The sequence below is a fragment of the Olea europaea genome, unplaced genomic scaffold (assembly GCF_002742605.1).
Source record: "Olea europaea var. sylvestris unplaced genomic scaffold, O_europaea_v1 scaffold2662, whole genome shotgun sequence".
NCBI lineage: Eukaryota > Viridiplantae > Streptophyta > Magnoliopsida > Lamiales > Oleaceae > Olea > Olea europaea.
The window spans coordinates 7,659-79,747 of NW_019244988.1; the positions used below are offsets into that span (position 1 = coordinate 7,659).

At 33.6% G+C, this 72,089-nt stretch overlaps 4 protein-coding genes across 16 annotated transcripts in view; 3 read left to right on the top strand and 1 right to left on the bottom strand.

Annotated features, from left to right (window-relative positions):
- The first annotated feature begins 10,332 nt into the window (after positions 1–10,332).
- On the top strand, positions 10,333–14,946 carry LOC111383348 (probable WRKY transcription factor 51). The gene is made up of 3 exons (XM_023007455.1): positions 10,333–10,611; positions 10,733–10,870; positions 14,532–14,946. Exons 1-3 carry the CDS (start codon positions 10,355–10,357, stop codon positions 14,707–14,709), a joined length of 573 nt encoding a protein of 190 aa, XP_022863223.1. The 5' UTR covers positions 10,333–10,354; the 3' UTR covers positions 14,710–14,946.
- Positions 14,947–15,595: 649 nt separating this feature from the next.
- LOC111383346 (small GTPase LIP1-like) lies at positions 15,596–23,740 on the top strand. 11 transcript variants are annotated; one of them, XM_023007445.1, is made up of 6 exons: positions 15,596–16,317; positions 18,438–18,524; positions 18,842–19,146; positions 19,274–19,329; positions 20,506–20,522; positions 22,784–23,740. In XM_023007445.1, the coding sequence occupies exons 1-6, from the start codon at positions 16,230–16,232 to the stop codon at positions 22,819–22,821; spliced, it is 591 nt and encodes a 196-aa protein (XP_022863213.1). In that variant the 5' UTR covers positions 15,596–16,229; the 3' UTR covers positions 22,822–23,740. The 11 variants fall into 11 exon arrangements, 9 of the variants coding, with proteins under 9 accessions (XP_022863213.1, XP_022863214.1, XP_022863210.1 ...); XM_023007446.1 differs by having other exon boundaries at positions 22,779–22,827; XM_023007452.1 differs by lacking the exon at positions 19,274–19,329 and adding an exon at positions 17,368–17,761 and having other exon boundaries at positions 16,230–16,317.
- Positions 23,741–24,428: 688 nt separating this feature from the next.
- On the bottom strand, positions 24,429–26,194 carry LOC111383347 (alkane hydroxylase MAH1-like). Its single transcript, XM_023007453.1, has one exon. The coding sequence runs from the start codon at positions 26,124–26,126 to the stop codon at positions 24,606–24,608; it is 1,521 nt and encodes a 506-aa protein (XP_022863221.1). The 5' UTR covers positions 26,127–26,194; the 3' UTR covers positions 24,429–24,605.
- A 36,605-nt stretch (positions 26,195–62,799) lies between these two features.
- Positions 62,800–72,089, top strand: part of LOC111383344 (shikimate kinase, chloroplastic-like) — an 11,838-nt gene continuing 2,548 nt past the window's right edge. Inside the window, exons 1-6 of one of the 3 annotated variants that reach the window (XM_023007439.1) lie at positions 62,800–62,892; positions 63,179–63,533; positions 64,336–64,394; positions 64,574–64,628; positions 64,710–64,782; positions 64,962–65,049. In XM_023007439.1, coding sequence (XP_022863207.1) covers positions 63,317–63,533; positions 64,336–64,394; positions 64,574–64,628; positions 64,710–64,782; positions 64,962–65,049 — 492 coding nt within the window. In that variant the 5' untranslated portion in view covers positions 62,800–62,892; positions 63,179–63,316. Of the gene's footprint in view, positions 62,897–62,992; positions 63,081–63,178; positions 63,534–64,335; positions 64,395–64,573; positions 64,629–64,709; positions 64,783–64,961; positions 65,050–72,089 lie in introns of those variants that run through there. The other 2 variants (XM_023007440.1, XM_023007441.1) reach the window with 2 other exon arrangements.

Below are 72,089 nucleotides of genomic sequence, written 5' to 3' on the forward strand. Positions count from 1 at the left end.
ACAGCCTTTCAAAATTAGACATGTAAAAGCATTAAGGTCTTGGATATGGTTCAGAGTACTTTCCTGATTGTGTAGGTAAACATTAATAATTAATTGTTGGAGACTAAGGTTGCGTTTGATTTGGCGTTTTCGGGCTGTTTTTCGTTTTCCGTTTTTGAAAATACGGAAAACGATGTAAAATTTATAACTGAAAACGCAAAACGAGGTTTTATCGTTTTGAGCATTTTCAGTTATAAGTGTCCAAAACGCGTCGTTTTTGGAGAAAACTAAAAACCATTTTGAAACCGAAAATGGAAAACAGAAAACTAAACCAACCGTAACTTAACTTGCTACAATAGTTGGAAGTTGAAAATGTGTACCCCAACTTTTTGTATTTACACACATACATATGCGCCATTTCTTTCTACTTTCACTCCATATGTATAAAGTTATCATATCAAAGTCCACGTTTGATCATCATTTTTTCACAAATTCATTTTCAATTACAAATTTTAAGGAATCCACAATTTTTTAACTTTTCGATTATATATTTCGTGAGACTCACACTTACTATTTCAGTCCCCAAAAGCAATATATTAGTTTAATTTTTGAGATTTTCTTTCCCAAACCTTCAGTTTTTTTCTTATCTGCTCCCCTTATTGGATTTCACTTCACAGTGTATCCCGCGCTTGCACTGCCATTTCCCAAAAAAAATATTCACAATCAACAAACCCATGAATCTGTTTCTTCATAAACATATTATTTTAAGCCCTTTTTTAGGCTTCGACGCCACCGGTGTGAATCACGAAGTCAATAAATTAAACATTCGAAGGCAAAGATGTATTTTAACCAAAAATCTTGAAGTATCCCACTTATTCTCTATATTTTATCATCATAAATAGAAAAGGAAACAAAAATTCGATAAATTGATATGATTCCATGTGTATGCATACAAGAAATTACCTTCCACTGAAGCTGACCTGATGGACAAGAGGGGCCTTTTGCTATTGAAAATCGAAGGCGAAAAACGGAAAGAGGCTGAAGAAGAAGATACAGATGGAGTCGAATTTGATAAGCGGCAAATAGATGGTGGGCATCGCAAGGTACCAGAGAAAGCCATTGTTTTTGCCCAAATGAACGAACTCCTCAGACAAGACGACAATTCAAGAAACAATGAAGTAAAATTCTTGGATGCGTGTGTGAGTGGGTGGGTGGGTGGCACGTGGGAGTATCACTTTGGCTTGTGGTTTGGTGATGATCATTGGGTATGTTAGATTTTACATAAATGGTTTTCCAAAAATAAATAAAATAAAAAATTCCTTATATTTTTTGTGGTTTGTATGTAATGGGCATTATGAGCCACCAAAATTTGGAGATATTTATCTGTTATTTTGGCTGCATCAATTTTTGTTATATTTTCTCCTTTTTTAATATTTTAGACATTTAAATTCTTTTTGTTTTGGTTTAAGCAACTTTCATCAGTTGTGTTTTCAGCATTAACAATCAAATTTTAAATATGTGACAATGATTGACGATGATCACGGATATTACTGTTGTCAGTAATTCTGTTTGAATCTCAAACAAATGTTAAGCACTCTAGTATCGATTATGTACAATACAAAATTTTATAGTGTTGAATGTTCTAATTTAAAGTTTAAGCACCATTTGCACAATCTCTATAAGATTCTTCCATTGTTCATGGTAACGAAATAACCTCGATCATGTTATCCACTTTTACCAAATTGGACAAACTCGAAATATAATTTGGAAATTTGTAGAATCTAATTGAATAAATTAGAAGAATGAAATTTCAAATGTTGACTCAATTTAATATTAGGAGATTTCTGTCGAACAGCCTTAAGAATTAATGGTGCAAAAAAGAATTAGCTGACATGAAACAAAATGGAAAATCAGAACATAGAAACCTTCCCGTTTTATGCTAAAGAAAAAACAAGACGAAAATATATCGACCAGATTTTTTTATTTTTATATTTTATTTAATTTCCATTAATGCTAGAATTTGACCCAGTTTTTAACAATAACTCTTACTATAAAATAAATAACTTATTTTTATTTTAACAAATAAAAAGATTCATTTTAAAACTTATTACTTATTTAGCTAAGTATGATTATAGTTTTTGTGGCTGTTGACCACACGAGAAAGTGCTCAACTGCAAGATTTTGCTAAATAAAATTACTCCACTTCTACTAAGAAGTCTGATTGATTAGAGAATATCAAACCACACGACTTGGATTTTAAAGGTATAATTCTTGTTATCAAATCAATGAGTTGTACAATCAAAAGAAATAAAAGTTAGAAACGAAGATGAAGTGAGAAATGTAATAACAAATTTCCTTAAGGTAAATTTTGTATCTTGCACTGGTGTCAACAAGATTATTCGACGTTTATCTCACAAGATACAATACTTCTTTCAAAGTCGGTAATGTACTATCCCAATTTTGTCGGTCAAACCGACGTGTTGACAGTATTGTTTTCAAATGGAATGGATACGAACTAAAAATTGCACGAATGTAATTTTATTTCTAAAAATAATTCTAACATAATTTATATCATCAAAATAAAAAGAACATAATATTTTTAAGAGATGAGAGCCCTCATATCGTAGGCAAGTAACAGAAAGAAAAGCAACGATTAGAGGGGAAGAGTCAGAGTCGAAAAGAGGATTCCTCTTAGTGCTTTTCAAGGATCCAACCTCCTTCTTGAATAAGGCTTGTTAGCCTAGACTAAGTGGAGCTAAAGAGTAATGATTGAAGTCTCTTGGCTCTGCCTCAGCACTAAACATAGATTAGCTTTGTAAATGTTTGGAGTCAAGCATAGTCCACGTACCCCATCGATGCCTAACCTGCTGAATTGATTGGATGTAAGAAATATGGAACTAGGAGTTTCTATTTATAGATTTTCAAGTAACTTTTTTGGAATGATTGCATCTTTTGATATAAATAAATGGGAATCATTAGATTACACATTTTCACTTTTAATGGTCTAGATTGTACCATAACAAAAATGTCATTACTTTTTGTTATGTGCCTTTTGAATAGTTACTCCCAATTTGAAACATCATGAATTTTAGACATGCACCCTTTATATTTGAAAATCGTGACTAATTATCACACCAATTTGGAGATTTTTCAATTCATAACTATAAAAATTAACCATTAATTCCAACAATTCCCTACATTGAATCAGATGTATATGATAAGTGTAATTCTTGCATAAATCTTGACTTTTAAAATAAAAATATTTGTTAAAATTCGAGTGTTTTAGAGTTGATTTTTGTTCAATTTTATGGTTGTAGATGAAATCTCTAAACTATATTTATAGTGGTAGAATCGACAAGAGAATGGGAATAAATTGAGGTTATGAAGTGAGTACCAAGAGCCTAGCATTGGAAGGTGAGAAAGAAGAGAAACTTAAAAGCAGCATGGTGATTTTAAGATAATGAAGAGTGAAGTGAATAATCAAACATCTGAAAGTCGGACAAGTGAAAAGAGGAGCCAACACGCGCACCAAATGGGGAAATTAGAGCACAAAAATAGATACAATATTATCTAAGATGCAGATGATATACCATTGCAAAGATAATTGAATGGGGGCGTTAAACGCTATTTGCTTATTGCAATGATGAGTTTTTCTACTACAAGTCTTGGGCAAATTATTGAATATTGTTCATGTTGGAAATTTACTTAATTATGCACAAGAAAAAATAAAACAAATTTCAATTCACATCAAAGATCTGTTTTGTATTTAGATAAAAATTGTGATAGAAATTATACATTTGTTAAATTTTGCAAACTCCTCTACTTTTCTTTTGTTCCAACAATCTTGATCTACTTTTCCTCTACTTTTCTTTTGTTCCAACAGTCTAATTATCCAGTCTTCAATGAAAATCCATACAGGAAAACAAGATTGAGAAAGAACCAGGATTTTAGTGTTTTTGTGATAGCAAGAATAATGAAAATCTCTACAATTTTCAAACCCTAGTAGCTTATTTATATAAGTCCAAACTAGCTTAACCCGTCTCTTAATTCGGTTCAATATTTAATTAACTCATTTAATTAAATATGACATATGAATTAATTAATCCAATTAATTAATCCGGACCTATTAATAAATAATCTAATTAATTAATTAACCAACACTTGTTAATTAATTCATTGATAAATCTCATTCTTTTAGTTCTCCTTTTGTGTGTGACCCATTAAATTCCCAATTATGTTGCGTAACGATGTGAATTATTATTTTGATCAAATCAAAATCGATAAATTAAAACATTCCTTTTAATTTATCACCAATTCACATTCGTTGTCCCAAATTAACATCTAACAATGTGTCAGGGCAATACATGTGATGAGAAATGTCACGTGGTATAACAAAATCAAACTTGTTTGTTTACCATAAACTTACAATCCATTCGTCAATATAACCCAATCAATTACGAGATATGAGTATGTATCAATCTCAATTATCAATCATATCTTTCATTCCATTATTAACTCAATACAAGTCGAAAAGCCCTTTTAAACTTATTAGTATACCTTGGCCAATAATTTCGTTATGAACTTAACGAAATAAAATATAGATCATAATCTTTTATTATTTAAGAGTGACGAATCCTTTATTGATCATTCACAATGTTCATATGATTTTTGACATACTTGAATGATATCATATTGGCGGCCTTCGAAAGAGCAACATCCAATATCACCAAAATATGAATGTCTTTATATAAAGGCATTATAATGACATTAAGTCAAATGACCAATTTTACTACTGAACGTTAGAGATTAACTACTAACACTCAAATAGTTATCCATGTGGAATCTCCCAACGAGTCTCCAATGTTTTGTTTTATAACAAAACATCTATGTGTTCATTTAATGTCACCATATTTTAACTTGCGAGATCGACTACTTACTTCACAAGTAAAAAATAACACACGTGATGGTCTATCCGTAATAACGATATCCGTATTTCGTTATTACTTATGATCTCAGATGATTTAAAATTCAATCACATGTAATTTGTATTATACAATCACAACTCTTTGTGATTAATAAATTACCAAGATTTGAAACTACGGACTCTATTATTTAATTTAATTATACAATCACAACTCTTTTTTACGTGATGGGCTAATTTATATTAGGAAACTCTCCTTGCACAGCACCCTGTGCACAGGGTGTGCACAAGGTGCTGTGCAAATAGCACAGCCGTTTATAATATGTCGGATGGTGATGTAGCTTAATCTTAATTCAATAAATTTCAATGTTAGTATTTTAATTCAAGTTTACCCATTTTCATGATGCTGTTATTATTTAATTGACTTCATTTGCTTGATCAATAAACGAATGTTTACTGATTTGTATGGTCTCCAAGAGCATTGGCGGATCTAGGGACGGTTACAGCCCGTCCCTTTGGCCCAAATGTCCATTGAATTTTTTTTTTTTTTTGATAAAAATACTTTTTTTTTTATGTGCAATATATATATATATATTTATTTATTTATTTTTATACATATTAGCCCATGTTAAAATTTTTCTTGGATCCGCCACTGTCTAAGAGTTATTGATGCTTTCTAGGCCGATAAATATCATCTTAGTTTATTGTATGAGAGATACATTCATAGATCTAAGTGACCTATTTGGCAATTGTCAGCACCTTAACACGATTGACTGCGTAATAAATCGGCACGGAGATATAAATGCTTATTGCGAGACAAATTAAATGAAGGATAAAGCGAAATCGTGAATCTCAGCACCTCAATCATCTAAGTTTTCCCTCAGACTTACACATTTGCTTATATTGCTTATGTTACATTTTTTAAAATTCTTACTAAAAAACCAATCGATTTGCATTTGTTATTTGAGCCAAACTAGTTTTAATTCACCTTAATTACAAGTAGAACAATCTTCGAAAGACTCAATACTCCTCATTAGTATACAATCTTGTAGTGTTGTAGTAGCGAACAATGTGATATGAAAATAATTAAGACAAGACTCTTAATTAGTTTTATTAGTTTAACTTTAACATACCATCAAACACGTTATTATAAAATATACAGTTTTGCTAGATGGATATGGTCACATCCAGAATGCCACATCGCCCAACTTTTTCTTAAAATATATGCCATCTTTTTAATAATTGATAATTGGCCTAAGAGAAAAAATCGAAAAGCCGATTAAACCAATTAAATCGAACCGACTCAGGTATGTTTGGATGTTTGGGTCGGTTTGACACTAAGTAATTGATTTGGTTTGGTTTTCTTTTAAATAAAAAAATGGTAATTTGGTTTAGTCATGGTTTGAAGCCTCAAACCGTTGATTAACCGAATCAACCCAATTCATTCATATGTTTATTTTTTTTTTAAGGAAAAATAAAAATCAAAAGATAAGTCATAATCTTATAACTATATCACGATTCCCTCCAATCTATGATGTTGTCCGTAAATAATAGTACTGAAAACTTCCTTCACAAGCTCATTAAGTAATGTTTAGTCTTTTTTCCCTACTCAAATAGTTATGCTACATAATATATAAAAATGCAATAAAATTTTTAAGTTTTCTGTTGATCAATTTGTAGTAACCTATTTTTATTTGTTAGTTAATAATTATTGCAATATAAGAGTGTATTTGAGTGGTATGAAAAATATTATCTAGAGAAGAAAACGGTTTTTTTTTTTTTTTTTTTTTTTTTTTTTTTTTTTTTGAAAAAACAAAAACCCTTTTCTTCTTTAAAATAAAGAAAATTAAGTATATTTTCAAAGGTTGAAAAATATTTTTAATGAAAAAAAATAGTAATCAAATATTCCAAAGTAAGAATTTGGATGGAACACTAATATTTTTCATGGAAAATAAATACAATCATACACAACCGTAAAGTTATTTAGAGCCCGTTTGTTCCACATTTTTTCAACAAAAATGTATTTTAAACATCACATCATGGGTCCTACCTTAGAGTGTTGAAGTCAAAAATTGTAGACTGATTTGATGGAAAAAATGTATTATTTTCCCAAATAATGTGCACCAAACGGGGGCTTAGTTATTATAATCTAATTGAGCCAAAACTTGGACAATTTTTTTTTTTTAAATTCAATTTGGATTAAAAGTGCGAACTGACAATTCGGTTTAGGAGTTAGAGTGTGTTGATTTGGGTTGAAATTCACCTACACCAACTAATTTTGTTTTGGTTTTGGGTTGGAATCGAAACCAATCCAAACCAAGTCGTGCCCAATCCTAATTGATAAACTAATGACATTATTAACATTTGAGTATATCATTTGGGTTGTGGGGTCGACTGGAATAGGATGGTGGGAGAAAATAGAATGTAATTTCGAGTATTATACTTCTGAAAGATACGAGATTTAATGGTGATTTTTCAATTCTACTAAGTGGCTACGAGTATGGCAATTCGGTTAATGATTTCCTCTCTTATACTTTTACTCTTAAAATCCAAACCAATCTAAATTTGACAATATTGTCGTTACCCTCCGTAATATTTGTTTAGTGTAACTTCTAATTATACTAGAGAAAAAATCATGGACATTCTCATGTTTTTGTTGGAATGCAGAAGTGGAATTATTCAGAAATTAAAAAGTTTCTTTAATTCAATAAATAAGATCGTCTAACTGTTCACGTGTATGTTATATCAAGAATAAATAATTCAAATTTTTACCTAAGTTCAATGGTTGATTCTTGAATTAATTCTGAATTATGAATTTTCAGCTTTTAATTTCAAGAACTTGATGTTTCAAACCTCCAATTATAATTAAGTTTACAATTTTTATAGCAATTACAAGTAAATACAAAACTTTATTGTAATTACAATTAAGTCCAAAACTATTATAATTATCATAATTAAGTTTCAATACTTTATAGAGCTACCAAAGAACCAGCTGATCGAACATATATTATACAAACTCTAATAATGAATTTATGTCTAGTCGACTTTAGATCACCCAATCTAATTATTAGTCTTAGCTCTTTCTATTAAAGCAAAATGTTGAACTCTTGGAATATATAAGATCATAAAAGTCAATAAATCTGTAATACTTTCCTCTGACCCATCGTATATGTATTTTATCTCTGTCCGAGATTCGATAATTAGGCATGAGCATAAATGATTGTTTTGACGGTCTAATTATTCTCACTAACTTAAGTATCATTTTCTTTAACGGCCCTGTAAACTAATCACAGATGTTAAAGTTTAGCATTTTTTAAACGTTGAGATCATATTGTAACCGTTTAGCAAAAAATACTTAAAGTAGTCACTCTACCCATTTTAAAGGTGACGGTTCTCAACACGAATTCAAATTCTCTACTTTGCTCATTCTTAAGTTCCCAACTGATCGAGACATTTGACCAATCAAATTAATCTCAATTACTGATGAATCAAAGAACCATTAAAATCACGAAATGATATATATAATTTTGTCAAGGGATTTGGATGAAATATACAGCGATCAAGTGGAATTTAATTCTCTGAACTATCATACTATAAAATTAAACTCGACACATAGTCCATTCAATACATTTCAAGTTTACTAATGTAACTTTTAACTATTTTTGCAATAAGGACAAATCACAAACTTAAATAGTAAATTGGTCAACATTACAACCTACCAGTGCAATGTGCCAACATTTATACATTGATTATGAATAAATTATTTATGATCAAAATATAAATTATGTTATACTGTGCTATCAATACAAGTACATAACTTATATTATCACAAGTGATCATATGTAATTTAATTTATGATAAAAAAATGAAATCACAATTTTACTTATTATAAATTATTATGTTATCATGGCAAAATATGCTGTATGAACACACAACCCAACAATTTTCTAGTTTAGTTTGGAAAAATTATTTTTTTTGGTTGCTTATTTCCTGTTCGTCTATCTAATTATCTGCCAAATAAATATTGATTTCTTGTCACACCTATTTAATTATTCATAGACAAAAAAAATATATTTATTATACTTGATAATTTCTCCTTTTCAGTTGTGTGCTTTAACAATTCACACTTGGTCAAATATGCTCATAAGCGTTCGAGTCCCACATAGCACGAGATTTTACTCATCCAATTCAATGTTTGAAGTCAGATTGAATCAAAGATAATTTCAAATCACGCTTTTTAGACTTTTAAGTCATATTGTCATCCACTGAGTTGACGATATGAAATTATAAATGATTAAAATTAAAAATAGACGGAAAAAAAAATATTATTTTTCTACTTCAATTTAATGTTCCAAGTGCAACTATTGTTAAAAATTGATAATCTATTTGAATTTTGATAAAGAAGTGACACTTTTGTATATGATATTTGGGAAACTTCCTTTGGGTTTGTGGAGCCAATTATCAAAGACTAGAGAAACTTCTCGGTCAGGTCTTCTTTAGCAGCCAACGACGTTTCTTTGCACTTTCTTGCACCATTTTACTTTCTCTATCGATCATCGGGGTGCGCTTTTTTTCCTGTCTTTTTTATCAACTTTCATAAAAGTAAATTGTTTACAGCCTTTCAAAATTAGACATGTAAAAGCATTAAGGTCTTGGATATGGTTCAGAGTACTTTCCTGATTGTGTAGGTAAACATTAATAATTAATTGTTGGAGACTAAGGTTGCGTTTGATTTGGCGTTTTCGGGCTGTTTTTCGTTTTCCGTTTTTGAAAATACGGAAAACGATGTAAAATTTATAACTGAAAACGCAAAACGAGGTTTTATCGTTTTGAGCATTTTCAGTTATAAGTGTCCAAAACGCGTCGTTTTTGGAGAAAACTAAAAACCATTTTGAAACCGAAAATGGAAAACAGAAAACTAAACCAACCGTAACTTAACTTGCTACAATAGTTGGAAGTTGAAAATGTGTACCCCAACTTTTTGTATTTACACACATACATATGCGCCATTTCTTTCTACTTTTACTCCATATGTATAAAGTTATCATATCAAAGTCCACGTTTGATCATCATTTTTTCACAAATTCATTTTCAATTACAAATTTCACGGGATCCACAATTTTTTAACTTTTCGATTATATATTTCGTGAGACTCACAACTTTTATAAACTCTTCAATTATACATTTTATCAATTTTTATCAAAATTCACTAAAATTTTGAGTTTAGCAAAACCGAACGTGGACTACAATTTTAAGCCATTTTGACAATAAAAAAACATAATAGTTTATATGAGGTCACTATGCCACGTGTCATCTAAAGCACCTTCATTGTGTGCCTCCAGGAAAGGGGAAATGAAACTTCGAGCTAAAAAACAAAGTAGAAAAGTATTTAAGAAAAGGCACGCCTTTCTTGGGGACTCATTTTTCCACAAGCATTTTTCCACACTATCAAACATGTCCACTTTCAGCACCGCAATGAACGCTACTTCTCATTATCAAAACCCTAACCCTAACCCTAATCAAGCCGCATACAGTAGTACTACTACTGACCAGCTGAACGAATTGCTCGATTTTGAATTATCGGATTATGTCGCGTTTGATGGTGAGTTCGAGGAAGAAATTTCCACGAGGGATACGGCAAAAAGATCTGAGAATGTGGAGAACAACTTCAATGGATCTTCGAGTTCGTCTACTCCGTTAGCTAGTAACATGCAAGTTCTATAACTATTGCACCTTAGATTAATTTTCTTTATCTTCTAAAATATTGGCTCTTAATTATCTACCGAAAAGTAGTGAATATAACGGGCGTTTATCGGTCATGTTTTCGTGTAGAAGAAAAGAGAAGAATTTGGGGACAAAAGATGAATTTAGGTTTGCATTCAGAACAAAATCAAAGCTGGAAATTATGGATGATGGATTTAAATGGAGAAAATATGGGAAAAAGATGGTCAAGAACAGCCCGAATCCAAGGTATGTAAAGCCGTCAATTTCATAGTTTTAATTCACAATATTGTTTTTCCTTTCTCCCAAGATTTTACTGTATCTGTTGTTAATAATAATAATTGGTTTTGTATTTACCAGTGAAAGAGATTCATCTCTCCCAAAACGTCTCTTTATCATCCCGGAGATAATTATAATTACTAACTAATGAGAGGTAAATATATTAAGATGGTTTCCTAGAAAAAATGGGGGAAAAAATGAATAAATCGAGCATTTTATTAGACATTTAAATCGACATCATATGTTTTTTCTAGGTGGATAAAATGAAAACGTTCAGTAATTCAAACTTGAAACTAATCTTTGTAAAGATAGATGCCACACTTTAAATTATTCATGATATGTGGAGTATATACTGGAATTTCGCAACTTTAATAGTGTTTGAGTTAGCTTTGCTGTTAATCGAGGATTTCCAATCAAAGCAACTAATACTTTTCCTTTCAAGTTAATTTAATTAATGATCATTCAACTTCGCTATGTGTGTGTTTGATTGGCATTATCTTTTATGGAAAATGTCATTTTTCACCCAAATTCCTACTTTTTGGATGTTTGATTAGCAATTTTTTTTCATGGAAAATATTTTCCAACTTTTGGTCATGTGGCCATATTTTCATTAAAAATAAAGAAAATATTTTCTTTAAGAAGATGTGATTTTTATTTTTCAGGTAATTCACTCTCTCTCTCTCTCACACAAACATCTATCCCCTTTTTCTTTTATCTATCCACCAATAAAAAATGGACAAGTATTATAATTTCTAAGTTAAAAATTAAATTAATCAAATATATTTCATTAATAATTTTCATAGAGCCTAGAACTTATTTTCTTTTTATACAAATTTCCTGCTCGCAATCAAAAGTATCCTAAATGTTACTATTGGCTCATTGAAAATTAAAAAGCTACTATTTATTCACCGAACTTTGTAATAAATTACTACCTGCTCACTAAAATTTAAAAAATTACTTGCTCACTCAAACTTATACAAAATTACCCATCAATCACCCATATTTTTCTATCAATTTATCCATAGCAAATTTTAGTGAGCAAAGAGTAACTTTATTCAAATTTAGTAACGAATAATATTTTAAATTTCGATGAGCAAGTTGCAACATATAACAAAATTCAGCGAACAACAAGTAACTTTTTAAAGATCGATGAACAAGTAGTCTTCAATACATTATACGTTAGACTATACATCACGATACCATTTAGCAGACTCTTGTGTTTAAAAAAAAAATAATAAAAAAAATATGTGTTGATTTTTTTTTATTTTTTTTATTTTTTTTAATTCTCTTGTTTGATCCTTCTATCTCTGCCTTGCTAGTTCACACCTATGTTGAATAAATGTTTGCAACCATGTAGAGAATGAAGAGGGGCCAAGGTACTTCCTCTTGACAGTGCTTTTCAAGGATCCAACCTCCTTCTTGAATAAGGCTTGTTAGCCTAGACTAAGTGGAGATAAAGAGTAATGATTGAAGTCTCTTGGCTCTGCCTCAGCACTAAACATAGATTAGCTTTGTAAATGTTTGGAGTCAAGCATAGTGTAGTGTAGTAGTAAGCACTTCTAGGTCAAATCCCGACTATTGAAACTAGATTATTCTAGTGATTCAGGTATTGCAGCCATGTGCCATTAAGAACCATCCCCTTGTTTAGTCCAATAAGTTCTCTATCTTTATTACATGGTATTCGTCAGCCTTTGAAAATAGTAAATTAGAACCTGAAAATAGTAAATTAGAACCTTACCTTTCCCATCGTCAAAGGTGGGTAGCATACTATTCGTTTTCAGTAAAGTAGAGTACACTCTCGACAAAGACAAGTAATATAGGATTCTTAAGGAAGTGGTTAGGTCCCTTAACACAATACTAGAATATGGAGATCATCAAATCAAGGAGCTTTTTGTGAACAAGCCTTAATCTATTTCATTACAAGATAGAAATTGAATCAAGATGCTCATACTCTTGCCACTTATAGGGTGAGATCGTGATGGTTAATGGCCATTGCATAGATTTCACTAATAAATGTAATGAGATCAGACTTATTCAATCAAGATCATAAAGAGAATATAAGCCGCACGAATTTGTGTAGAAATATTTATGCGTCTCTTTCTCACGTTTATTTACTAGAGGAAATGATAATTTTCATATCTGTTCAAACAAGTATAAATTAATAAATGACATAGTATACAACCAAAAAAAAAAAAAAAAAGGAAGAAGAAAAAATTGCAAGGAGGAATTACATATTTCTGATTTTAGAACCGTGTTGTGTCTTCTTCTCTTCGTGTCATGTAGGGAGATCATAACGTGTAAAGATTCAAATTGTTCCTTTACATGTTGTGTATTAGAACCTAATTTCAATTACAAGATTAGAAAATATAAGTGCAAAGACAAAGATATAGAGATTCATTTTCAATGTGAAAGCATCTGCTTATCTCTTGAGACGGGACCCTCTCTTTGCAAAAGTGTTGTCCAATTTTCCCTTTGTCAAATTCATAAAATTTGCCAAATTATTTCAACCCAATAGAAAAATTCACAGTCTTATACCAACTTTAAATTGTAGGCCACCTTAGTATTTATCTCTAAATCCGCCCCTCCTACCAAATTGTTACAATAATAATAATAATGGAGAATTGCAATAGTAATACATCTCCTCTAAGATGGCCTTCTAAAAATTTCGAATTAGTAAGATGACCTTATATATATATATATAAATGAGTACTCAATAATCAATGTATTTTAATAATATTAAAAAAATTGCCTTTGAGGTTATTGCCACCCTACGAAATGTTGATCGATATCAGAGTATTATCTATTTCTCCTTGTCATTTATATTGTATCAAAATTATCGTTGTTTATACAAAAGGTAAAATCCTCAAGTTCATGCACCAGCTTACATGTTGGACAAGAATTAGTCTTGGCTTTTACTTAGAATTCATTCATTAATTAATCATAGCCGCCGAGAATTGGCACGGGCTTGCGAAGTACAGTATTTATGATGTAATCCCATATTCTTTATCACCCGTTCAGTCCATACACTATCAGCCAATAAGAACTTTTTTTGTAATATTGTTGATTATTGATGTGAAACAGTTAGAAGAGAAAATCATAAATTAGTTGAAAATTAAAGAGGAGAAATGAGAAGGTCTATGAAAACGCGCATAACTTTCAGATTTACCCAGACTAAAGGAATACCATCCGGAAGCATTTTTTGTTACCCGGGGTGACGATAATGGCCACTGGCCAACACCTTTAAACTTTTGGGGTCAAATTCCACCGTTTAGAAATTCATTTTAGCGTTTTTTATGTTTTGGGTTAATTTATGGGTATTGTCGTCATTTTTGCAGCTTCCTGGTTCTATTTGGATTTGTTTACCTAATTAAGGTTTCACTTTTACACTTCATATATATGTTAAGGGTTTCAAAATTGTACAGCCATTTTTTGAATAATAATATTTAAAATTTTCATTATTTGGTGGATTTCAGCATTTCTTACATCCATTTGAGTGAAATTAGTGCAACACCTGTTCGCGTGATACAAACAAGACAATTTTCTTATTATTCGCGTTTGTCCTACTTCAATTATTGCACGGTCTATTTTTGAGCTTTTATGTTTTTTACTACTTGAACGTGACTATTTGCAGGAATTACTTCAAATGTACAAGTGAAGGGTGCAGTGTGAAGAAAAGGGTAGAAAGGGATAGGGATGACCCAAATTATGTGATAACAACCTATGAAGGAATGCATAATCACCAGAGCCCTGATTCTATTATCCATAACCAGATGCCATGGACTTTACAGCCATCTTCTTCTCTACAGTAATTTCTATCTTCTACTCCACAAGTTATCATGTATAAATATTTCTACTGTGTAGTGTGTCGACCAGGCCTATATTTGTTCTCGTATTATTGTACCATACTATATTTCTATGTATTATGTAGTATGTTGACCATGAGTACGTTTGTTCTCATACTGTTGTACCTTACCATATTTCGAGTATGTGAACAATACTTTGTTGACATTGTACATATATGGGAAGAATTGTGTGTTTATTATTAATTTTCTTTGGACGGGGGTTGTATGATATTTACTTGAATGTGAACTAACATTAAACAGATATGTCTTTTATTCTATTTGCATAAAATTTTCATCATTTACAATTAAAGTATTTAGTGTTGTGAGTTATTTGAAATTTCCTTTAAAATAAAATTATATAAAATCCATTATTGAGCTATAACTATACAATACTAAATATAATAAAATACTTAAGTATATCTATATCGGTTGATTGAGCTATCAAACTAACATTCCAATCGATCTTAAGGATGACTTGTCGAAGTTATAACTAGAGGTGTTAAATGGGATGAACATACTATTGAGCTTGATTTACGACTAGCCAATATATATATTTAATGAAATTGTATATATATATATATATTTTAAATATGACTAGTCGACGAGCTCGCGAATCAACTCGTACCACTTTCCATCCCTAATTATAACCATTCAACCTTTTCCTGTTAATGGGCACACTTGTAACTATGACAATCATATTTTCTTGAAAAGCTTTTATCTCAACTTTCAGCATTGACATCAACGTACACAAAAGGTCCATCAAATTTTAAGCATTTTCCAATGCCAGATACTCAAATGTAATGAGGAAATAAGAATTTGGCCCCTGAACTTCTATATAAGTTACATAGAAGTACTTCAAAATATGAACCCTCCTAACTCCCGGGAGAAGAATAATCTCTAATTAATGCCGTCGCTTTAATCAAAAGGATTTATCTCCTCCCAAGTTCTGTTGAATGCTTATAATCTTATGCCATTTTCAGATCACTCCTTTGAGACATGTGATTTGTTTAAGCCCCGTTCCTACGCGATTTCCGAAACATAGTAGTACGTCAAGAACGTATTACTTCAAACCTTATCTCCTTCCATACACGGATTTTAGATATGGAATCCCGTATTCTATTTATCACGATATCGAGCAAAAGAACCAATTCTGTTGGCCCCAGTTGGAGTTGAGAATGATATATACAGATTTAAGGGAAACCTTCTGAAAATCTTGAAAGATCTACCTGGTTGTAATCCCATATTTTGACTTTTATGTGGTTTTTCAATGCTAGACTGTTGGAATTCAACTTTTTCTTTGGTTAATTCTTTCTAAGTTTTTGGGTTTGTTTGGTTGGAATCTGAAACACCCATTTTGAGAGGGTGCTGCTTTTCGCGGAGATTAGTGAGTTTCTTAATGAGACGGGGCTTGAAATTGAGGTGAATATTTTTGGGAATTTTTTAAATTTTCTTTGTGGATAGGTTTTCTGGTGTTGGAGTGGGAGAATATGTTTTGGAGAGGGAGGAAAAGGGAAAACAAAGAGCATAATGGTGGTCCTCCTTGTGGGCAGGTCAGAGGAGTTGTTGGTGACACAGGTAACTGAGTTTATCATTTCTCTTATCTTAGAAATTTTGAATTTAGTAATTTCTGAATTTTGTATGTGTTTTTTCAATATTTTTGTATGCCCTTTTTTCTATACAATTCAGGGTAAAGATGCTGATAACTCTGTTGGTCTTATAGTGATTTGTTTCTTGGTGGTTTTTTTCAAAAAACCCAGCTAAAGCTCAATGTGGCCAGCCTAATTCTTCTCTTTATGATATAGTCTACCAGTGGGAAAAAAAGAAATGACGACAAACTAATCATTGTTCTCAGTGAAGTTGTGTTAATTTTATCTAATTTTTTCCTCTTCTATCTTGTTATGTTGGCCCAAAGTCGGAAGCAATCTAAAAAACTAGGGAAAACAACACACCAAATTATATTATCTTAGTTCCATTTAAAATCTTTATACAATGTTCTAACTAATCATGTATCTTCTTCATATTCAATCAACTTAAATGCCACCAGCTAATCTCACATATACTAAGGGAGTGCATTTTGGATATATCTTGTGAGCTTGTCCATGACTGAAGATAAAAGATAAAAAAAATAAGGAAGAACCTTGACTTTCTCTTCTACTACCCCCCTATCTCACCAAAGGTCTTGCTCCATTAAACATATCTTTATTAAGTTTCTCTCTCCAGCATTCCACCATTACGTCCCTGAAAATTCTATTATAGGGCTTTACATATGCTCAATTTAAAAATGCTGTGCAAGAATTCTTGCTTTTCCAAAATAAAATTGGAGGGGGGAGAGAGAGAGAGAGAGAGAGCTAGCTGGGGGTAGGAAGGGATATTCTTTGTGCGTGTATTTATAGTATTTCAATATTTGGTCGGTACTACTAAACGCTGAATTGAAAAATCTAGTACCTAATGAGAATTCGGGATCTTTCAGAACAAAAATGGAACAAATTTGTTATTCTGTAATTTTGGTTCCGAGGGGTTTTGATGCTTTCTTCTATATGCATAATACCTACAAACAGCAGCTTTTAGCGAATAGAGATGAGCAAAAATTATAGCAGCGGTCTTTAACCTTTTCATTTTTTGCAGACAATTATCCTAACCTTTATTTTATGCTAGCAGAGGTTCCTAACATTTCATAAATATGCACCTGAGATCCATCTGGATAGAAACAGTCCAAAACACCCTCCAAAAAGATATCAACATCCAATAAAACCGTCGCAGTAGCATATAGTTCAAGGAATTTTTGACATAAAGTATTTTGGACTGTTTCTGTTTAGATGGATCTCAAATGTATATTTATGAAAGGTTAGAGACCTTCGCTAGCACAAAATGAAGGTTAGAATAAAGTCTGCAAAAATCGAAGAGGTTAGGATCGCTGCTGCAATTTTCCCTAGAGATAACAATCTGTACTTATACCATTCTTACATAAGACGAATGTAAGATGCCTGTCAGTTTAGAAGAATACATTGTATATGTCCAGGTAAAGCAGTTCTTGCTTGGAGCTCAGAATTTTCTGTAGATGGCTGCTGTATACATGGCAAAGTGTCATGCATTCTGTTTAATACCTGTCTTTGGAAATTCAGATTTGTGAAAGCTGAAGTTTCAGATAATGAAGTTTTTGAAGAACTCCTCGTTGCTTACAAACTCTTTGTAGTGTAGTAGAACTTCTAGTTCAGGCTCCTTATAATAATGATAACTTTTTCAAACAATGTTTATTTAATATCACATCTTCTACGATACTGCATATTGATTTTTCAATGTTCTGATAGGTGTGGGGAAAACTTCTCTTGCTCATCTGATTCTTAGCCCCCGTTTGGCCCCCTTTTTTGAATAAAAATGGGTGGAATGGTGTTTTTTTCTTTCTTTCTTTTTTTTTTTTTTTGGAAAAATGAGTGGTTGAAAAAAAGGAAAATTTTTCGATTTACGTGTAATATTATTTTATGGAAGATTGTGTGGTTGAAAATAAGAGAGAGAAAAATGAAATGGAATTTAATGGAGGCCAAAAAGGGGCTTAAAGGTTCTTCCATTTCTCGGCCTGTTTAGACAATTGGTTGTACTGTTGATGTTAAAGTTTGATGTATTCATTTCTTTCAAAATGAGTTGATAGCTAATACTGCATAAGAAATATTGATGAATTCCCATTTTCCTTTATGCAGCATACTACCTATGGAACTTTGGGATGTATCAGGACTTGAACGATATCAAGATTGCCAGTCTCTCTCTGTTCGATTCTCAAATCAATAGTAAACAATGATCCCTTTTGTTTGATTTAAATTTTTTAATGCAAAAATGTACCATATCATGGAGGTTTTTAACTATAAATCATCTGCTTTCAGTATAAAAGTTTACATGCATGTTAATATTTGCAACTGTATATTCTGTTCATTATTTGGGACCGCATTACTTATAATGCATCAGTAGTACAATATTTCACACTAAACTGAATAGGGTATAGTTTGATACTACTACTTTTAAGCATGCATCGTATAAATTTCTGTGAACTTTTTAACATAGATATTCTTGATCTTTATTGCTTTAACGAACTGAACTTCATCTTTAGGTGTTATGTTTGTTCATGATCTTTCTCAAAGAAGGACGAAGACAAGCTTGCAGAAGTGGGCTGCAGAGATTGCTGCTACTGGGACATTCTCAGCTCCTTTGGCGTCTGGAGGTCCTGGTGGTCTTCCTGTACCATACATTGTTATTGTTAACAAAGCAGATATTGCAACAAAAGAGGGTACACAAGGGAGCAGTGGTAATCCTGTTGATGCAGCTAGACAATGGGTTGAGAGGCAGGGATTACTTTCATCAAACAAAGAACTTCCTTTGACTGAGAGTTTCCCTGGCAGTGGAGGTCTTCTATCAGTAAGTATAATTGGAAATATGGTGTTTATAGTAACACGTTTGTGCAGAATTTAAGCTGCTACGTGACAATTTTTTTATGAATTCTAGCAACTCTTCTACTGATGTTTCATATAAGGGCAAAATGTAGCTCAAGCACTTGGATCTACCAAATATTCAAAGGAAATTGTGTATTCTTCCTCTCAGGTAGTAGTTGATGAATAATTAATTCTCCTTAAGTAGTATATGGAAGATTTCCTGTTTCTCTGCTTAACCATGATATTTATTTAAATACTGTTTAAGTGTTTCTTAAGTTCAATTGTTAGTTTAATTTCATTTTCTTAGATGAGTCTTGAGCTAATTGCAGCATCCTGCTGCAATTGTTTAAGATGGCAAACTATTTCCCTTTTCTTTTCTCATAGTCCAAAGGCACAACACTTTAAGTATGGTATATTTTACAAAGTCTTACTGGTTTTATGCCAAACATGCTTTGCTGGTGTCCCCACATTGCACTGCATTTATGCGTATGTGTGCATGTGAAGAATGTCTCCTATTTATTTTTATTGTATGGCAGAAACTGCAAAGATGAATTTGTACAGTTGTTTACTAGCTAAGGATGAATGCATATGTTGCTATCTTCTTTGTTCAACCCAACTGATTCGACACTTTTGTACAACTTTCATTTTAAGCTTCATATTTATTATTTGTCCGAAAGGATTGGTGGGGCATGGGATAGTAGGCTGTCTGTGCTCTATGTTCTGATGTTGGTAAGTTGAGGTTATATTGCCTTTTAGATTAAGAAATTTTGAATAGTTCCTGAAAGAAAATTGAACTCCGAGCTTAATTTTTTCATCTATTAAAATAAACTAATGTATCTGAATCGCGTGGCTATATATTTTCCAAAAATATGATAATTTTTTTGACATTTGAATGTAGTTTCAAGAATTCTTAGATGGAGTAGGGAAAGCTGCCATGTGATTTTCAGATCAAATTGTTGGCAGATAATTTTTTTTAACAAAATTGTTGTGGTCAGCAATCAAACTTTATAGTCCAAGAATTATTGGGAAGTTTGCAGGTGTATCAACTTAAATTTTGGTTGAGCTTCAAGGAAAAGGAAATCGTAGTTCCAAACAAAGTGTGGTTGGAACTAGAATCAATTTTGTGCTTTGGTTTGTAGAATGATCTTTCCCACTTATTTGCACTTCCTTCACTCTGTGGCAAAAGATTCAAGAAAGCTTTAGAAGTGGAATATTACATCTATTGCTACTGCATTAATTTAGGAAATAATCAATTATAAGTTTCAATTTAAGGATGTTCACCTCAATATTCTTTGTATCTTTACCAATGGAAAATTAACCTAGAATTAATTTTTGAATGATTCAGGCTGCCAAAGAAGCCAGGTACGACAAAGAAGCGGTGATGAAATTTTTTCGAATGGTCTGTATATTTTGCCTGTGCATGTATGAAATTGATCAGGCAGATATACTTCTCAGATGAATTGCCTGGTGCAAGCCCGTGGTTGACCCAGGTTCATCGGTTGTTGTCAGTCTTCTGAAATTTTAAGCGAGGACCAGTTTAACCTGCCTAGAGATCTTTTGTGATAGTTTGATCTGCTGCATGAAACCTTTTGAATTATTCTAACACAGCATAAAAGAAAATGATGGCCACACGTCTGGCAATGCATGTGGTTCAAGATCAAATTGCATCGTTTTTTCTGCTCAAATTGCAAAATAATCTCTACTTATTTGATTGTTTTTCTTTTTCCATATCAATTGTTAGATTAGGTATTCTTCGCTTGTCTTGTACCAACACTTCTTACTCACGTACAAGTTGCCATTTGATGCATGTCAATTTCCGTCCCAGAAGGTTTTTGCTGCAAGTGGCAGAGGGTGCGGAAGAATTCAGAGGAAATATCTTTTAAAATAAACTAAAATTCACCAAAGATAATCTGAAAGAATTATGAATAAAAGCCCATGTCTGTGGTGAACCTGGCAAAAAAAAATGACAACATAAAAAAAGAAGCCAGCATGCAAAAATGAACTCGTTAATGTGCGTGCGTGTGGATGCCCATGTTATCATAATTTATATATTTTTGTTCACAAAAACCTGTGCATGTTGGACCTGTAAGATATGAATTATGATCTTTTTGAAATTTCCTCTCGTATCAGACTCTCAAATCCACATATACATGTGTATATATCAAATATACACACATGTCTATATGTGCATGTACGTATGCAAAAACTACCTGAAGAAAAGGAGAAAAACATTTGGATTGTTCACCATAAATACATTTTACATCGGGTTTTCTTATGAATGAAATCTGCACTCCCAATTTTTTATAGTTTCCTTCCAAATAACAAAAATAAAGATGAATAGAAAAAGAAGGCAGCGTCTGTACTTCCCTTTCATGTGTAATTTGAAAGGTGAAGAAGAATCCCAACTATGCAGTTTGTCTTGTGTTCTGATGCTTTGATCTTCAAGAAATAGAACCTTGAAGTTTATGAAAATTCTTCTCGGATGTTTGTTATGTAAAGTTCATGTCATGTGCCGCCCTTTGTGACTCATAAGGATACTGTTCCGGGCATCATTTTTTCTGGTTAACTTTGTTTCTCTTTCATTAATTGTAATTGTTATATCATCAGCACTTTGTTTTATGCCTAAAAGCTTGTATAATTCCAGTTTTTTGCTATATTTCTTACTGCATCTTCTACTGGAGTTCGATTGGCGACACGTACAAGTATAATACGCTTTTCCTCCGCTACCTGCTCAACGCAACCTGAACTCTCCTCCCACACTTTATCCCCAGCAGCCCATGTCAACACCTGACTATTATAACATCCCAAGATATGCATCTAGTGCCAACCAGGAAATCACCACTGTGAGATCAAAGCGTACAGTTATTAATGTAAGAAAATCTCAATTGCTTGTTGATTGACCGAAACATCTTCAAGAGCTGTATGTTTTCCTTGGTGGAAGTTTCACTCGTTATTTGGCCACAGAGAGGCTTTCTGTTCACCGTGTGTTATAATGTAATGGATTTGCTTGTTTATCGCTGAATATGCATCGATTCTTTCCATTCATTTGATTTTCAATTTTTCTTCCTCTATTGTAATTCCTTGGCCTCCTCAGAACTTTTAATGTGTGAGCAAACTATATTCATTAGTGGATGGAAAAGTAGATGAACTTTAACTTTTGTTCTTTCTGTATATTCTTTTAAGAAACATTTAAATGGATAAAATGTCCTAATCTTGTACTCAGCCTTATCCTTTTTAATTGAAGATTTTTTAATGTAAAACCGTCACCTGTAAATGAAATTTTGCCAATGTCGTCTTCTTGTATTTTGTTAGCTGGTTATACTTTTTCAAAATAGCAGTTATCACAGCATTAAAGGGAATGTGATGTACATAGTAAAGCAAATTATCAGGGACACAAGGCCAGATGCACCATTTATAGATGATATATCACCAATTATGTTTCTTTGAGCAAGAAACAATTAGTGGCAGAGTTAAATTTTGATACTATAATCTGATGTTAATCCATAGGCTTCCAAGTACACATTTATAATGCTATAACTAGGTGTGGTACATGCTCAATTTTCTGAAGGAATTCAGTGGCAATAATCGGGTATACTGAAGTTCTCTCTTTCTGGGCAGGGTAGAATTACAAAGCGTTTTCCTGAAACTGGCCACTGTTTGAGGTGCTGCTTGTGCTTTCGTTTAACGTTCCAAAGATTCACAATTCTGCAAAAGAGAATTTAAGGCGAGGAAGTTTACAGACAAGGGGGAAGGTCCCCTGGTTTGCTAAAATGGAGATGCTTGTCACGGTTGATGCCGAAAATGTGCAGCTGCAAATTTTCAGAATATTCCCAAGGGACCACCAAAATTGAGGGAGGTATTTGATGTTTTGGGAGATGGGATTTTCAATTCAGACTTGGATTTGTGGAAGCATCAGAGGAATATTGCACGCGCATTGATAAATCACACGCACTTGGATTTGCAGGATTTATTTCAGAGGTTTACTATTAATAGCTGATACTACCTGCATTTTAGTTACTGGTTATGATCCTGGATGTTCATCCCGTTCATTTTCCAGATGTTACTTTCTCGAAAGCCATAGAAGATGATGAAAAAGCGAGTTTCATGTGCCATGTTTTGCCTGAAATCGTACGAAAGTTCGAAGGAGTCCAGGGATTGGATCAGAAAGAAAATTGAGCCGAGCTGGGAAATCTCAGACAGCTTCATTAGCAAATATATTTCAATGAAGCGCGAAGAAATACGAGAAGGAAATAAAAAAGAAGATGGCGTTGATCTTTTGACATTTTACATCAATGAAGATGATTAAAAATATGATGGTTAGTTCTAGAGGGAAACCAGAACACGAAGGTTATAATTATCTCTTTATATGAAATTGGCAGGATTGAATCCATAGCCAGACAGGTGCAACTCTGAGCCTAGTCATGAACCATCTTATAACTTTTAGGGAGAAACAAGCGTTCTTGTATTCATTTCTTGGTCCTTTCAGGGTCAGTTATCTTTTCTCATAGTTGAATAATGCAAGGAAGCTTTTATTTAGGTTTTCTAAGATCTTTGTAAATCCCAGAAAAATTGTCAAGCTACCGTCTGACTTGTTTTAATAAATTAAAAGTCCAATCAAAATTAGTAAGACACTGACCTAATGCATGTCACTTTTATTACAGACTATTAGGTGAACAACATTCAAACAAGATATCTAACTATATGCTTCCACGTTCTCATGTACGAGGTATTAAACATTTTTATTTATCATAATTAACTGTTAATATAAGAAAATTTCTGTCTTTTCACCAAAATAATAAGAAACAGGAAAACCAAAGAAGTTCAACAACTTTAGGTATGTTCTTGTTGATGTACACAAGTCATGTCTTATCAATTAAGATTAGATGAAATGCATTAGAATTTGCAAGAACGGACTATCATTCTACAGTTTTCTTTTCGTCTTGAATTATGCTAAGTGGAGCTCATTTAAACTTGGAAATTGGAGGAAAATATGTGTCAAAACTTCCAAAATTATAAAATTGACAAGCCAGACTTGAGCTCTTTCTGCATATTCAAATTTAAAATTTTCTTTTTCAGTTAAAAAATACGTGCCGAGCCGTTCGATTCTAGTTGTGATACATTTGTGGGTACACTGATTCGATGAAGCTAACTAGTCAGCTCTGAAGCAGGTAGTTCGATCTGAGTTTTCACATGAAAACTATCGTATAAGAGATCTATTAACTACGAAAATATAGTTAAATTTTAGGTGAAGAAGAAGGAAAAAATTAGTTAAGATACAATAATAAATCACATTCATATTTAGGTAAATCCATTTGCACAACAATCGCTTGCTGACATACTAATTAAACATGGAATAGAGATAATATAATTATTACCAAACAAAATAACATCAACAGGTAGGATATACGAATGGAATGGAATCCCATCTTGTGATAATTTCAATTTTCAAGTCCATCTCTTGGTAACCTTAACCTTCAATCCATGTTTCATATAGAGAATCACAGAAACATTAGGGGTCACAGGGTGCCCTTCCACCACTTGGATTTGGTAGTTATGGATTATGGCAGACGCCACGGATTTCAGCTGTGTGAAAGCTACTTCTTTCCCGAGGCAAGTTCTAGGTCCAGCGTTAAAGGCCAAGAACTTGTATGAAGGCTCGTATTTAATTGTCCCGCGATCTGTGATCCATCTCTCTGGCTTGAATTCCTTGGAATCCTTACCCCATATGAACCCCATTCTTCCCATGGCATAAAGGGAAAACATAACCTTCATCTTTGGATTAACATAATGACCACTTGGAAGAATGACAGGTTGAACAGGAGCCTTGTGCTGGAATGGAACTGGTGGATACAGCCTTAGTGATTCACACAATGCACTATGCAAATAAACTAGGTTTTTCAATTCTTCCACCTTGAAGAGCTTCCATTTTTCACCTTCCTTGGGCTGTAAAATGGAATTTAGTTCTTCTCTTATTTTCTTTTCGACTTCTGGATGTGTCGAAACTAACCAGAGAAACCAAGTGAGAGCTGAGCTAGTAGTGTCACGCCCTGCGATCATGAAATTCAGTATGGTGTCTCTCAAGAATTTGTCATCGCAATCCAATCCCATGCCCTCATCTTCATTGATGTAAGATGTTAGCAAATCTAATCCCTCTTCATCTCCATCAGATTTTCTCGATTGACTTAGTTCTTTGCGTTTCATTGACACGTACTTGCCTATAACGTCGTCCAAGACACCCCAAGCTTTAGTTAGCTTATGCTCATGTCCAATACATAGCCATTTTTGCAACTTCCAAACACTTTCTGGCAAGCAATGGCGCATGAATATTGCTTCTTCCGCCTCGTCCATGGCCTTGGAGAAGGGAACATCAGGGAATTCAATTGAAACGCACCCCGGATCGTAGCCTGTGACCAATATACAAGTAGTATCGAACGTGAATCTTTGGAACAAATCTTGTAGATCTACCACAAACCCTTGCTTAGCCACATGTTCAAGAACTGGAATAAGCCCTTTCTCCACTTTCTCCCAGCTAGTTTTGATCAAGAACTTCCGAAAACGCTCGTGATTGAGCAAAGCTCGAGCCTGTTTCCTTTGATTCGTCCACAAATCCAAGTCAGTGTTGAAGATCCCATCTCCCAAAACTTCGAAAATTTTCTTGAACTCTGGACCTTTAGGGAAATTGGCAAAGTTTGCACTCATTATAAAGTGCACATTGGCTGGATCCACAGTGCCAAGAATGTCCATATTAGAAAACCAGGGACCCCTAAGCAGAAAAGTGCCCCCACTCCACTCAAGAACGTCTGCACACCGTTCATGAAACCGATGCACATGGAGAAATAGGCTCGGAAGCATGCCCAGTAGTGGCCAGTTCCAAGGCATCTGGCTGTTCATGTTTCTAAAACTCCACATAAAGAGGAAACACACAATTGCTAGAATGATTTCTGCATAACCTAATATTAAACCCATTTTCGACGTGAATTTGAGCTAAGTGTGCTTTCACTATGAACTTGAAAAAACCTCAGACGGCCTATTTGTAACCATACAGATCTTTGGAGTGTTCAAATATACTACTTATTAATGATTAATTACTCTTCTAGGTTGATTGGTAGTTTATCAGTTTATCTCATTACTCAAGGTAACGTGCACAAATAAGAGCTCTCCAGATTATAAAACCATATATTAACCTTTTCTTGCCGATTCTGAATAGACAAAACTATGAATTAGCTCAGTAGTCTTTTTCCGAGCAAGAAACTGAAGCGACATAAATATAATTTAGTGGCATGCACCACCACTAGAGATTGTTTGATTAATTACATAACCTACCTTTAGACGAATTCTATCAGATTTCATTAAATTATTTTGGTTTCAGATGTTGCAAATTGCAACTGTAAAACAACCGGTTTTTTTCTATTTCCCCCCACAATAGACAATTGAATTACGACCTCCGAGGCCAAGAATATATTTGGCATGTTCGATTAGACAATATCAAAGAAGATGAGGTAAAAATGTCATATGCCATTCTTGTTAATTTTTAGTTCTAACCAATATATGTAACCCAATGCAGGAAACAAGACGAGTTTTTTCTTGCCGCTGAAAAGGATAATATCAACATTGCAAAACGATGTTCCCATTATTTTCTTTATTGCAAATTCTCATTTTGTTCCAAATATGGCTTAATTATATATATTTGGAACATGGAAAAATGTTTAAGAAGCAACATTTTGGATTCAAAAATACTTGATTTTAAGGTAATTAATGTATTAAAGTAAGAAATGAGGACAAATTATAAACAGATGGAAGGTAGGAATGTTTGTTTTTCATTTTAAATTAAAGATAGGATTTAAAAAATTGTGATACTAGTGATATATATATTAAGAAATGATCAATTCATTTGCAACTAAACACAGAATCTTTAACTGAAATAAAATTTAAAATTCCAGAATATGAGATCTCGGATCAAGCCCCACCAATTTGCTGGACCTTTATTCTTGTTATTTGATGTGGTAAAGCAATCAAATGAAAATTTTTTAGAATTATTATTTTGTGTTTATAATTGATCAAGTTCAATCGTAACAATTTAAATAACATTAATTTTTTGTCGAATTTGGAGAGGTCACAACATGCGAGTATTGTCAATTTATTCAAGTTGTATAAGAATCTTGAGCGGCATCTAAAAATAATGAACGTTCCGACATAAATTAAAATAATTAATGTTTGAAATCGACAGTCTTAAAGTGCTATGTACCAAGTGACACAAAGAGAGCAATTGATTTGTTATAATTTTTGAAAAAAATGAATGGTTGTTTCTTAAATGTTTATATTGCTTACAAAATTTTGCAATCCATACCAGTTTAAACTTGTATCTGCAGAAAAGAAAAAAATATCTACAAATTGAAGTTGATCAAGACTTATCTCAAATTAAACGAAAGACTAAATGGATTGGCTTTGTTAACATTTGATTAATATTTTTGCCTTAAAACCGCGAGGCTGGTCATATTTAAGTGATTGGTTGGACATTTTCAACCTTATTATTTGATTATAATATAAATATTTTTTATAATACATTTTAGTTTCCATTTTGTTGTTGAGTATTAAGTTAAATATTAAATTTAGCTCCGTAAAATTGTTATTTTGAGGACCCAATATATAAAATTCACCTTGCCCCCAAAAATGACGAGTCCTCCATGAGGGCAATATATTTGCAAATCTCAGCTGTCTAGCACTCGAAGCATTGTCTTTCTACTTGGTGGTGAACAACTCCTTCCAGGTATAATTCTAAAAAATTTTATTGCAGGCCTTGAATTTGTATCTTGATTGAACATGATTGTGCTTTCTTAATAATAATATAATTTTGGAGTGAAGTCATAATGAACGTGTCAATCTAATTGACACGTCGTGGTAATCTCTTATTTCCAATGGCCTTAGAGCATCTCCGACAGATTTTTTTAAACATGGGATGCTCTTTATTTTAAAGAGTGAATCCTTAAAATCATGCTCCAAGAGACTCTTTAAATTATTATTTCAATTTAGAGAGTGAATTTGGCTCCCCAAATTTGGAAAATCAAACCCAATTTCTATAATTAAATACATTCAAATGTTTCAATTTTCAATGTAAAAAAATAATAAAATAATCCCGAGAAAACTAGTTAAAATAAAAGATAGAAAAAAATATTGGGAGTGGAAAAAATTTAAGTATTAAATATAAAAAGCTTGTTGGAATATTTCAAAATTTTAACTCTTCAAATAATAGAATATGCTCTTTAAAAAAAATAGAAAATCTCTCGAAAATGCTCTTATAAATAAATAACAAAGAGGTCAATATATCTACAAAAATAAAATAAAATTGTTGAAAAAAAAAAAATTTAAAGGACTTGAGTCCGTGCAGTCCATTTCTCAGACTTCATTTGTTTTTGAGTTCCATTGTTGCATCCCACAATGCGCCGCCATCTAACCTTTTCATCTCGACTGGGAATAGGAAATGAAAGATACACAACCTTTTGGGTCCAATTTGGAGATATCCTTACCAGTAAAATAACGTAACGTGTAGTTTTCTTTTCTTAGATGATGAAGAATAAAATGACCCTTGACATTGATTTTTAACTAATTTACTCTAGCTAATTTGGAAGAAAATATATGTAAATCTTTGAGGCCGGATTGCAAGTAATCAAGTCATCAATAAATGTCGCAATAATATGCATAGAAGGCCGAGGAAACCAACTCAGATCTGTAGTGCTGGTTTAAAAGTAGTGGATGGAGACAGTAGAACATGTCGAACCATAATTAAGTTTTATCAATTCCTTGTCTATAAATTGTACGTGTTAGGTTTCAATGAGAAAAAAATGAAATTTTGCTTACACGTTATGTTTAAAATAATATTTAAATGATATCCCTCCTTCTCTCAAAACAGAATGTGAGGTACACTATTCATTTTTGTCACATAGGGTTTTACATTGAACTGGTTTTAAACTGATTTGACAATAGTAAATTATTCCATTCAATTACACCGTGACAATTTTTTCACACGCCATTTCACTCCAATGTCACAGCTACTATAATATTTCTCCATTTTCACACACTACTTCACTTCATTCAATCCAATACTATACTATATAATAAAGAAACGAAACTAAATATAAAGATTAAAAAAATGAATTGCAGGCAAAAATTAAAAAAAAAATTATTATAAAGTTTTTAAATTAAATTGAAATAATTAAAATTAAAAATAAATGTTATTTAATTCAAATTTAACGAATTACGTTCTATCATAAAGAATATATAAATATTATTTAATTAAACAAAATTAGACAAAAGAAAGTTACAAAAATTAAACAAAGAATATATAAATATTATTTAATTAAAATGAAAAATTAAATTTTATCGTAAAGAAAAAAGAATTATAAAAATTTAAATCGAATCCAATACTATACTATATAATAAAGAAACGAAATTAAATATAAAGATTAAAAAAAGGAATTGCAGGTGAAAAAAATTATTATAAAGTTTTAAAATTAAATTGAAATAATTAAAATTAAAAATAAATATTATTTAATTCAAATTTAACGAATTACGTTATATCATAAAGAATATATAAATATTATTTAATTAAACAAAAGAAAGTTACAAAAATTAAACAAAGAATATATAATATTATATAATTAAAAGTGAAAAAATTAAATTTTATCGTAAAGAGAAAATAATTACAAAAAAATTGAAATAGAAAAAAAATTTATAATATAAACAAAACAAACTTAAAAAATGAGGAAAAAAATTCTCTCTGTGGACGGAAAGAATCTCTCCATTCACGAAGAGATTGTCTCTCCTTTTAAAGGGAGAGTTCTCTCATTTTGACTCCAATGGATGAATTTTTTTCCTTATTTATTTATTTTTTAATTTGATAATTCTTTTCTATTTAAAATATTTTTTAATTCTTTTCTTTTTATGATTGAACTTGATTATTTCAATTACTGCTTTTCTATCCATGAAAGGAGAAGTTTTTTTCTATTTGAAATTTTTTCAATATTAATTTTTTCTTTTTAAAATTTTTTCAATTCTTTTCTATTTGTGGAAATTACTACTTTTCTTTACACAAAGCTAGACTATTCATTTTTGTCACATACATTTTCACATTGAATTGGTTTGAAATAGTTTTGGTCAAAGTGGTTTGATCCTTTTTTATTATAAAAAAAATATAAAGTAATCAAATGTGAAAGGTTCTACCATCTATCGCTCTTTCAAGTAACTCATTCTCTCTCCTTTAATTCAATCGATTTCTTTCCAAAATTTCAACTTTTGTCTGCGAAAAAAACTCTCCAAATTCTTGTTTCTTTCTGTGGGGAAAAAATATCACGCAGTCCTCATATCGATCGTAGAGAAGAAAATCGTAAAATTTGTAACAACTATCTTTGGATATGTTCTTGCATTTTTTTTTTTTTGTGCATTCGTTTTTAAGTTTTTTAAAATTTATTTAAGGTATGTAGTTTTTGTTTCCGTGTATAGATGAAAATATAGCTTGGCTCATCTTCCTCTACCTCGATGTGAGGTATGTTTTTGTCCTTGTATATACGTGAAAATGTAACTGGAGTTTTCTTTTTTCTTAGATATGGCTATGAAATTTATGTTTTAGTTGGATGTTTGCTTTTTTGTGTATTTATTTTTTATTTTCTTCAGCTTTATTTAATGTATAAAATTTAGCAAGATTTTTCTTTCTTTACCCTTATTTACTTGAGAAGCTTAAGTTTTTCGATCATTGTTTTTTATATTTAATGAGGATTACAAGAATTTGCTGTGGGTATGTTTGGAGTCTTTTTGGTCCAGTTAGTAGTGTTTACAATTCTGTTGTTATTTGCATTTGTAAAAAGGATTGTTGATTTGGGGAAAGCTTTTTAAGATTTATTCGAGTTCAGCAAATTTATTTTGAAGTGTACTAAATGTAGTATCATTATTATTTGTTAGTTTTGAACTAAATTAATAATTTTTCATATTATTTAAATCAGTGATAAATTCATTGTTTTGATGAATTCTCTGCAAAAATCTACCAATAAAGAATCTGATTGTTTTGATCTTGAAACTTTGTCCCAAAGAACAAGTAAATCATATAATGCTTTCATTCGCCAACAACAAAATTGAAGGCAGACGGATAGGAGGAATCGAATTCAAACTGTAAGTACTGATCATTGTAAAAGAATAAATGATCCTATATTATCTAAAAATAATGGTTTTGGTGTTGATTATGTGCATGAAATATAATACATTTTCATTCCGAGGCTTCTACTTCGAATGAAGAAACAACTAATATTTTTTATTCTGAATTATATGGAAGTTTTAATTTGTACCAACTACTACATATGTATTACCGACATGCACTTATTGTAAGCATAGTGACGCATGCAAATTGTATAGAGAAACTAAAAGTTTTTGTTGCTCTGATAGAAAAGTGAAACTTTTTATTTCTGATTCACCGAATGAATTATATGTATTATTTACGTCTAAAGAGCATGCATATATGAAATTTAAAAAACTTGTGCGTGGATATAATAACTATTTTGCATTCACTTCATTTGGTGTAAAGTACGACAAGGAACTGTTTAAAGCATACAAAGGTATTTACACATTTAAAGTTCAAGGACAAATATCATTATGTAAATTAACTTATGCCAAATAATAATATGCCTTGTTATATGCAATTATATCTTTATGATATGGATAATGAACTTCAAAACCGTATGAAAACCTCTGAAAATGTGGTAGAATCCACTTTGCCTTTTCTAATTGAAATCTTGAAAGTAAATCCGTATAGTAAATTTTTTAGGTCTTTAAGTAATATAATCTATTTGTACGACCATAAAATACAAATAAGATGTCACCCAGGACTCGATCAGAGAGTCTCTAATACTCCGTCAGTGTCTCAAGTAGCTACTGTATGGGTTGAGGATGATGAAAATATAAATATTCGTGTTCGCGATATTACCATATATGGTCATTCTGGTGATTCGCATAGGGTTTATTATTATTATGATTGTTACGATTCTTTGCAATATCCTTTGCTTTTCTTATTTGGTGAATGTGGTTGGCATGAAGGCATTCGAAGATAATAACAAACATCTTCTCAGCTCGCGCAGTTGGTTGACCATATTGTTAATCAAAATATAATAAATTTTGCAACTCAAATTATTGAAAAAGAGGCTGAAGTTTTGCTTATATACTTTCTCGTGTCTCTTATAGCTCCACAAATGTGACATTTAAAGTAAATATAAAATTTGCTTCATTTTTCCTTGTGTAGTGCTTAAGGAAACGAAGAAATAGTCTCAGGTATCATGTTGCGAGTACTATTCGTACAAGTTACAGATTAGGCCTTTTGGTAAGTCTGTGTTGCTTTACACTAACAGACTTTTCTAACAATATGTTGTAGATATGTATGTTAAGATAGAGACATCTAGGTTAGATTATTCTCGTAATAATCAGAAACAAATTTGTGCTGAACTTTATCAATGTATTGTAGATAGTGTAGATAATTGAGAAACTAGAGGGTACAAAATTGGAACAAAAAATTGTTTTACCACAATCCTTTACATGTAGACCTAGAGATATGCTAACGTGATACTAAGATGCTATGTCTCTTATCCAACATTATGGAAAACTAAATTTATTATTAACTATAACATGTAATTCAAATTGGATAGAAATTAAGAAAGAATTAAAACACAATATGAGGTTCAAAATCAATCATATCTAATTGTACGTGTATTTAGAGCAAAATTAGAAGAGTTTAAAATGATTTATACAATAACAATATTTTTGGTCTTGTTATTACTCATATATACGTGATTGAATTTAAAAAAAAAAAAAGAGGTCTCCCTCACGCACATCTGTTGTTGTTTTTTAACTATGATCATAAAATTTCTTCCACTCAACAAGATGATAGGATAGTCTCTGGTGAAATTCCTGATAAAAACATACACCCTCATCTTTATTTTGTTATTGTAAAGCACAATATGTATGGTCTTTGTGAAAATCTTAATCCTAAAAACATATGTATGGTGACAAATAACAGTTGTAAAAATATATATCCAAAGAATTATTGTAATAGTACTATATTTGAAGATAATTCATACCCGCTGTATAGGCGACGTAATAATGGTATTTGTGTTAAAGTGAGAGGTCAAATGTTAGACAATGACTGGGTTGTACCATATAATTCTTATTTAAGTGCAAAATTCGACTGACATATCAATGTTGAAGTATATTCTTCTATTAAAGCTGTTAGATATTTGTACAAATATGTATACAAAAGACATGATCGTATTAATTTTTTCATTGGCAAAAATAAGATAGACAAGGATATTGATGAAATCTCTACTTATCAATCTGTTAGATGAATATCTTCACCCGAAGCTATGTGGAGGATTTTTTCTTTCAATTTGTTAGAAATCTATCCAATTGTTTGTGCTCTACAACTTCATATTGAAGATCATCAACGTGTAACTTACAAAAATATGGACGATTTATCTGCTATTATCGAGAATGAAAATACGAGAAGAACAATGTTAACCAAGTTTTTTCGAGTGAATAAAGTAAACGAATTTGCTCGAACGCTTTTGTATCGAGATTTTCCAACACATTTTGTTTGGAATGCAAATAACAAAATTTGGACTCTCAGAAAGAAACAGATTGTTATAGGACAAATTGTCTCAGTGAATTCATTTGAAAGAGAATGATATTTTCTTCACCTTCTTCTTAATCATATTAAAGGCCCAACATCGTTTGACGATTTAAGAACTTTCAATGGGGTAAATGTTGGTACATTTCAAGAAGTTGCGCTTCAACATGGTTTATTAAATGGAGACAATCGTTGTGAAGAATATTTATCCGAAACTATTATTTACGAAATGCCTTGTTCTTTAAGACGTCTCTTTGCTACGCTTCTTACAATGTGCAACCCCAATAATCCAAAGTTACTACGGGATAAATTTAAGTCTTCTATGACTTATGATTATGTACATCAAAATATGCCTATTGAAGTTATTCAAATACAAGTTTTGGAGGATATAAGTTCTATTTTAGAATCACTTGGTAAAAATATAAATGATTATGGAATCGTGTCGTTTAACGTAAATATAGATGACGATAAAAGAATGATGAGAATGGTTGCAGAGGAAATAATCAATTTGGATATTGAAAGAGGTTTTAGTTGTGCAGCGACATTAAATAAAGAACAACAGTTTACATGTGATACAATTAGAAAAAGAGTAGAAGCTGAATCAAGTGGCACTTTTTAAATCGATGGTTCAAGTGGGACAAGTAAGACTTTTTTGTATAAAGCACTCTTAGCTGATGTGAGATGTCGACATTTAATTGCTTTGGCATCTGCGTCGTCTGGAGTGGCTGCATCTCTATTACTTGGAGGTCGAACAACTCATTAGAGATCTAAAATCCCTTTAGAAACAATAGGAAAAGTCAACTGCTCTGTTAGCAAACAGTCGGCCTTGGGAACTTTGTTAAAAATTTCTAGGATAATAATTTGGGATGAGATGCCTATGGTAAATTGTTGTGCTATAGAAGCTGTAGGCAAAATGTTTAGAGACATTACTGATCGTAACTTGCCTTTGGGTGAAAAAGTAGTAGTTTTTGGAGAAGATTTTTGACAGATTTTACCAATTGTACCTAAAGGAAACAAAGAAGACATAGTCAAAGCTCGCCTGATTTACTCATATTTATGGTCTTTTTTCGTACATCTATCATTGGCTGAAAATGTGAGGGCAAAATCCGATCCCATGTTTTGTGAATACTTACTTAGAATTGGATATGGAACAGAACAAGAACATACTTGTAAATGTATTAAGCTACCAAATAGTATAGTTTTACCATTTGAAGATGAAATTATGTATTTAAAAAATTTGATACATTGTGTTTTTCCTAGTATAGAAGCATATGCTGATCATTTACATATAATGGTGAATCACGTTATTCTTGCGCCTACGAATAAATGTATTGACTATATTAGTGGACTTTTATTTGAACAAATTCCTGGTCAAAGTTTCACATACTATAATTTTGATGAAGCAATGGAGAAATCAGAACAGAGCCTACAGGAAGACTTCTTGAATACTTTGACACCAAATGGTATTCTACGTCATGATCTGAAACTTAAGGTAAATTATCTTGTAATGTTATTACGGAATATCAATCCTTCCGAGGGGTCATGCCATAGAACGCGCCTTACTTTTTGAAAATTTGAGAGAAATGTTATTCTTGCTGAAATCACAACCGGTGAATATCGTGGAAAACAAGTTTTCTTACTTAGTATCCCTTTTATACCTCTTAAGACTGATCGAACTGCAATTTCATTTAAAAGGACTCAATTCCCAATTAGATTGTACTTTGCAATGACAATAAATAAAGCCTAGGGTCAAACACTTAATTTCATAGGTTTGTATCTTCCACAACCATTTTTTGCCATGGTCAGTTATATGTAGCATTATCGAGAGCAAAAACAAACAAATCTATAAAAGTTCTTCTGAAACCGTCGAACACATCATATGCACAACTCATGTACTAAAAATGTTGTGTACAAGGAAGTTCTTTCGTTTGTACGTTCATAGAACCGCAACTTTCTCATATGGGTATGTTTAATTTATTGCAATTTCTCTCTTTGTCTATGACTTTCCTGACAACTCTACTAAATGTAACGCTAATTTTCTCAAATATTATATTACTTTAATTGATGTGGATTTCTTAAATGCTGATGTGGATTTCTTAAATGCAACGATTGAAGTAAATGTTTCAACTATAAACAATTGTGTAAAGGATTTAACTCAAATTAACATCAGTTCAGACACAACAAACTAAAAAGGCAAACACGAGATGCAAAACATAGATGCTCATCAATCCACAAGTATGAAAGAAATCACTGCGCCTTCTGCAAAAAGACCTCTCTTCCAACCAGCAGTTAAAAACACTGAAACATAGTCGAAGGCTATCGAAAAGATCTTCTATACAATTCTTTCGGGTCTTCTGTGTTGTGTACATTCCAAGTTAGAGTAAAAAATTTGAAAGTTTTGTGCTCTTGTACTTCAATTCTTGCTATTTTTGAGGATTTCTTTGTGTATGTATAGAACTTTTATTAGATGAAATAATGTCACTCTTGCTGCCCTAATTACAATTTGTAGAGAAGCGTCTAAAATATTTAATTGAGGGGGTATCTGTGTAATTCGTTATTGGTGGCAACAACAACATAATTAGTTTAAGAAAAATATGCTTTCAGTGTTTTTTTCTTTTTTTCTTTTTTAAAGGTTGGATATTGATTTGTTATATTGCAATTCTGAAAATGGTTGAAATTTGCTTTATATTTTTTAGGGATCAGTTGAGGTTTGGAAGTTCTGAAGTTTGAAATTAATTGAGTTCTTTTCATTTAAAAGTATAATATAATGTTGGTATAATTGATTTTTTTCCTTCCCTTTTTGAATGTGCTATGGATGCATATTAAAATTAAATGTGTGGCAGCGGTCGTGCAACAATATATGTATTAAAAGAATATATATGTATTAGAAAAAGATATATGTGTTGGTGTAATGAATATATAATCATTTCCTGATGAACATTATGTTTAAGTTAAGATAAGAAATGGTGTAGTATTCTTCATTTGTACAGAATTAAAAGTTATTTAAATGTGGATAGAATAAATAAGTACATAAGAAAAGCAAATGAAATTAGATTGAGTAATAACAAATTAGATTAACATGAAAATTGTACGAAAACATTATCCCTACATACAAAAACAACTAAAACCTAAGACGAGTTAAAATTATATAGTCTTGTAGTCGTGTCAAACTTCCATCAGTATGGTTTTTGTAAGGTTTCTTTGTAGATCAAAAATATCGAAGGTTCGTTGTTCAGTAGTTCAAAGACGCATGTATCACACATTTATAGTTCATTTTCTCCGAGAAAACATGCCCAACCTATAGTAAGATAGCGTATTACACCATTTGGTCTTAAATTTGTGGTGAAATCCCAATTTTGATGTAAAGAGTTATGGATTTGAACATTGGACACAAATTTTAGCAGATGCTGATTGGCAAATCTTCCCGGTATATGCTGCAAAACCATGAATAAATTATTAATGTCGAGGTCATAATTATGTGGAAGAGACGAATATAGAATGAAATATTAAAAAATAAACATTACAATTTTTCGGTGGCTGTTTTGACGGGATGTTAACGTTAGTTTGAAATGTTGCCTTCTTCACCTTCTTCAAGAACGTTTGGGTCATATTTCACTTCTAACTCAAAATCATCAAATATGGTCATGTTAAATGTGGAATTTTCGGTATACTCAAATACAAGACCACAACCATCATGTAAATTGTGATGGTCGAAAAATTACTCCCATCCGCCAATTAAATATATTTCCGCATTAACTATTTCTAATCTGATGGTTGCAATTATACCACAATTATGCGTACTATATCGTCAAATTCATGTCTTCAGTCATTTGCAAATGATCTAGGAATCATTTATATATATACGTAAGAAAAATATAAGTACAATATTAGTAAAACATTTATTAAAATATAAAAGAAAAAATTATTGCATGACTAATCAGACTGATGCCGTGATTTAGCAAATTACTGATTATGTAAAAATGACGTGGAAGGTCCATTTTGATACACTGCAGTAAAACAATTTTCACAAGAATAATATTTTTCGTATTTTTTTCATATCAATGAGTGAGTAAATTTTTAAATGGAAGTTGCAGTTAAATTTTGAATATTTTTGTATATAACATTATAGCAAAAAGAATAACAAATTGTATGCATCTACAGATTTTTAGGTAAAAGTCAGTCAATCCTCAAACAAGTTCTAACTTGAAACTACAAAATTCAGTTTTAAGAGAGTAAATAGATAAACACCTATTTGAGTGAAGCACCGGCAAATCTCGAGTAAGATATGCAAATTTTGAAGGCGAAAAATGATTGTAAGTAAATATTGAAAACACAGGAAACTATTTAGGCTGAACAAAATCTACTTTACTTTTTTATTTAGATTTGATAAGATATTCACGGATAGTGGAAATAGACAAATTATTACTGAATTAGGTTCAGGATTACAAAAATAGATAAATTATTACTGAAAATAATTGATCTCACTCTTTTCAAAAACAAAAATCAGAGAAAAAAGAAATTATTGAAGCACTTGAACACCTACTTGATATAAATATAACGTGTTTCTATAAATTATTTTGTTTTATATAAAAAAAGGTAACGTCGTGAAGTGTAATTATTTTGTGACCAGTTCATTTTCGTCTATAACCTGTATAGAACATTTTTTCTTATCTAAGGAACAAGAAAATTGAAACAATGAATATGTATTATTGTATATTTATTGATAAGGAGTTATATTTAAATCTTCTTCCATCCACACACATCGATTCCAAGAAGAGTTGAAAGGTCAAAAGGAGAGAACGGAAATGATAGTTCTCTCCTTTCACGGAGAGATCTCTCCGATGAAATGAGATTTTTTCCTTATTTATTTATTTTTTATTTGTTTTGTTCAAATTATAGATATTTTTTTTCTATTTAAATTTTTTTTCTCTTTATGATTGAACTTAATGTTTTCAATTTAAGTTAAATAATATTTATATATTCTTTATTTAATTTTTGTAACTATGTTTTGCTTTTCTTATATATTTTTTGAATTTTTTTTTAAAGATTTTTAGAGTGGGTGGAAGCAAGAACGATGTCGTGTTGTCTTAAATCATTTCATCATTTTCACATGCCATTTCATTGCAACCGTCTCCTCCATTGCAATATTTTTCCATTTTCACACACTACTTCACTTCATCCCATTCAATATTTAATAAAGAAAAGAAACTAAATGATTTAACAAATTAAAGAACAAAAAAAGAATTGTAGGCAAAAATAGAAAAAAAAATTATTATAAAGTTTTTAAATTAAATTGAAATAATTAAAATTAAAAACAAATATTATTTAATTAAAATGAACAAATTATAGATCGAAAATAATTTTGAATCAAACAAAAAATTTTTATAATATGAAGAAACAGGAAATTTTAAAACAATTTTCAAAAAATTAAGGCGAAAAAAAAAACATAGTCACAAAAATTCTCATTTTAGTAATTTTTCTGTCTTTATCATTTCTTGTTTTAGTTAATAATTTCATTTGAAGGATTGTGTCTTTGTCCATCGCTTTGTTTTCAATGTCCATGCTTATAGTTGTACTTGTTTTGTTTCATAATTATTGATGAGCAAACAATATTGGACACCTACATTTGTACAGCTCTACATTCTTGAATCTATATTTGATCAAGAGGAAATACAACTCCAAGCAAGTCAAATATCACATTGATATTCTCTAAATAATCGTTACACGGTTAAGTTTTTGATATAAATGTTTAAAATTAGTTAAAAAAAATACATGTGCTCACACAAAAAGGCTACAATCGTCCACACAAGCACACAAATCTCAATTTATAATTCAGTCAAAAGGACAAATTACAGAAGAGAATTTTAGGTATGATTTTTTGGTCCAAATATGATTTCTTCTTCATTTTACTGTTTTTTGTTTTACTTACATAATTTTAATATAAATATTTGGTATTTTTGAAATAATGATAAGTTATACACCGCTACCAAAATTTAAAAAAAAAAATACTTGAATAATGTATACTCTGAGCAGCCATTCAAATACTCCATTACAATCTGGCGAATTACAATACTCCATTACAATCAGGAAGATAGACTGGGATGAAGAAAATATTCATTATGACAAATATCAACTGTAATTTTTCGTCTATATATAGTCATCCTGTCTGGTGAAACCGATCCTATCAGATGCCCTAGAACAAAGCATTCTATATATTTAAGCACGAAAACTGTATAATTTGGCCTGTAAAATAAATATTTTGTGTTAGACTAAATTAGTACGTATGAATAATTATGTATTATAGTAAATAAGAAACTGTTTAAATGCTCACCCGTTTGTTGTGCAAGGTAGGTGTTCACGAAATAATTTTTTCGATTTAAAACTACCGCAAGTGTATGGATCGTAACAAGTAATAAAGTGAATTTTTAAAAGTTCGAATATCGTCCCACAGGGATTAAGTAGTTCAATTCTATATAATCTAGCCTTAACCGAATCTAATTGAGTAAAAATATGGTCCAAATGCAAAAACCCTAAACCCTAATTTCTCAATTAGAAACCCTAATCTCGAAATTTCTCTAATTAAACGACTCAAAAACTCTAGTAAATGAGATTATGCAAATTCAAAATCTAATTTATGAAAATAAATCAAAATAAAGTCACTAGGATCACGAATCCCCAATTGAAGCTATAAAAATCCTAATTTCATAAAATCAATGACCCGACGGAAATTTGCCAATTCAATGTTCCTAAATCTATCCAACATATTCTCTCGATATATATTAAACATATTCTTGCACACCACCAGCCTATATCTCTATGGATGATGCAAATATACGAGAATGCACGTGGTTTTGTGAACAATTAGAGAATTGCATAAAGTATAGGGGTATATCTCTATCCCTTATTGGACCCTATGTTGATTTACACCTTATCGAACATATTCCACTTCTCTCAAATGTAAGAAATAAGTCATCAACACTCACACAATCATTGGCCACTAATTGCGGAAGAAAATCAATACATATAAACCAATCAAATTATCCAAACGAGTCTTTATATTAAATTCATGAAATATAGAATTAAAATAACAAATAATGGTTCATCGATCACCTAGTGAATTGAAAACCTAGCCTAGAATATTTATAATTACAGAATAAAAAAAAAATTAATAAATTGAAAGAATAGCACCCGTATGAAAATTTCTTGAAATCTTGAATAATGCCTTGAAAACCCGCTTGAATTTTTGTGGAATCGGCTTCAAGATCGTGTTTCTTGCCTCCAAAAGTTGTAATTTTCTTCTCCCTGGACGTTCTGCCCTATTTCTGATGACTTTTGGCTTTTATATCATGTCCTCACGGAGCCCCGAAAGAGTTTCAATTAAAAACGCAAGTTCAGAATTTTTTTATTTTTATTTTTATAGCCATGCGGCTGCATGGTTAAAGTGAAATGGATCTATGGAATCCCTGCAGCCTTCTGTGGGGCCGCATGGCACAGTTCTGTGCGGCCGCATGGTTGTAACTTTCAACCTTGCTGTTTTGGTCCCTGAACTTCGTTTTCTCTTTTCTTGATCTCTTTTCTTTCTTTCCTTTGTTCCATCATCAAATATTGACTCCTAATTGACGTTTGGGTCAATCAATTCCTTGATCACTTGCTCGGTTCATCTTTTGATTAATTACAATTTAGTCCTTCATCTTTCACTTTTCTTCAATTCAGTCCAATATTACTTCTTTCTTCCTCCGATCGTCTTGTATCGTCCTCAATCTCATACTTGGCATATTTTCATTCTTGTTCTGCACTTTAGCTCAACTTTCCAATATTTGCACCTTTGGTCCCCGAACTATCGCTTTGTTCCGTTTCGATCCTTTTTCGGCTCTTTTCTTCTGAATTCCATCTTTTCCATAGAAACACCTACATTGCATGAATTTAAAGAGATTAAGTCACAATTCAACTACTTTGTCCATGCTTAAATCATGTTTGTGAGCTAAATAAGTGTGTAAAAACATACTTATCAAATCCCCCAAACTTAAACTATTGTTTGTCCTCAAACAATGTAGTGACTTAATGCTAAACAAACATGGCTTAATAGCTTGCCGTGTCTCAGGATTGGAACTTAGTAATAATAATAGAAACAATATCAAAAGTGCGAGAATTGAATCAACCTTTACTCATCAAATGCAATACCCAACGTGTGTGTGTGAACTCATGCCAACATGTCAAGCTTATGATTAGTTTATTCCCGACCCATAGTGGTCAAATTTATTCTTACGTCACTCGAGAGATACACAACCCCCAAATGTATTATTTTCACACAATTACTCCGGGGTGTATTCTAAGGTTAGGAGTGTAAATAATTTTAATCCTTACCCTCTCTTAGTTTGGATAGATTTCACCATTACAAGTTCACATATCAACAAGTAGAGACTCTCCTTATTTTGATTGCTTCAACCTTTAGGATTAAACTAAGCTACTTGCCTCGCATCAAGGTTATAGTTCTATCAACCATCCAACAATAGCCCCTTTTTGTGTCATCTTCTCATTTGCTTTCTATATAACCCATGTAACAAGTTTTAGGCGATGACTTTCAAACCAGTTGACTTTAGGACACCAGTTTTAAACCCTTGCAGTCTTATTCACTCGAGTTATAAAGGCTCAATAAGATGACTTTTTATCAATTTCTCACTTTTCTTGCTTTCTATATGACCATTGTAACGAGCTTTAGGCCGATGACTCCCAAACCAGTTGGTATTAGGGCATCAGGTTTTAAACCCTTACAGACTTACTTGCTCGAGTCATAAAGGCTTTTGAGAGAAGTGATGATTTTTTAATTTTTATTTTATGCCCCTTCTTTATTTTTCTAAACTTTTGACTTCCAAAACCATCCTCAACTTAAAGTTTTCACCTATTTCTCACCTTTCAGGTCTAAACAATCCACACAGTATAATTTCATGCACAGAGCCCCCACTTATCTCCATGTTTCCCTACAATGGCTCAACCATCTCCAAACTATCTTAAAATGGTATTACGGGTTAATGTTATAGAGGGTTATTCTATGTTTCTCCTAATTTATTCTAAAATTCCAATCAATAACTTAACACGTGAAGCATGAGTGGCGTGCAAAAGAATGTCAAGCAATGCATCAAGAAGTATTAGCAAATTAAATCCTGCACTAAATCCACAGTTTCTAGTTTATATATATCCAATAATCACATCATAGCCGGCAAGGCTACCAAACCCACATAAACATGAAAAGTTCATCAAGACTCACTCATCAAGCATGAATCATGCAAAAACTTGTCAAAATTAACGATGGATTGTGAATATGCAAAATAATTACATGTCGAATATTTGTTTGAAATTATTCTACCATCCCCCAAACTTATACAATACATTGTCCTCAATGTAAAATGTAAAGTTAAAATTGCAGAATTTAAAACATGGACACAACTTGGCAATAAGAGATTAACAAAACTCCCCTGATCAATTCGGTGGCTGTGGTGCGAAGCTGGGACCCGCAGCATCATCTTCAGGAGGAGATGGGAGGCGAGATAGAAGTTGTCTCAGCAACTCAGACTACTGTGCTTGCTCGGCCTGAATGGCTTGAAGACTACTTTCCATACTTTCCAAACGATCCCAAGTTTCGTTCACACGCCACTGTATGCCATCTATTTTCCCAGCGTACATGTTGAACCTACCATTCATAGTCTCTACTTCCCTTCTTGCAGTTGTGGCTTCATTTATAGCGCCTTTTGTGTAGTCTTGGGAGGAGTAGAGGTCTCTCTGTACTTTTTCAACAGTGGTGGTCATCATCTCGAACCTCTGCTGGAGATTTTGTATATCCCTGCTAGTTCCAGTGGCGGTGGCAAATATCTGTCGAAGTAGCTGCGAATCCATTTCAGCTGCTTATGGCGGGTCTTGTGGTAGGTGTATATCTTCAGCTGTTTGTCCTTCTTCCTGCGCATTATGTCTTTGCTGCTCAAGTCGGTCTTGTTCTCTCTTCCTCACCCTAGCTCGTTCCTGAGCTTCAAATGTTGTGAGCTTTATCAGTGGGCTTAATTTCTCAGGTATCTCCTCTACCTCAACTGTAACACTGATGGCAAGACATATCCTGCTAATCAGACTAGGGAAGATCATCGAAGACCGCCTATCTCCCTAGGTCCCCAAATTTTGTATCTGGTCATAGATAAGAGTAGCCAAATCAACTTTGCATCCTCGGACTAAATGATATATGAACCCAGTAGTTTGATCCGTGAAAGTTGTCCGATGCGATGTGGGTTCGATATTATGGCACATGAAGACCCAGAGGATGGCTATGGAGGGAGTAAGCTCAATTTGATGCCACTCTGCAGTGGGTAGGGGCCAAGCATTTTCTCTTCCCAAGAGAACCTCCGCCACTTCATTCCAATTGAATTGAGTAGGAATCGGGACCACATTGTCCAAATTAAGATTGTAGAAGTCATGAATGACGGCTGGGGAGAACATTATCCACTTACCTCACACCCACGTCTGGTGTAAGTGTTCAGAATCCGGAGTCTCAATTTCATTATTGAAGTTTGCATAAAATTTGCGGACTATGCTTTCATAAATCGGGTGTGGCTTTTCTACAATCTTATCCCATCCACAGATTTGTTAACTCAAAACCACGGAAGTCCTCTAATCGGACCTGTCTCTCTGGTATCATGCCCCAATGGCGTATTATGTTCTCGCATCGAGCTAATGTTTCTACATCTCAAAATCTTCGTACACCTCTTATTAGCTCTCTGGTGCGGGTTGTACCGGAGGAGGAACCAACTTTTTCTTTTTCCTTTGATGTTCTCTTTGGCGGCATCCTACAAAAGTAAGGAACAAAGTGTATCAAGTTCTTGAAATAAGAAAACGATAAAGAATATCATTGACATGCAAGAATCCCCCAAACTTTCTTCAAAATGTGGGCAATATTCAACATATGGAAGTCAATGTAACATCAATATTGCATTAATGAGAAAAACTCAAAACTATGGCTCTAGCACGCACTTTTTGAAAATTCGACCCATGACTAAGTGACCATCTTCAGCCCCAAGCATCACCGAGAAGTATTGAAATTTCCCCGGACAAGGTCCAGACATATGAAAGTACTCATTGTGGTCTAGCATATATCCAAATTTTACTACAATCAGAGGTCATTTGGTTAGGAAAATACAAGGACAAAGTTAGTGACGTGAGTTATCATGGCTTAGCAATTATGTGTTTATGTGCACAAATATGTGAGGCGAATGTGTTCTAATGAATTTCCATGAGATTTTTCATCTATTACGCCTCACAATAACAATGTAAATCATCACACAAATGAAAAGTCCAAAATTTCAAATCATATGTCTCATTGACATTGAATCAAACACGTCGTGTGCATTGGGAATTCCTAACACTTTGTTATTGATTTACACTTAGAGCTAATCCACAAATCACAACTCAATCTCATTTCAACACTCAACCAATTCTAAAAATTCATAAAATCAAAGAAGTACTTCAATCTTTGCATAGAAAGTTAAATTTCTTACCTTGAGACCTTTGTGTGAGATGAAAGTGGAGAGTTTTGCTTCAATGTTCTTGATATTAATGCCAATGAAGAGAATAATGTGGTGCTAGGGTGAAGAATGGATGCTAGTTGGATTAATTGTACTCGGGTGAAGGTGGAGTGGAGTGGGGAGGGGAGGGAATGGGAGTTTTCGCAAGTGATGGTGGAATGGGGGAAAATGGGGTTTGTTTTGCAAGTGATGGGTTAATAACCCGTCACTTATACACCATGCGACCGCATCGTGTAATTGATGCCCCCCTTTTTGATTCGATAGGGGTCCATGCGACCGCATGGACAAAGCAAAATTATTATTATTATTTTTTTAAACTAAAGCAAACTTACAATTGTAACCCCAAACACAACTTGAAATTTAAAAATCCCCCGAAATTGGTTTTCAATTTCAAAATTGACTCGACTCGCCATATTCCGAAAAATAAAATAAAAAAAAAAAATTATTATTATTATTATTTTTTTGACTTGAAAGGGAATATGTTTATCGAAAATTTGGCACCAAAACCAATTCTTTACAAAAGTTTTTGAAAGGCATCTCGAAAAATAAAATAAAACGAACGACTTTGAACCACGAAATGTATTACTTCACACTCAAACACCTAAAACACTTTATTTAGCCCCGACTATTGCAACTGTAAGTTTGTAGTGCCTAGACTATCATGTGTGAATAATCGATGACCTAATAAAACATACGAAATTTAAACAAATTCCTAAACTAATGCAATAAAATAAATTGAAGGATACAGTGGGTTGCCTCCCACCCAGCACTAGTTTATAGTCGATAGCTCGACTTTCCTGTGTCTTCTTCACGTTGGGTTGCTGAGTTGCACAGTGGACTTCTGCTTAGGGAAGTTACAGCCCCAATAATGTTTTAGTCTTTGCCCATTAATGATGAATGTGCTTTTGGTCTCGTGACTCACTTCAATAGCCCCATATTGCATTACCTTAGTTATGGTATAGGGACCCGACCACCTTGTTCTTAGCTTTCCTGGGAAGAGTTTGAGTCTAGAATTGTACAATAACACTTTCTGGCCAACTTCAAACTCTCGCCTCTGAATGTGTAAATCATGCCATCTCTTGGTACGCTCCTTGATCAACTTTGAGTTCTCGTAAGCTTTCATTCTCATCTCATCCAATTCATTAAGTTACAGCAGTCGTTTTTTACCAGCAGCCTTGAGATCCATATTAAACTGTTTCATAGTCCAATATGCTCGGTGCTTCAACTCCAATGGTAGATGACACGCTTTCCCAAAAACCAGGCGGTATGGAGACATTCCTATTGGTGTCTTAAACACTGTTCTGTAAGCCCACAATGCATCGTCCAACTTCTTAGACCAATCTTTTCGGGATGAGTTCACTGTAACTTCCAGTATTCTCTTTAACTACCTGTTCGAAACTTCAACTTGCCCATTGGTTTGTGGATGATATGGAGTTGCTACTTTATGTTTCACCCCATATTTGTTCAACAGTTGCTCTAATTGACGATTTATGAAGTGTTTGCCTCCATCACTTATTATCGCCCTCGGTGTACCATATCTTGTAAATATGTACTTCTTCAAGAACTCTATTACCACTTTTGCGTCGTTGGTAGGCAATGCAACAGCTTCCACCCACTTAGAGACATAGTCAACTGCCACCAAGATATATTGATTTGAGTACGATGGGGGAAAGGTCCCATGAAGTCTATTCCCCATACATCAAATATTTCAACCTCCAAGACGTAGTTTAGTGGCATCTCATTTCTTCTTGAGATATTTCCGGTTTGTTGGCATCTATCGCATCTCTTCACATACTCGAATGTGTCTCTGAATAAAGTAGGCCAATAGAAACCCAACTGTAGGATCTTTGCAGCAGTCTTTGAAGCTCCAAAATGCCCAGCATATGCAGAAGAGTGACAATGCTCTAGAATCTCCGGTACTTCATCTTCAGGAATGCATCTTTTGATTATCTGATCTGCGCCTCTTCTGTAGAGAATGGGATCGTCCCAAAAGTAATACTTCAGCTCTGCAAAGAACTTCTTTCTTTGATGGCTAGAATACTCTGGTGGAGAAATGGACTTAGCAAGGTAGTTAACATTATCAACGTACCATGGGACTTTTTCTACTCCAAAAATTTGCTCATCTGGAAAGATTTCATTGATGTCAACTGACATCTCAGGTTCATCCCATTCCAATCTTGATAGGTGGTCGGCTACCACATTTTCATTGTCTTTCTTATCCTTGATCGCAATATCAAACTCTTGCAACAACAATATCCAGTGGATCAATCTCGGCTTAGCATCCTTCTTTGTCATAAGGTACTTTAGAGCGGCATGATCTATGTAGACAATGACCTTAGACCCAACAAGATATGATCTGAACTTGTCGAATGCATAAACCACAGCTAGCAATTCCTTCTCGGTTGTCGCATAGTTGATTTGGGCGTTGTTCAAAGTTCTACTTGCATAGTATATCACATGAAAGATTTTATTCTTTCTTTGTCCCAATACCGCACCAACTGCATGATCACTCTCATCACACATTAGCTCAAAGGGCAAATCCCAATCAGGTAACACAATCACAGGCGCTGTTGTTGGTTTTTGCTTCAAAGTATTGAACGCTATCAAACATTCCTCATTAAACTCAAAAGATACCTCTTTCATTAGCAAGTTGCACAGAGGCTTGGTGATTTTCGAGAAGTCCTTTATAAACCTCCTGTAAAACCCTGCATGCCCAAGGAAGCTTCGAACTCCTTTTACTGATGTAGGTGGTGGTAGTTTCTCAATAACCTAAATTTTCACCTTATCCACCTCTATCTCCTTTGCCGATACTCTATGTCCTAAGACTATTCCCTCTTGAACCATGAAATGACATTTCTCCCAGTTCAATACTAAGTTCGTTTCTCTGCATCTTTGCAAAACCAAGTTTAAGTGATCCAAACACTCATCAAATGAGGTCCCAAAGACTGAGAAGTCATCCATAAAGATTTCAATAAATTTCTCCACCATATCTAAGCAAATTGCCATCATGCATCGCTGAAATGTGGTAAGAGCGTTGCAAAGTCCAAATGGCATTCTTCGGTATGTAAAGGTACCATAGGGGCATGTGAAGGTGGTCTTCTCCTGATCATCCGGTGCCATTGCTATCTGATTATAACCCGAATACCCATCCAAAAAATAGTAGTGGGAATGGCCTGCCAATCTCTCCAACATCTGATCTATAAACGGAAGAGGGAAGTGATCTTTCCTTGTAGCGGTATTTAGTTTGCGGTAATCAATGCAAACTCTCCACCCTGTTACCGTCCTTGTCGGAATCAACTCATTCTTTTCATTCTGAACCACTGTAATTCCTCTTTTCTTAGGCACAACTTGTACTGGACTAGTCCATTTACTATCTGATATCGGGTAGATTATTCCAGCATCCAGAAGTTTGATCACCTCAGCTCTTACCACCTCCTTCATGTTTGGGTTTAGCCTCCTTTGACTTTCAACTATTGGTCGAAAATTCTCCTCCATGAGAATTTTATGCATACATAAGGAAGGGTTGATCCCTTTGATATCTGCTATGGTCCACCCAATTGCTTGCTTGTTATCTCTAAGCACCCTAAGCAGTTTTTCCTCCTCCACTTCACTAACCATGTTTGAAATTATAACTGGAAGTGTATTAGACTCCCCCAAATATGCATATCTTAGGTGTAGGGGTAGCTGCTTAAGTTCCAACTTTGGTGGCTTCAGAATAGATGGCTGTGATTTCTCAGGCCTTGTCCCAAGCTCCTTAAAGTATCGTTTCCGCGTGTAAGGTGGGTTGGACTCCAAAAATCTTGCACACATTTCTATGTCCACAGAATCAGATTTTGTGGATTGAGAATGTGCAATGCAGGCTTCCAATGCTTCTGATAGATTTTGCAGTGTAAACGACTCTTCAATCATTTTATCGATCATGTCAACCCTAAAACAGCTGTTAGTCTCTATTGGCAGTTTCATAGCCTTGAAGACATTGAATGAAACCTGTTCTTCTCCCAATCTCTGTATCAACTGCCCATTCTGAACGTCGATCAAAGCTCTGCCTGTGGCCAAGAATGGTCTGCCCAGTATTAAAGGAACATCTTTATCTTTTTCCATATCCAGAATCAGAAAATCTGCTGGGAATATGAACTTCTCCACTTTAACCAATACGTCTTCAATTATTCCTCGTGGATGTGTCAATGATCTGTCAGCCAGCTGTAAGGTCACCGTGGTAGTTTTAGCTTCTCCCAATCCTAATTTCCTGAAAATAGACAATGGCATTAAGTTAATACTTGCACCAAGATCACATAAAGCTTTATCAAAATAAACTTCACCAACGGTACAAGGGACAGTGAAACTCCCTGGAGCTTTCAATTTTGGCGGGAGCTTTCTCTGAATCCTGGCACTGCACTCCTCTATTAGCATAACTGTCTCGTGATCTCCTAGCTTCCTTTTGTTTGATAGGATTTCTTTCAGGAATTTTGCATAGCTAGGCATCTGAACCAGTGCTTCAGGGAATGGGATGTTGATATGGAGCTTCTTGAAGACTTCGAGAAATTTCTTGTATTGCTGTTCCATCTTTTGCTTCTTCAGCCTCTGTAGAAACGGTATGGGTGGCTCATATGGGTTCGCAGTTACAGTCTCTTTATCCCTTGAGTTTCCTTTATTTGCACTCGGTGTTGGCTCTTTCGTCTACTCTTCTTGCTTTAAAATCTCTTCTACTTGAGGAGACATCTCTTCTCTATTTGCCACGGGGTTATTCACTTGTCTCTCAGGTAATTTCACTCCACTTCTCATTGTTATAGCATTTGCATGCTCTTTCGGATTGACTTCTTTGTTACTTAGCAAGCTGCCTGGTGCTCTACCTATTAATGCAACTGCCATCTGTCCCATCTAAGTTTCCAAATTCTTGATGGCTGCATTCTGGTCCTGAAGAGTGGCTTCTGTCTTCTTCATGAATTGGTTGTTCGCCTCCATATATTGGTTGGTCTGTTCCATGAATTTGCCGAACATTTCTTCCAATTAAGGCTTCTTCTCTTGCTGTTGATATTGTCCCTGTGGCCTATTCTGATTTTGGTTGCTCCAAGAAAAGTTGGGGTGCTTTTTCCAGCTTGGGTTGAAGGTCTCTCCATACGTGTTATTCTGTTGGCGTTGTCCCCATTGAGCAAAATCTGCTTGCTCTTTTCCTTGTGCCAAAATTGGACATTCTGCTGTCACATGCTCAGCTCCACATTCCTTACAATTTGCCTTCTTTGTATGCACCGCGTTAGCTGACTGGGTAATGTTTTCCATCTTGTGAAATAAGGAATCAATCTTAGCGAATAAAGCTGAATATACATCCACTTCATAAACTCCTGGTATCTTCTTTGGTACTGCTCATTCCATGGTCCAAATTGCTGAGGTCGTAGCCATTGTCTCATATAACTTCAATGCTTCGTCAATTGTTTTCGTGGACAATGACCCATTAGCTGAAGAGTCGACTATGCTCTTGAAAGCTGGAAGTAGCCCCGCATAGAAATATTGGACCTGAAGTCCCTTGCTAATTCCTTGGTGTGGACACTTCCTTAGTAGATTTTTGAATCTGTTCTAAGCCTCATCGAAATTCTCAAATTCACCTTGCCTGAAGATAGATATGTCGTGCTTTAGCTTTGCTATCTTGGCCGGTGGGAAGAACTTAGTACATAACTTCTGAGCTAGGTCATTCCAGGTAGTAATGCTGGCTATCGGCTAAAAATCAAGCCATTCAATCACCTTATCCCGCAAAGTATGTGGAAACAGTCTTAATCTTATGGCGTCGTCAGAGATTCCTTGATATCTTAAGTGCTGGCACATCTCTAAGAAATGCGAGACATGCGTGTGCAGATTCTCTTCAATTCTTCCATAAAACTGATGTCCGTTCTGGAACAGTTGTATCACATTTGTCTTAAACTGGAAATTTGGCTGCCCGAACGGTGGATATACAATGCTGGACTAGCTTTGAATGATTTGAGGGGTCATGAACTCTCCAACGAGCATGTTTCCTTCATCTTCTTCCCCTCTTTCATTGGCTTGTACAATAGGATTGTGTTGTACATTCTCCATCTGTTTTCTCTCTACCTTCTTCTTAAGCTTCGTTCTATCTCTGGATCGGTTGGGAGTAGATCTCCTTCAGCAGATCTTGGCATGCCCTTCTGCAACAGAATTCAATTTAAACACTTAAATAACTAAAATATGCACTTAAGTAATAAAACTAAATAAGCAATAAAATAAAATGAACGAAAATAAAATTAAAAATAAAAAGTTCGAATTAGTGCTAAATTGAATAAAATTAAACGAATACTCAATCCCCGGCAACGACGCCAAAAACTTGTTCACGAAATAATTTTTTCGATTTAAAACTACCGCAAGTGTACGGATCGTAACAAGTACTAAAGTGGATTTTTAAAAGTCCGAATATCGTCCCACAGAGATTGAGTAGTTCAATTCTATATAATCTAGCCTTAACCGAATCTAATTGAGTGAAAATATGATCCAAATGCAAAAACCCCTAATTTCTCAATTAGAAACCCTAATCTCGAAATTTCTCTAATTAAACGACTCAAACACTCAAGTAAATGAAATTATGCAAATTCAAAAGCTAATTTATGGAAATGAATCAAAATATAAGTCACTAGGATCACGAATCCCCAATTGAAGCTATAAAAACCCTAATTTCATAAAATCAATAACCCGATGGAAATTTGTCAATTCAATATTCCTAAATCTATCCAACATATTCTCTAGATATATATTAGAGATGTGCAAGCACTTTTCCATAGAAAACACCTAAATTGCATGAATTTAACGAGATTAAGTCACAATTCAACTACTTTGTTCATGTTTAAGTCATGTTTATAAGCTAAATAAGTATATAAAAACACACTTATCAGTAGGTAAGGTATGATCTCTTACTCCATTTATTTATTTCTGTGTTTCCTTATATCTCATCTCATGGAAAAAACTGGGTCGAACAATAATGAATTGACCACAATAAGTGTTTCTTTTGCATGTGCCTTCACTTGTTCTAGTATATCTGAAATTTTCACTCAGGAATATTGACAAAAAAAAATACCACTATTTCCCGATATGAGCATGGAATTAATAAATACTTGCCTCCTACCCATGGACAACTACCCATAGGCAATTTGTCGTTCACATATTATTGTAAAAGAGTTCCATCTGGTTGACCTCTGGTAATTCCTGTTTGTGAGTCAATATACCATATCAGCAGATGAGCACACTCCATTTCAAATTTAAAGTTCATGATTACATATTCTTTAGAAACGAAGGTGCAACCATCATTAATGAGTCGTCTCAACAACTTCAACTCCAGCTCAATATTCTGGTGGAATAAATAGATACAAATTAAATATATTAAGTATAAAATGAAATTGATTGTAATGACTAAACTTTACTCATTGCAATATTTATATCTTTTGTTGGATCCAATAAAGTCTTCAACACATCTCTTCCATAGACATTCCCAGTGTCATCGTCCTAATATGCACTACATAGCATAATTTAAATTAGTGTTGAATAAACCGAAAGAAAATTTTAGTATTTAAGCTAATAATAAAGAATTCTCTTTGTTACCCCGATTCATTTTTCAATATCCAATCTCTAATCTTTATGTATTTTTCCTCTAAACAACGAAGATTGTATCTGTTTTTCCTTTTTTCCTCTCTCTTCTCAACGTTTCAAAACTTTCGATCTCTTGAGATGTTGACACATCCTTTAGTTGATCACCGGGAATTGGGCCTCTACGAATAGGAATGTCTTGTTACATACAACTTATGATGGCTTCCATGTTTGATTTCAAGTCAGATAATTTCTTCAACTTATTCTTATTTCATTCATCAACATAAGATCGCATAGAACCTAAACTGGTATTTACATAAGATTGCATGCTCTGATAATGATCTTTACCATTTTTATTGTTGTTGGAATAACTGTTTGTCGTTCTCAATATGTGTGTTAAAAAAACTTGATAATGAATTATTTATGTAGGAACGCATACAGATTGCACGTGATCTTCCTGCTAGTTTTAGTGTTCTTCGACAGCTGTCTTTGGTTGTCAAAAATTTATGTTCTCAAGTTGCCACATATATCGGAAACATCTTTTATTATATGTTGCCTCTGGATACCCAGCAGTTCTACCATTTGGTCTTCAGTTAAATAATTGGAGGTCCTACATCCAGAATTAGGCCCAACGGCAGTTAAAGTTTTTGAGGTACTGGGAATGGTCGTCTCTTGCACATATATGTTATCCCTCTCTTGCTCATAAGTGTTATCTGGGATTGTTGTGCCACATTATCTAATTCTCCATTGACAATGTCACCTAATACATTATGTTGGTTGTCAACTGATAGTAAAAGATTTATATACCATGATGTCTCCAATTCTTCTCCTGTAGGGTGTAACACTACAGTTACCTGAATATATAATTTTAATAAAATATCAGAATCATTTTGTTATATCTTGTTTTTAAATAATTAATCACAAATGTAATTATACATTCATAAAAAAAAAAATCACACCTCTCGAGTAGCCAAAAAATGCTTAACTATTTTTTCATTCACTATTTGACCTCCACTTATACATTTGTGGACTCTGTGGTGTTTTCTATCGATGACTTCAAATTTTTGTCCGATTTCTAGAAACGCTTCGTATATCCAATACCGCAATACAATTACAAATTATAATTTTTTTTTTTTACAAATAAATTAAGTCAATAAAAGAATAGGAAAAAAATACTTGAAATGCAAGTAAATACCCTCATAATGCGTGTTCGTTCTGTTATACTCTTTGTGCTCTTTGCAATTGTGTTTCTTGCATTGAATTTAACAAAACAAAGTATGCTTTCTGATCCCATGGATACGTAAGAAATTCATCAAGGTTCTCGACCATGCTAAGAGTTTTATAATCAATAATTCTTCCAATTGGTTTCAAAACACACTCCACCAATATAACTAATCACAGCTTCAATTTATCTTCTTCGTCTTGACATAGATGAAAATTTTCAAAAAGCATTTTCATGCTAATTCTTTGACTACCATTGAAGAATTTCTAAGACGATTGTTATTATGATCAATCTCCATAACCGGTTCATGACAAGGTAATCCAGTGATAAGATAAAATTCTTGCGTACCAAACCTAACAATACGGTTATCTAATCGTACCCAAACTTCATTATTTTTGTTACAATTTACAAGCCGCATTACAAATTCATGTACCAGTCTACTATTAAATTGTTCTTCTTCTCATCTATAAACAACTCCATAAATAAATCCATAAAAATTACTACACATCATAGAACATTGTTGATTTGCATCTATAAATTCTATAAAATATATAAGGTATTTATGATTTGGATATTGAGTGATAGTAGCAGAAAATCATTGATTTGGTGAGAGTATATATTCTATAAACACCTGCATAAATAATTAGAGAAAAAAATATTTGTAAGTAAATCTAACAATTCTAAACAAACAGATTTGTAAAAAATTGAAATAAATGAACAGATCTGAAGATGCAAAATGGTCTCCATGCGCAGAGACAACTACTTCTCCATGCACGGGGACATCGGTCTCCGGGCACGAAGACTCTCCTTAAGTCCTCCAAGTAAATGCTTACCTTTTTCGACTATGGGTGGTGATGCTTCTACTCTTCTGGACTTATCTCTCGACTGTAGGATAGATAATGAATTGTATAAATAAGGAATGTATTATATGTGTGGTAGTAAAAGCTTTCTAAACAAATAATTTATATTTTCTTTTACTTCTTTTACTATTTACTACACATGTACATATTTATATATTTACATATTATTTAAATTAACTGAATTAATTTATAGCATGAATTTTTATTTTCTACAAATAATTACAAAATGTACTCTATTTTATAATTTTTTTTCCGATGTAATTTTTACTAGATATTTTTAATTCATACAATTCAAAGTCATTCCTATGCTATAGGTAAAACTTTACTTCCTCATATCTATCTAATCATGTCAGTGATTAAAGAATGGGTGCGATAAGATTTTACAGTATGGATACATCTTTTTTCTACTTTCTTACAAACTTTGATGATTTGATATGTGTTTTACTAACTTAATTATTACATGGACACTATTCACGTACTATATATTAAATGTGTTAAGTAGTCCTCATATCTTCTCTTTGTTCCAAACTTTCATGTTTATTAGTTTTATATAATATAATAATAAGAACTAAGGAAATATTCCTCAATTCCATTGACGTCATTCTTGTACTATGAGTAAAAGTTCAAATTAATCTCCATATTTTATGTCAGTGATTAGACAATATGGTATGACTATTGATAAGATTTTACAATGTAAATAATTTTATTAGTTTTGAACATGAAAAAATGTATTCAGTTTGTATAGAGTCTTTCTTTTTGTAGTTTGGTCTCATCAATGCTATCTATGCCTTCTTTTTTTTATAACTGGCATATGGATACATTAATACTTTAACCTCATCCTTCCAATATCACGTCTCCAAAAATTAAAATATTTATTAATCTACTATGTCTCAGTTTGATATTTTATAAATAGGCTAACACAAAGCCTCAACTTTACATCTGCAAAAAGAAAGAGATTATCGTTACCACGTACAGCTTCTATGTTGTAAGAAATTCTTACTTGTATTCACACTACCTTCTTCTTCTTCCATACTAACAACTTTCTTACATTGAATGCTATACTTATCTACACTCTAACTCATCATCCATGTCATTTACAGATACAAAAAATGGCTGTACATCATAAATTCATTCCACGGATTTCTGCTTCAGAAACTAATTGGTTAGCACAAGTTATTGTCGCAGGAAAACAATCCCTAAAAATTGCTTGAAATTCAAATAGCCGTTACGAAAATCTTATTCTCATGGATTTAAAGGTACATATATACTTCTCATTCCAATATTTTTCTACCTATCACTATACCTGTGTGCTTTCTAAATATTTTAATCTTTTTTTAATGTTAAACATGGAAACAAAGTCGTAGCAACAATGTATGATGCCAATATTACTGCACTAAACGATCAATTCAAACTTGAAAAAACATATTTTGTTTCAAATGAAACAATTAAAGATTTCAAAAGTGAATTTCGGAGTTCTCTTGGACAAAAAATTTGGAATATAACGGGAAGAAAAAAAGATTGAAGAATTAAATGAGGGCAACTTGAATATCTTGCTCTTAAAATATGAACTTACTCCGTTTGATTAGTTGGAGAGACATATGGACAAGAATACAGAAATAAGTAAGATTTCTAACACATTAAATTTAAACTAATCATTTCATTATGTTTCATAGTTTATTTTTCACATTCAAATTTATTACATGCAAAATACATCAAGAAAAAACTTTGCGTGTCCTTCTTGTAGGTGTGATGGTTGTTGCTACAACTGTTAGACATAAATGACTTATTCAGACTAACTTTGGTACACAAGCCTATCTACAAAATGTTTTCTTGTTAGACAAACAGTTCAAAATTGTGATGCTAACATTATGGGACATCTTTGTTGAACGAGAATGTACTACAATAATTGAAAACCTTGCAAATAGACCTGTCATATGGGCTACGAATCTCAACATTTCTTTGTTCAACGGTAAATTCGTTTTACAAATACAATTTTATTTATAGTGCTATTACTATTTTTTTTTAAAAAAACATATGACTTATTACTAATTTCTTTTCTGCAGGCATCACACTTTCAACCAAAGTAAATAGCAGTTTCTTCATTAATAGCCTACTACTGGCTGTTGCAGAGTACAAAGAATGGTACTACAACATACCCAATACACATATTGCTTTTACAACTTCCATACACAATGACAAAAAAAAAAAAAACAAGAGTTATAACTTAGAACTAAATATGTTATCATTATTTCTTGTAGGGTGGAAGCTAACAAAAAAACACTTGACAAGCTGACAGAAAATAAACCTTTTGTTGTTGTCTGCTCACCAAAACTTTCTCCTCAAACTGAGAATGAATTGACACCATTTGAGGATTTACTAGGAGTCTACCTAACGGTGATTCTAAACTAATGAACTGAATATAATTAGCAGAAATACATTCTCTCTATATTTTATAATAATTATTATAGTAACATCACACATTTTCCCAAGTACTATCTTCCTATCTAATTACACAAGACATCTCTTTTAACAGAAAAAATTCTACTGGGTAAATGCAAACTGAAAAATTGCTTCAAAAAACCATAAATTTTGGTATATGTCCTGCAGTAACTGCAAGAAGACGTCCAATGTAAACTTTGGAGAAATTCATAAATGTCGCTTCTGCAAATATGAACACACAAAAACTATCCCAAGATAATTTCTTTCATTAAACATAAATTCAAAGTTTTACTAATAATTACTTCATTAACAAGATACATAATGCATAGCTGAAAAATAAAACATTTATAGGGTAAATGCTTTCGTACAACTTGAAGACAAATCTGGTTCATTAGATGCAACCATCATAGAGGATGCAGCAGAGATGTTATTGAAAAGTAATGCCACTATGTTGAAAATGTAAAACATTAGATCCAACATCCTTCAATAATGCTTTCTTTCTTTACAACAAATATGCCACTATATTGAAAATATATTTCGTCTACCACAGGAATCACATGAATGAAATACAGAACTCAATGACATCATGAAATTAGAAAGTGATACAGAACTGCTCTTTTACCTAAAAGCGACAGAAAAGCACCACGACCCACCTGAGTACCACTTTGAAATCATATTGGTATTCATCTCCTCCACGCCGACTAAAATAAATTCCTCAATTATCACAGATGATACAAACAACCCAACTGAAATGAAAGAAAGTTCAGATAACAAAGATGCAAAAGGCAAAGACAAGGTGTATGGCCGAGCCAATGAAATTTCCATAGTCACTGAAGAAATTGCTCCACCACATGCAAAAAGGTTTCTTTTTCAACCATCAAATGTACCTACTAAAGCAGAGTCAAAATCCAAAAAAAAAAGACTCACACAGGCTACAAAACTAATGACTGAACCACTGTCCTGAAAAACATGACTGAACAACATCTATATTACTTTCGTGACAATAGGCAGTCATGCAATATTTTATTTTACAGTTTTGAAAAAAGTAACATGATCTATCTATGTCTATGTACACGAACCTAATCGTATGCCTTCGGGTAAAAGACTACAGTTAAAAGACTATCAAATAGCAATAAATTACTACTTTTGACATTAATAGGTTGTTGTAAATATTTTAGTTTCCTTTTTATCCTTATCAATGGAAACACAATGAACTATGATTGAATCATACTTATAATTGTATGAAACTTTGAACATTTAAAAATAAACTCAGATAGCATACTTCATCCACATCATAATTATCTTAACAACATTATCATCTCTTAAACGCATATTTCGAGTCATTACTATATTGAACCATTCCATTTCAAAATTAATATCACAAATAACTTACCTCAAATGATTATTTTTATAATTAATTAATTCGCATCTTCTTTAAACATTAAACTCATATTAACATTAAAACACTAATATCACGTTCAAAATAATCCAGTGCACGAGCGACATACTAGTATAGATAAAAGTTTATCAAAAAAATTTAAACTTTTAATTTGGAAATATATTAGAAATAATATTTAAATGATGTAAACAAAAAATCTTATCCAAAAATTTAAACTTTTAAATGGATTGTTGTGAAAATTATACACACCCATGATTTTCAAGTTCCAACTTCAAAAATCAAGTTTAAGAATCATTTATACAAAAATCAGGTGATAATTTAATTTTATAATATTAGTAAGAATATTATAAAATTAAATTAATCTATATACCCCACCCCACTTTGATTTCACTCTCAAACCCTAAATCTTGCCCCCCTCCCTCTCCTTCTCTCACTCTCTCAATTTGACAACAACAACGAGCGATGTTGTGCACGATGGCTATGCAAACGTCGTTTGTGTTGTTGCAGCAATATTTCCAAGTTGCATGATTCGGGAAAAATCTAGCTTTAGTGGTGGTTTTGGAGTTTTTCGATGGAGTCGTGGTTTGTAGTGGCCGATACCCTTTTTTGTGTTTTTACGAAGGTTTGGACAGTTCGCTCAGTGAAGTTGGGGTGGTAGTTGGTGGTGGTCGATGAACGTTGTGCACAGTCATTGGTGCAAGAAGCAGGTAGTGACGATAGTGCGATGGTCGTGTGTTGTTCGTGCAGGTGGTTTTTGTTGGTAGTGATTGATGATGGTGGTTGTTTTGTAGTTGAAAATTATACTTGCTGACGGTGGTGGTAGAGTGGTTCTGGTTGTGTCAATGGAGCCAATGGTAGAGTGGTCGTGGTGATGCCCATGGTGGTGGTGGTGTTTTGGTAGAAGTAGTGCGAGGTAGGGGTGGGGAGGTGAGAGGGGATGAAGAATGTTTGTGACCAATTATTTGAATGATTATGGCTATTAAATTAGATGATTTGTGATCAATAAATAATATGTGATTCAATAAAATAGAAATTCTGTGATCAATATATAATACGTGACCTAAAAATAATAAGATCACAACAAAATTTGTGAGCGTAACTCACAATTTGTTAAGTTACGATCAATTAATATGATAATTATGATCAAAGAATAATTTATGACCAATTAATTTGATATTTTGTGATCTTGTGATTTGTGATCGAAAAATAATACGTAACCTATTCTTGAAATAAGTTATAACTTATAAAATTTTAAATTTGTGACCGATAATAAATTGTGATCTATAAATAGGGTGACCATAAATTGTATAATTTTCACCTTAATATATTTAATTAATAAAATTTAATTATAACCTAATTTTGAATATTTAAAACTAGTTTCTTAAAAAGGAAATTGCATCTAGTAACCATCTTATTTATACATTGTTCCGTCGACTGGGCGTACCTGCACGGGTTATAACGCTGGAAAACATAAGTATTGCTGGCAGGCAGCTTGAATAGAGAGAACCCAGAATCAGTTGAAACTGGGCTCCCCAGAGAAGGCTCAAGGGTTGAGGCCTAGTCTGTTAATTAAAGTAGGTAGCCCAAAACTGTTTATCCATTCCTCAACCACTGTCTTGGGCCTTTGAGCTTAATTGACGTACTTACTTCTCATTTTAACATTGCAAACTGTTAACACTGGACAACGGCTAGTTCGTTAAGGATACATTTGAAAAGACTTTTGAAAAGTTAAAAGTTATTTTTGAATATATTTAAATAATTTTTTTGAAGTGTTTGCCTGACTAAAAATGTTTTTGGAGATACCTTACTCGAAAAACTATTTTATAAAAACCAGAAATCATACTAAACCGACCCTAAGAAATTTGTGCTCAACGAGTTCACATTTTCCCTCCTTAAGATAGATATGTTCGGTCATACTAGGATATAAGTCCTTCTGGTGCAATTAAATAAATAATTGTAAAATATGTTTCCTTATATTTATTCAAGATAGAGCTCAAACCAAGATTTATTTGTTATACATTAGGATTTGCTTATATATATTATTCTTCAATATTCGAGCTCTTGGTAATTCTTTTATAAGTCTCAAATTGTGATTTACACACACACGAGGAAAAATTAAAGAAATGTATCAAAAATATTGATTGTGTTGCAATAAAGTCACTTTTATTAGAGAAAACCCATGATTTGGATTCAAAGTTGCGACAATATTTCTTATCAATGTCACAAATTCATGAGTCACTGTTGGTTAAAGAGACTCATACGTGCATATTTACTTAGATGGATGGCGCGTCCCGAGAGAAGTAGTCGAAAGGTGCTTATTGATAAAATTAAAAATTGGCATAAATAGTTCCAAATATTTGCCAGTTTTGTGTTTTTGGTTCAAACCTCTAAATCTTGGTGCAATTGCTCATAATCCTTTGTACTGTCACAATTAGTAATTTTGCGCATGAAATGTAATTTCCGTTAATTAATTTTTATTTGAAAAAGCAATTTTGTCAATAATTTTTCCTACTAAAAAGCCAAAATATAAAAACAGAAAAAAAATTAATAAAAGAGAGAAGAAATATAATAAATACAAATACAAATAAGTTCACCTTCTTCCACTCATCCCTCGACATACTGCCACCATCACCACCAATGAACCATCAAGCTCCCAAGTCCCATCCCAACCCGTAACGCCATCTCACCTATCCTCATATATTGTTGGCAGCCTCAGCGTGAGGATTCGATTCCTAAAACATGGATTGTGACTCTTTGTGAGCACCAATATACAGGCAGTTCTTGTTCCCCGGCCTGTCGGGGCGCATCCTGAAATTAACCTTTTTCACGATGCTCCAGGGACGAGACGGTGGGGGACCCTTAAGGTTGGGGTTCAACCTTTTTTTTTACAATGCAGGGTTGTCAAATATTGTGTACCAAATATATCTAAACTTAGTTATTTAAATAGTCAAAAAAATAACTTAGTTATTAAAATATCTAAACTTTGCCCTTGTTTATATTTTCAACCACGGATTTTCACTATAAAATATTTTGTACATGCATCCAAAATTTTTCCTTACTTTTGAACTATACATCCTCTAAAAAATCCTTATTCCAAAACTTATTTTCCCAAAGGGAAAAAAAAAAAAAAAATGAACTCTTTCTAATGGGCATCGAACAAGAGCTTAGTTATTCTGATAGTCAAAAATATTATTGGGATATTGTGAGATGTGCTATAATAAGTAAAAGATAAAAATACTTCAAAAAGAAGTAATAACTAAAAGATAGAAACTTCCCACGTTTTTCACGACAAAATATATAAAAATCATTGAGAAGCTATTTATAATACTAAACAATCCAATTCGATCACGTTGAAAGGAGACTTATTCCCCACCTAATTTGTTATAGGAATATATTATTAGAATGAATTTTTAATTTTAAAATATCTACTAAATGTGTCTTAATAATTATTGGATAATGGGTTCACACCTTTTTTTTAAAATTCATTTTTCTTTAAACTCATTTTTAACGCACATTCTCCAAATAAAATAATTTTACACGTAAATTCAATTTTTTTTATATTTTTTAATCACATATTTTTCAAAAAAATATAGAAACGCAATAAGATAGAAATGTTTAGTTCCAAAGGAAAGATAACACCTTTTATGTCTTGTGAATTTGTTTGTTGTTATAGTCCATACCTCACTGCGTTACATATAAAATAATTTGTAAATTATTCTAATTAATCGTATTGAGTATTAATCAAACAATGAAATAGGTCCTATGTGTCGCATTCATAAATAATATGTAAAAATATTTCTAACTACGTCGCTACCCTGTTGAATTTTGAACAGGTGTGAGTGCATCACGAAAACACGTGGCAATTTTCCGTTAAAATACAAATACATTTTGAAGTTGAGAAGTTCAATCCCACCTACCACAATTCCCCGCATAAGAACAATAATCTTTAACACTAACAGTACAGGCGGAGGAGGCGGAGGAGACTCCACCAACCACCAGTTTGACAGCTTTCCGGTAGGTAAAATTCATAATATTGAAATGTGCCTTCCAAGAAGGGAAAACTGAAATTGTTTTGTCCTGATTTGATTTGGAGAACTTTGCACTTCTTCTTTGATTCTTTGGATGGCTTTGGTGAATTTGTTTATTCTTCTTTTCAATTTTTTGATGCATGCAGTTCATTAGTTAAAAGGAAAATCAAGACGGTAGGAGATAAAAGATTGAGTCTTTGTAATTTTGGCCATTTATTTACTCCATTCATTGAGAAAATTGTGAGGCTTTAATTGAATTTTGTTCTCTGCAGGAAATCTGAGGCTCAAGCTTTGTTGGCTGTGATTGGTGTTCTGCACTATTTTTAATCTTTAAGTTTCCTTGGAAATAAAGCTGAGTCCCTCTTTTTCCGATAGAGATAAATAAGAGAAAAAAAAGGTAGTGGAATATTATGGAGACTAAAGTTTCACAAAGCTTGCAACTGTCAACATGGATGAATTCGGAAAGGACTGTAAGAAAACCAAATGGTTCATTGCGGTTTTCCCAGAACTGTGGTGAACAGCATAGCTATAAGACAACTATTTCATATCATTTACCGACTAGAAAAGGATGGAGCTGGCAAAGGCCATTAGTTTTGAAGGTTTCGTGCTCTTCTGAAAATGTACCAGGTAGTTATGCAATCTCTTTTTGAACTTTGAAACTAGTTCAATGAGTTAAGTAAATAAGTCATTAATCAATTCAACTATAATTGATACATGTGTTATGCACTACAATAGCTCCAACTTAAAAATAGGTGCAGAGTCCTTGACAAGTAAGACATGCCTTTTCTTTTGTAGTGCTAGACAAGGCAGGAGTGGCACATATGGCACCTCAATATTTTGGACATCGTAGCTGCATCATTATTTAGGGGAATTAAGTTGTACAATAAAAAAGGGCCTGTTGGTATTCCCTTTCTCCGTATCTATATATGATGCTAACCTTACTGGTTAGTATTTTTCAGATTAGAGTGAAAATTAGGGAAAGTAGGAATGAGTGAGCTCTATTTAATTCTATCTTTTTGCATACATTGAGTACTACTCATAGAAAGTTGTAATCCTCATGTATTCGTTAATGTTATTTTCATCTATTGGTGTGCAGGCACTATATTTTGCACAACTATCATGTGTAGAAGATATAAACTGACAAAAATATTATTTATTGGCACATGAACATTGTTAAAAAAATATAATTCCATCTCCTTAATGACGAACTATGACTGTAATATTTATGATCTTCATGAAATTGAGAACAATCATTTATCAAATTATGTGAAGACTCCTCCTGCTGTCTTTTTTGTCCGAAACACTCAGTTCTACATTTCCTTGTTAAGATTACTGTTTGTTTTGTTTCTTCTTAACCTACAAAGGAAATGTGAACATGTAACTTGCAAGTACCACATCAGTGACTGACATCCTTTTACTGGTTTTGTAGCTTCAATGTTGGAGTCTGGGAGTTTTCCTGCATCATTTAATGAAACTAAGATTTTAGAGGTATCTATGATCGACTGTCTTATTTGAATTATAATGTTCAACTTTTATGAAAATCTTTTTTGGCACCAAAGACCTTTTTGCCTAGCATATCTTTTAAATAGCTGATATGGTATCGGGATTTTCACAAATATTCGAGAAGTTGAATTCAGCATTTAACTCAATGTGGATGTCTTTTTCAGAATAAAGCCAAAGAGATTGAACAATATCTAAACGGACGTTGTATATATCTTGTCGGTCAGTCTCATCCCTATTTTCTTAAATCAGATATAGTATTGATAGTCAATTGCATTTTAACCAATTTTTTACATGATGCAGGAATGATGGGATCTGGAAAAACAACAGTGGGCAAGGTTTTATCAGAAGCTCTTGGGTATTCTTTTTATGACTGGTAAGTTCCAAGAACGTCTCTTCTATTTTAGTAGTTAGCAACCCCTGGTTTTGTATTAGGATGGTGTATAAGTTGATCCTTTTTCTGTTAGCTTATTAGCAGTGTGCATATAATACAATATGTCCATATTTTATTTCTTTGTTATATCTATAGATTACATTACCTTTTGGATGCTTTAGTGACACACTAATTGAGCAAGCACTTGGTGGAACTACTGTGGCTGAAATATTCAAGTCACATGGAGAGAACTTCTTCAGAGACAATGAGGTTAGTTACTGAGAAATAAAACTTATTTTTTTCTGTTTCTTCTCATAGTGAGTAGGTAATTCCAGGCAGATATTTAGAGAGCTCTTGTCTTCATATTGGACCTAATTTGGTGTTCAATGCAGTCTTGTGCTTTCTCTGCATCAGTGGTGCCAACAGCTGGTCTCTTATATCTTTTCCCATATATTTATTTATGCTTTCTCACTTCTCATTACTTCTCCCCAAAGCAAGGGTACTTAAACTTCATGTCCTCTTTATTTCCTCCAATTATACAGTTTGAATGCTTGATAGTGTCACCGTTTAACAAGATAAAAGCTCATTGATTCTTTCACTTTAACCATGCATCAATTTTTACGCTTTTGAACACTTGACAATGTTAGTCTTATCTTTTGAATGTTTTCGATCTCTCGTGCTGCCATTGATAGTGGGGATGGTATTATCAGAGAAAATAAAAATCTTTCACTGTTTCCCATAGTAATCCTTAACCAAAGCACCTCAAGTGATTAAATGCTTTTTGTGTTTCCCATGATTCAAAGTTGAGGAGCATTTCCATATAACAAAAGGAAAAGAATATAATGGTAATTTTGAAACTTCAAAATTTTTTATTATCCATTACACTTCTGACTTATCTAACTAGACAGATGAAAACGTGGATAATTTTGCTAATAGATTTTAAGATATATTTGTCCTGTATATGATGAAATTTGTTAGTTATTTAATAGAAGAAAAGTTGACTTTGTCTCCAAATTTTAATTAGTTCAGATTGCTTTCCCAAAATGATTTTAAAAACTTCCTGTTTTCAGCTTCTTCAAAATTTATGGTCAAAGAAACTCAACCTTGGTAATACTCTTTTATTTCCTCAATTAATCAAAATCAAAAAGTGCCTTATTTTATGCCATAAAGTGCAAATGTGCATCATAGTCTTCCTCAAAAATGATGCATGTAGTTGTTAATTTTAGTGACCTGTGCTAAAGTTTCTATCTTAATTGGGATGTCACCAAGTGAGATTATCCAAGTGGAAGGCCTCACCCAGCCTCAGTATTATTTTCAAAAAGAGCTGCTGATGTAGAATCAATCAAGAAGAAGAAGAGGAGGAGGAGGAGGAGAAGAGAGGGGAAACTGGGGGAGGAGAAGAGAGACGTGATTACACAATAATTTTCATTTTTCATCTCAAAACTGCTTGTCAATCCAAATTACAATAATATAAATACCAAATTAATAAACTTGGGCTTGGGCAAACCCATATTCAAGCCCAATGAGACATAAAGCCTAAAATAAATAAAAGATAAAATGTTCCAACAAATGTTCTAACAAATGGCTCGATGAAGATGATGTCCGCATCAACTCTCTCGGGGTGGGAGAAAAACTCGACCTCGTCGAGGAGGTAGATCACAAAAGGCTGCCATCAATCTCCTAGCCACAAACTGAGCGGTTGAGCAAACTTCTTTCGACGTCGATATACACGCAAGGGTGGTGGTTCGGGTAAGGGAAGATCTTGCTGACTCCTATAATACTCCAACAAATCAGGATCAAGCTGTTGAAGTGTCTCTTTGGAGAGCCAAGTACAATCAGAATCAGGACGGTCCTCCCAACGAACAAGGAAGCGTTGGATGTCTCCATCCTTAGTTAATATGGTCTGTGCATCTAGAATAGTATCAATTTTATTTTTATGTGCTGCAATAGGTGGAATTGGGCAGGGATAACATGTTCAGGATGAGGATCCAGAGATGGAGGTGTGAAAGGATCATCAGCGGGGTGAAATTGGCCTTTGTAAGCAACTTAAGTCCTCAACATTAAAGGTAGGATGGTAGTCAAAATGTGAGGGTAAGTCGATGACATAAGCATTTGGACCAACACACTTTAAAATTTTAAAAGGACCAGCACTACGAGCTTGTAATTTGGAAGCAGGTCCAAATGGACGCTGTTTTGGTCTAATTCGAATCATTACATAATCTCCAACATTAAATTCAACGTGGCGTTTGTGCAAATCAGCTCGAAGTTTATATAGTGCATTACTTGCTTCCAGTTGTTTATTGATCTCAATATGCAAATCACGCAAATGTTGTGCAAAAGACTCAGCTGACACAGACACATTAGCATGTGGAGACATGGGAATAAGGTCTAACGGCTTCCTAGGCTTAAAACCATGAATAACCTCAAAAGGACTCATACCTATAGACCGATTCACTGAACTGTTATATGCAAGTTGGGCAGTAGGGAGAATTAAATCCCGATTCCTAAGATTTTTCTGGACTAGACATCTTAATAGATTACCAAGACTGCGGTTAACAACTTCAGTTTGACCGTCTGTTTGTGGATGGTATGCAGTAGAGAATTTCAGTTTAGTGCCAACCATACTCCATAGGGTTCACCAAAAATGGCTAGTGAAACGAACATCCCTATCCGAGACAATGGTCTTAGGGAGGCCATATAGCTTGACGATCTCATGAAAGTATAACTTAGCAACCTTAGATGCATCGGAAGTCTTGTTACAGGGAATAAGTGTGCCATTTTCGAGAAGCGATCTACGACAACGAAAATGGAGTCGTGTTTCTTTGGGGTACGGGGCAATCCTAGCACGAAATCCATACTAACGTCTTGCTAAGGACAACTAGAGACGGGGAGAGGAGTGTAGAGGCCTGTGTTCTGCTTTTTTTGCTTAGATCATTGACAGGTGTTGCATGTGCCAACAATCTTGGCCACGTCTGTCTTTAAACTGGGCCAATAGAATTGACGTTCAATCTCCTCTATGGTCTTATCACGCCCAAAATGTCCAGCCAACCCACCAGCATGACTTTCCCACACTATAAAGTCTCACACTGAAGTCCTTGGGATGCACAACTTATTGGATTTAAAAAGATAGCCCTCCTTCAAACGGAAACCATCAGTGGTGTCCAACTCCCCATTTTGCAAAGCAAGAAAAATGTCTTTGAAATCGGGACATAACTCGTACTCTTCCTTAAGTCTTTCAAACCCTAGAACCTTAACATTCATGACGGACAACAAGGAGATGCGACGGTTTAAAGCGTCAGCAGCTCGATTTTTAACACCATTTTTATGCTTTACGACAAAAGAATAGGCCTGCAAATATTCGATCCAGCGGCCATGTCTAGAATTCAATCGTCTTTGGGAATTTAGGAAACGAAGGGCCTCATGGTCAGAGAAGAGGACAAATTCGTGGGGTAATAAGTAATGACGCCAATAGCGCAAGGCTTGTACAACTGCGTACAACTCCTTATCATAAGTCGAGTACCGTTGCTTGGCATCATTTAATTTCTCACTAAAATAAGCAATAGGATGGCGTTCTTGACTTAAGACTCCACCTATCCCTACCCCTGACGCATCACATTCGACCTCAAAAACTTTGGAAAAATCTGGGAGTCGCATGACAGGAGCCTCTGTCATTTGCCTTTTGATTAACTGAAAGGCCTTAGCCGCTTCCTGCGTCCAATGAAATTCTCCTCTTTTCATACACTCTGTGATAGGAGCCATGATCGTACTAAATCCCTTGATGAAACGACGATAAAATGTAGCTAAACCGTGAAAACTCCTAACATCATGTATATTCTTGGGATCATGCCACTCAACAATTGCCCGAATCTTTGCAGGATCAGCAGATACTCCCGTAGCGAAAACAACAAATCCGAGAAACACAATTGTATCCGTGAAGAAAGAACATTTCTTCACATTGGCATACAAGCTTGTTGCACGCAGTGTAGAGCAAACTTGCATGAGATGATCTCGATGTTGTTCCCTTGTTTTACTGTACACGAGGATGTCATCAAAGTATACGACAATGAATTTGCCCATGAAAGGCCGAAGGGCCTGTGTCATCACCCTCATAAAAGTATTGGAGCATTGGTTAGTCCAAAAGGCATTACCAACCACTCGTGTAAGCCATCTTTCGTTTTAAATGCAGTTTTCCACTCGTCTCCTGGGCGGATCCGAATCTGATGATACCCACTCTTCAAATCGATTTTGGAAAAGATTGTGGCACCGGCCATCATATCTAGCATATCATCAAGTCGAGGGATGGGAAAACGATACTTGATAGTGATTTTATTGATAGCACGACTATCAACGCACATCCTCCAAGAACCATCTTTCTTAGGTGTCAGAAGAGCGGGAACTGCACAAGGGCTTAAGCTTTCACGGATGAAGCCTTTGTAAAGGAGTTCACCCACTTGTCTCTGGAGCTCGGCATGTTCAGCAGGATTCATTCTATAGTGAGGCAAGTTTGGCAGAGACGAACTTGGAACCAAATCTATAGCATGTTGAATATCCCGTAAGGGAGGTAATAGATCAGGGAGGTCGTTAGGAAATACATCCTTAAATTCCTGAAGGAGTGATTGGGCTTCAGTAGGGGTCGCTATTGGGGAATCGAACGGGACTTTCATAACAATCACAGCAAATACGATTGAGTCATTTACGATTGTCCGTTCAAATTCTGTAGGGCTAATCACATGTAATCCTTTCCTCTTGACAATTTTTTTTGCTTGCTGTAAGTCAATAGATTTTGGTGGTAAAGGATTAAGGTGAATCTTCTTTCCATTAAATACAAAAGAACATGAGTTTGATCGCCCATGGATAGTTACATCCAGATCGAACAACCAAGGTCGACCAAGAATGACATGTCCAACATCCATAGGGATGACGTCACACCATATATGATCCTTATACTCAAGGAACTGTATAGGCACCAGACAACGCTCTTTCACAGCTATAGAAGAAGTGTCAACCCAAGAGACACTATATGGTTGGGGGTGCGGGACTGACTTCAATCCAAGATGGGATACTGTGGTCACAGAGACCGCGTTAATACAGCTCCCACTGTCAACAATAATCTTACAACCCTTATTGTTGATCTTGATGTAAGTATAAAAATGGCATGACGGCGCCAATTATCGACATCCTTAGGTTGGGTAAGGGTACAGCGTACAACACTGAACCGAGATGTGTCGGGGGCCAAAGAAGTAGGACCTAGACCTACAGGAAGGGTATGAAGGCATCCCAAGAAGGTATCCTCATTATCACCCAAATCGTCAAACTCTTCAAAGTTAGGCTCATAGATTTGATCTTCTAAAGGTTCATCAACGACATCCTTTCGCTCATCAATAACTAAGGCTCGGCTCGGACATCTAGAGGAGATATGGCCGAAACCCTTACAATTGAAGCATTACAAACGAGAAGGGGTTCTTGAAGTTTCCGGAGCTTTACCTTTATTGTCTAAAGCAAGGAGTGCGTTAGACGGTAGGGGTCCAAGAAGAGATTTTGTGGGAGGAGGTGGTGCCGATGAGATGGATGGACGATTATCACTACGCCTTCCATACGGAGTCTTAGTAATCGACTCGTAATCTCGAACTAAGGAATAAGCGTGATCAAGAGTGGTGACACCTCGAAGGACAAGCTGACGCCGAAGATCATCTCTTAGGCCTTGTCTGAACCTACTTAAAGTCATAGTTTCATCCTCGACTATATGGCATCGCATTCGAAACTCATCAAATTGAGTAACATAGTCAGTCACTGGACGGTTTCCTTGTGTGAGGGTATTCCACTGGTCCAACAAGTTGCTCCTATAAGAGTGGGGTAAATACTTCTCTTGAAGGCGGCACTTCATTTCCTCCCAACCTCTAACGGGAGGTGCATGACGCCTCTGAAGAAAGTCCTCAACGCTTTCTCAAAAGAGTTGGGCAGTACCAGTTAATTTCAAACTTGCAAATTGAACTCTTCGATCCTCTGGGACCCCATACCATGAAAAGAAGCAATCCATGTCTCTAACCCACTGTGTAAAAACTCTAGGATCTAAACAGCCATCAAAAGTAGGAGCGTCTAATTTGATGTTTCGAAAGTAACGCTCCTCATAGCGAGGAGGTGAATGAGTTCCATAAGGGTCATGGTCGTGTTCATGATTGCGTTCCTGTTCCCCATTCCTTCGTCCATGAGGAACACGTCGTCGACCACCATGTCGATGACGGTAGGGTATGTTATGAGACGCTTTAGAGTTATCAGCATCAGTTGAGGGGGAGGTTTGTTCTAGATTGTTCACCCTAGCAGCTAGTTCTCTACTCTCCTCACGAGTAGCAGTCACTTCGGTTTGGACGGTTGCTAATTGTGCCTGTAGTTGAGCTAATTGTCGAGTAAGGGCATCAAAGTGAGAAGGGTCCATGATCACAGTATTGGAATTGGATATGACAAAACGACCACTATGCAAATGCATGCAATGTAACACTAACTGAATGTAAAGAATGACGAGATCAATAGACAACTAGTTCAAGAAATGAAAATAACAACTTCAACACATAACAAATTTTTTTTTTTTTTTTTAAATGAAAGTTCAAGTGTGTCAAGCTGATAATGCTGATCTATGTAAAATAATAAAGCAAGTGTCCAACACTAGTCAACCACATAAACACGTAAAATAAACGGGGGGGTAAAGGTAAAAGTATGACAAGGGAATTTAATCACGTGAATTTTATGTAAATGCGGCAGCACAAAAATTAATCGATACAATTCAAGATAGACAACAATATAAACTGAGTATAAATAAAAACAGTAACTTCCCTTTGTTCGTTGGAGTAATTCTTCGTTGGAATAACTGAGCCAATCAACGGGGCAAAGAGGTACCTGAAAATAATTTTAGAAAAATAACTCTTTTTTTTTTTTTCAAATATCAAATAGGTTACAAGCTAAGACCCAAACTACCACTCAAATTCCACTGTATACATAAACAACTGAGGCCCAATCTCTAATAGACACAAATTAACTAAGGTCCAATTACCAAACCAAATGCAGAGACTCGTAATAGCAATATGCAAGATCATCTTCACGGGTTAACCGGCGGCATCGGAGTGTTCGATTGGTGGTTTGCTGACTGCGATAAGTGTAGGTGAGTGGTGGCTCGGCGGATGGTGCCTGGGGTGTCGCGAGTGGTAACAGCGGGAGTGGCGGCTTGGCTTGTTACCGTTGGTGTTGGTGGTCTGCGCGTTATGGGGTCGGGATTTGCAATTTGAGGGGGAGGGGGTTACGGTTTGTGGGGCTTGGTG

Bases quoted from the DNA above. Each gene is read 5' to 3' on its own strand.
- LOC111383348 (XM_023007455.1), top strand. From the start codon at position 10,355: ATGTCCACTTTCAGCACCGCAATGAACGCTACTTCTCATTATCAAAAC. The intron at 10,612-10,732 runs GCAAGTTCTATA...GTTTTCGTGTAG, and splicing joins ACTCCGTTAGCTAGTAACAT to AAGAAAAGAGAAGAATTTGG. The intron at 10,871-14,531 runs GTATGTAAAGCC...GACTATTTGCAG, and splicing joins AAGAACAGCCCGAATCCAAG to GAATTACTTCAAATGTACAA.
- LOC111383346 (XM_023007442.1), top strand. From the start codon at position 16,230: ATGTTTTGGAGAGGGAGGAAAAGGGAAAACAAAGAGCATAATGGTGGT. The intron at 16,318-18,437 runs GTAACTGAGTTT...TCCTTTATGCAG, and splicing joins AGGAGTTGTTGGTGACACAG to CATACTACCTATGGAACTTT. The intron at 18,525-18,841 runs GTAAACAATGAT...CTTCATCTTTAG, and splicing joins GTTCGATTCTCAAATCAATA to GTGTTATGTTTGTTCATGAT.
- LOC111383347 (XM_023007453.1), bottom strand. From the start codon at position 26,126: ATGGGTTTAATATTAGGTTATGCAGAAATCATTCTAGCAATTGTGTGT.